This window comes from Antechinus flavipes, chromosome 3 (genome assembly GCF_016432865.1).
Source record: "Antechinus flavipes isolate AdamAnt ecotype Samford, QLD, Australia chromosome 3, AdamAnt_v2, whole genome shotgun sequence".
NCBI classification, from domain to species: Eukaryota; Metazoa; Chordata; class Mammalia; order Dasyuromorphia; family Dasyuridae; genus Antechinus; species Antechinus flavipes.
In genome coordinates, this window is record NC_067400.1 from 409325229 (window position 1) to 409397317 (window position 72089).

The window sequence follows — 72089 nt, forward strand, 5'->3', positions numbered from 1 at the left end:
ATATATAACTTTTCTAGTATTCTATTTACCTCTTTGACTTCTTTCTTATTTATTTTGTGGTTTGATTTATCTAATTCTGAGAGTGCAAGGTTAAGATCTCCCACTATTATAGTTTTACTGTCTATTTCTTCTTGCAGCTCTCTTAGTTTCTCTTTTAAGAATTTAGATGCTACCCCACTTGGTGCATATATGTTTAATATAGATAGTGCTTCATTATCCATGCTACCCTTTAGCAAGATATAGTGTCCTTCCTTATCTCTTTTAATTAGGTCAATTTTTGCTTTGGCTTGATCTGAGATCAGGATGGCTACCCCTGCTTTTTTGACTTCACCTGAAGCATAGTAGATTTTGCTCCAACCTTTTACCTTTAACCTGCATGTATCTCCCCGCTTCAGGTGTGTTTCTTGTAAACAACATATTGTAGGATTCTGGCTTTTAATCCATTCTGCTAACCGCTTCCTCTTTATGGGGGAGTTTACCCCGTTCACGTTTATGGTTAGAATGACCAATTCTGTATTACTTGCCATCTTGTTAACCCCGGTTTATGCTTTCCTCCCTTCTTTCCCCTTTCCCCCCTTCCAAGTATTAAGCTTGTGAGCACCCCTTGCTTCTCACAGCCCTCCCTTTTTAGTATCCCTCCCCCCGCCTTAGAGTTCCTCCCCCTATCTTACCCCTTTCCCTCCCAGTTCCCATATTCCCTTCCGCTTAGCTTATTCCTTCCCTTTCCACTTTTCCCTTCTCACTTTTCAATGAGATGGGAGAAGTTTCATCATAGATTGAATATGTCTTAAGATTTTTCACTTAAAGCCAATTCTGAAGGCAGTAAGATACCCACTATATTCATCCCCCTCCATTCTTTCTCTCAGATATAATAGGTTTCCTATGCCTCTTCATGAGATGTACTACCCCCACTTTACCCTTTTTCTGGTACAATGTCCTTTCCACATCAATTTCTAGAACAAGGTATACATGTATTCTTTATACATCTATATAGTCAAAATATAGTTCCCAAGATTAATCTTTACCTTTTTAGATTTCTCTTGAGTTCTATATTTGTAGATCAAACTTTTTGTTAAGTTCTGTTTTTTTCATCAGAAATAGATGAAATTCGCTTACTTCGTTGAATGTCCATCTTCTTCCCTGGAAAAAGATGCTCATTCTCGCTGGGTAAGTTATTTTTGGTTGCATACCAAGTTCCTTAGCCTTTCGGAATATCATATTCCAGGCCCTTCGATCTTTTAATGTGGATGCTGCCAGATCCTGGGTGATCCTTATTGTGGCTCCTTGATACTTGAATTGGGTTTTTCTAGCCGCTTGCAATATTTTTTCTTTCATCTGAGGGTTCTGGCATTTGGCCACTATATTCCTTGGTGTTTTGATTTTAGGATCCCTTTCAGTGGGTGATCGATGAATCCTTTCAATGTTTATTTTTTCCTCTGTTCCTATGACTTCTGGGCAGTTCTCTTTGATAATTTCCTGGAAGACAGTGTCCAGGCTCTTTTTTTTATCATGTTTTTCTGGGAGTCCAATGATTCTCAGATTGTCTCTCCTGGATCTGTTTTCCAGGTCTGTTGTCTTCCCCAGAAGGTATTTCACATTTTTCTCCATTGTTTGATTTTTTTGGATTTGCTTGACTGATTCTTCTTGTCTCCTCGAGTCATTCAATTCCACTTGTTCAATTCTGATTTTCAGTGAAGTATTCTCTTCACTCACTTTTTAAAAATCTTTTTCTAATTGTCCAATTGAGTTCTTTTGTTCTGTGGAATTTTTTTCCATTTCGCCAATTTTGTTTTTTAGAGAGCTGTTTTCTGTTTCCAGTTCACTAATCCTATTTTTCAAGGATTTTACTTCTTTATCCACTCTCTCTTTAACTGACTTCTCCAGGCTCTTTTCCCATTTTTCTTCTAGCTCCCTTGTGAGAGCCTTTTTAATCACTTCTATGAGGTTCATCTGTGCTGAGGAACAGACGATCTCCTCCTTTGGGGATTCACCTGGGGACTGCCTGTTTTTAGTCTCCTCAGGATTTAGAGTCTGCTCTCTATCTGTATAGAAGCTGTCAAGGGTTAAAGTCCTCTTCAGCTTCTTGCTCATTCTGTCTATTAATCAGAGACAAACTACCAAAGAAAAACAGAAAAAACTGGAGTCTTTCTTTTGGGGGGGGGGGGGGGGCTGGGTGTGTTATCGAGCTTCCTCTACAGACTGCAGGGGGCAGCAGTGAGGCACTAGCAGGACTGTGCTGCGCCTGCGCTCTGAGATCCCAAAGCGTGCTGAGTCACTGAGGGGGGGGGGGGGCGGCCAGGTCCTGAGAGATTCCAGCTGTTTGGGGTTGTATTCTTCAGCCCCGGTGTTTTTAGCGTCTCTGCTGGGCTGTTGACTTGCTGCCGGAGCAAAGTATCCAAACCTGTAGCGAAGCTCTCCCCGCAGAGACGGCTACGATCACTCTCCACCCCCTCTCCAGTCTGCTCCTGTGCCCTCACTGCCGCTGCCCGCCGCCTGCGCCCGATCTAAAACCGCCCCAGCCCTCCAGTAAAGACAGACCTTTCTTGGCGGATCTCAAGGATGGCTTCTCTTGGTAACTATTTGTGGGTTTTTTTCAGTCAAGCATTGATTCAGAGGCTTGTAATGAAATGGATAGTGAGAGAAAGCGTGGAGCTTATGCAGCTGTGAGCCTCCTCTCCGCCATCTTAACCGGAAGTCGACTTTCTGGGTTTTGCTTGAAATGTCAAAGGTACTGAATAAATTTTTATTTCCTTCTCAAGATTACTTTATAGATAAGGAAACTGAGGCAAACAGGGTTAAGTTACTTTCCAAAATCAGTATCTTAGAGCTAGATTTGAACTCAGGAAAGAGTTTTCCTGACTTCAGGCCTGGCATTCTATCCATTGTGCCATTTAGTTACTCCTAAAAGAAAATGTACCATAAAGAAAATTACCAAAATGCATTTTTAAATGAATTAATTTTTTTAAAAAGTAGAATTTGACTTACAATTTCTCCTCCAATAAGCTCCTATCATATCCATGTATCCTTCAGGAAAAAAAAAAAATTAGTGAGATTTTCTGTCCAATGAGAACTTCTGGAGTCCCAAATACTCTACCTGTTTACAAATGTAGCTTTTTTATGTTAGAGGAGATGCAAGAGAATACTTTAAAAATTATTACAACCAAAAAGCTTATTCTCAAATGCCAAGAAGAGATGAAGTTGTACCAACTACTTAGAATATCGAAGGAAGAATACAAAAAGAGACAATAAAAACATACCTTCAGGGTCTGTTCCTTCCTGACTTTATAGGTTCTATAAAACAAGGAAGTAGCCCTGGAGTGGTCATGTAGCTATTTGTGATGATGTACAAATATTCATAGCAGCAGTAGATCTGGTATGACAAAGGTAAGGAGGTAATGGGCATGGAAAGGCTGATCTTGAGAACAGGTGAATCTCTTCCTAGCTTAACTTTAGGGGTCTAATCAACTGCTGGGTATTTAAGGAAGTGATAAGCTGCTAGTACCACCTAAACTAATAAACTTCATTCTCCCCCAAAAGAAACAAGAACTTTGTCATTTCACTATCATCATTATGCTAGGGGATATAGTTCTTTTTAAGACTGATTTCTTTGCTTTCCTAAGGCAATTTATGGCTAGATATGGGTTCTGCAGATTATGCTCTCTCTCTCTCCCTCCCTCTCTCCTTCTCTCCCTCTCTTCCTTTCTCTCCTTTCATCTCTTCCTTCCTTCCTTCCTTCCTTCCTTCCTTCCTTCCTTCCTTCCTTCCTTCCTTCCTTCCTTCCTTCCTTCCTTCTCTCTCTCCCCACACTGTATGTGTGTGTGTGTGTGTGAGTGTGTGTGTGTGTGTGAGTGTGTGTGTCTGTGTGTGTGTGTCTGTGTGTGTGTGTGTCTGTGTGTGTCTGTGTTTGTATTCTTTTGGAAATATTTCTTATGTATTTGAAGTCAAGGAGACTAGAGACCAGAGAGCCAGGCAGAGTAGGACTGAAATAGAATTAGCCAGTGATAATATGAATACTCATGGGTCCCACTATTCATTGCTAGTCTGAAGCTTCCTAAGGAAACCATTCCTCTTTCCTTAAGGGCATACTCACTATAGAAGTAGTAAGCTCTGACCATAAACATTTTATATCCAAAATAATTGAAATCAATGAAATCCAGTCTTTTGATAATAAAAATCATTACTATTATGTATAAGTAATACTCTGGAGAGAAGAAACAAATGATCCAAATGTAAAATTTTATCTTGGGAAAAGTGCAATCAAATTTCATAAATACATATCTAAGCAGTCAAACATATAACAGATGCCTACCATGTGCCAAGAACTGTTCTAAGCACTTCAGATACAAAGAAAGGTAGACTGTTTAACAACTAGGCACAAAGTTAAGATAAATTAGATAGGATAAATTGGAAATAATCAACAGAGAGAAGGCACTAAAATAAAGGTCAATCAGTAAAACGTTTCCAACAGAAGATGGGATTTTACCTGGGACTTGAAGAAGGCCAAGGAAGTCAAAGAAAATTCCAGAAATGAGAGATAGTAAGAATGCCAAAATGTCTTATTTGAAGAATAGCAAAAGGGCCAATATCACTGGATTAAAGGATAGGGCAATTTAAGATATTCAAGCCTAGACAGGTCTTTCTAGTACATCTATAAGAATCATTTTTAGTTGAAATCAATCAACAAATATTTTTTTTCTCTGAAATCTGTTCATTAACTTCTTGGAATTCTATAGATCTTAGATAAAGAACTCCTGGTCTAAAAAGAATAAAGCTTTAATGGTAGAATTTGAGGCAACAACTAAGGAATGGGAACAATGTGGTTTGAGAGCAGCTTTTTGATTTTTTTTTTTTTTGAGGCCTATAAAATCATACCAAAACCTAGCAATTTTTGTACCTAAGGCAAAAAACACGAAATGCTTAGGAAAGATGGTGCAAAATTCACTCTTAATTAATTGGGTGTGGTGAGGTAAAGTAGTAGAAGAGATCTGAGGAAGCCATGAGGCTACTTATGTGGAAACTTCAGGAGGGAAGGAGCAAGCCAGGCTCAAGGAGAGTTTGCTTAGGGCAAGGCCACTGTGAGGAGGAAGTGGGCCATCTGTCAGATTTCTAATTAAACTATTATTCTTGCTATCTAAGCATAAAACTTAGTCATTTTTATATTGCAAGAACTGTCAGCCTCTATATTTTGGGAGGAAGAATAAAGCCCCATTGCCCCAATTCTTGTTATGCCTGTGCTTTGTAGGACTCAGCTTATTACTTAATAGTTGATATAGTATTATTCCTTATTCATCACAGTTCCTGCACATAGTGGGTTCTTATAAGTAAGTGTTAGGCTGAATCAGCAGAAATTAAGAGTTGGGGAACAGCTAGTTTGAATGACAATAGATACCTTAATAAAAGCATAGAATTTTGAACCCCGGGGGATTATAATTTTTCATTTACTGGTCACATTTTCTAAACTACTACATCCAGTGCTAGACAAAGTGAGGTAATCAAAATCTGGATAAGATTCTAAAGAAAGAAGAAAAAAATCACCTTATATTCATAGAGTATGATATGATTTTCAAAGTACTTTCTCATCTGCTATTCTATTTGATTCATCTGTGAGGGAGATGGAACAGCTTTTAATATGCTCATCTTCTAGGTGAGGAAACATAAATTATATGACTGGCTAATCAACAATTAAGTGGTAAAGACTAGAGCAATGCTCTCCCCATTACATTAGGGTGTCTCATTATACCAAAGTGGTTATAAAGTAAGTCTTCTTGTCAAGGTCTTCTCAGACTTTTGCCATTTGTGATCCCTTTTTGCCAGAGAAATTTTTATGGGACTCTAAGTATATAAAAAAGGTATACAAATTAAACATTTACTGATAAAAAAAATCACAATTCTACAACTCTCACATTCATTTACCTGACTCCATATGGGGCCATGATCCACAGTTTAAGAAGCTTTATTCCAGTGATAATGGAAATTTAACCTAAGGAAAAAAAAAAAAAACACATGAAATGACTTCCTTATTATTAGGGACTATTATGTGGTAGGTGATGACCAGCTGTTTTTCATTTGAACTCAGAGTAAAACATGAGAAAATAAGTTAATATGCAGCATGGAGTTAACATGTGCTATGAGGTTAAATATAAAGATGAAATTTTGGACAGATGGTATAAAAATGTTCAAAACTAAAAGAGATTATCAAGAAAGTTTCCATTTTTCCAAATAGACAGATTTGCTGTTATGTATAATTTTGCATGAAGGCAGAATTCAGTTCTCCTTTCAGTTCATTATTTCATACCTAGTTAAATGGCTCATTTCCTAGTATTTTTTCAAATGCCTCAATCAGTAATTTTTCAAACTTGATAAATAAGATAAATTCCACCTGATATCAGAAGCTTAAAAATCATTCCATAGTTTTTTTTAATAACAATTTACAATTTAATAAGAATTAAGATCCTTTATGTCATAATAGAGAAGAGGAAACTTGAATTCTTTATCAATCATAATCCTAAAGCACTGAAGCAATTTAAAGTTTGGCTTCTGAAAAGGACAAGATTGCAAGCAGAATATGAAGATATTTCCTCTTATTAGCAGTTTACTTTACAGTAGCTAGGCATGGTGAATAGATCAGGCATTAAAATGAGGAAGTCAGGTTCAAATTTCACCTCTAACCCATACAGTCTGTATGCCCCTAGATAATTTGCTTAATTTTGCAGTGGCCCAGATAATTTTCTAAGAGTTTGGCATCCATCTGTATTGCTAGAGAAAATTTTCTCACAGGGAACTCCTGATAACAATGAAATCACAGGTTTCTTCCAAAGTGGGCATTTACCATGGAAGTTGACAGCGATTTTGAGGGTGAGAAATCCCAAGAGAGCTGGGAGGAGGCCTCATTTACTTAAATTAATTTAAAAAATAATAAAAATTGACCCCAGTGGGCTCTGACTAAAATAGAGTTACATGAATTATTTTTAATACCTAACCTCACCTAAAAAAGAGATTCCATTGGCTCTTTCCCATTCAGCTTGAGTTCTCTGCCAATGGTGGCAACTTTTTCCTGTAAAAGATAAGGGTAGGGAATTAAGTATTTCATCCAAGGTTGTTATGAGGATCTAATAAAAAAAAAATTGTAAACTACTTAGCACTATTTCTGGCAAACAGTGGACATGTTGGTTGTTATTAATATTAATTTCTAATCCTGAGGCAGCTAAAACTATAAATTATGGAGGATTGTAATGTAATAATGTATAACAATTTCCCACATGGAGATAGGCAATATTTAAAATTGTAATATTTACAATTTTTTTCTTTAGATCCTCATAACAACCTTGGGAGGTAAATGCTATTATTATCCCCATTTTATAGCTAAAGAAATCAAGGCAAAGAGAGGTGAAATTCTTGTCTGAATTCACACAGTGTCTGAGATCAGATTTGAAATCATGCGTTCATGATTCCAGCCCAGAAATCTGTGCACTTCCCAACCTAGGGCAGCTAGGTTAAGAGATTTGCCTATAGCACATAGCTTTCTAAGTGTCAGAAGTAAAATTTGAATACAATTTTTTCTTATTACAATTTCAGTATGTCATTTACTATGTCACCTTGCCTCTCACTGTATTTTAAATATAATGTAATTAACAAAATGATACGTTACTTTTCTGACAGCTGGTAAGGAGCTTCTAATCATTCCTTGGTATCTGTCCTAGGAAGTAAATGTCCTAACAGATAGCTGCATGTTTTCTCAATGTAGCAGTATGTTTTATGATGACATTTATGGTGCTTTCTGGAAATTAACAAGGTAACTACATTAAAATGTCTGTTATTCTGTTTATATTTTGGTATTCCTGCTAGCCTTTTGTTTAACTAGCAGGAGTAATGGTGATTAGAATGAATATTTCACAAAGTTAGACACATTGAGCAGAAAAGGAAGTTAGCATTTTAAAAATAAGATGAGAGATATTCTAAGACTGTTTTCCTTAGTAGAAAACAGCTGCTATCATCTTGATTTCATGATCATAGAAGTGAAAAGATTTAGAAGATCCTTTAGGTCTAGAATACTAGAACTAGAAGATGCCTTAGAGATTATCTTTTTCCCCAAACTTTTAAGAATCCACATTTCTTGTTTAATATAATACAGCTAATCAGTGTCAGAATAATTATAGAAGCTAACTCTTCTAAAAGGCATCTAAATTCAAATATTCCAGACCACATATTAAGTGTTTGATGATGAGCAAGTTACTTACCCTTGTTTGGCTCAGTTTCCTCTCTGAGTTGGAGAAGAAAATATCAAAGTATGTTTACCAAGAAAATACAAAATGGGGTCACAAAGAAATAATCATAACTGAACAACATAAAGTTTTCTAGTACCTACCAGAATTCTTCAAAACAGTCCATGGCAACTCCTTGGAGGAAGATACTTCCTTGAAATGTGTACTCTTTGTTTATCAATTAAACTAGGTCAGTGTGGCTCACATGTCTAAAATGGAAGGAGTCCCAGTTGGTCTAATCCAATTACTCATTTCATAAGGCAGTTGCTTCTCCCCTGATTAGAATATAAGTTCCTTACCAAGCCCAAAGAGCTGTGCAATTTTTTTGATCCAGCAACACTACTATTAAATATATACCCAAAGACATTTTTTTAAAAATTAAAGGAGCCAAATTATTTACAAAAAAAAGTTTGTAACAGCTTTTTTCATGGTGGCTAAGAATTGGAAATCAAGGGGATGCCTGTCAGTTTGAGAATAACTAAACAAGCTGGGATATATGATTGTGATGGAATATTATTGTGCTATAAGAAATTACAAGAAGGATGATTTCAGACAAAACCTGGAAATACTTACATGAACTCATGCAATGTAAAGTGAAAAGAACCATTTTGTAACAGCAATATTATGATATGAAGACTGACTTAACAATTCTTAGTAAGGCTATGATCCAAGACAATCTCAAAGAATTTATCATGAAACATGCAATCTGTCCCCAGAGAAAGAACTGGTATTTGTTGGGAGCTAACAGCCCCAGCCCAGGTGCTTTCCTCCCGCCCTTTGCAAGGGAACTGCACCCTTGGGCAAACAATCAGCCCAGGTGCTTTCTCCCCCCTTTTTTGTAAGGGAACCAACCCTTGGTCAAACAATTTTGAGTACTGCAACCAGGCAAAATGATCTTGAGAATTAATCTTGAGTTGTCATCACACTATGTTCCTGGTTAGGGTTAGTGACCACTAACCCTAACCCATGTATCTTTCCCAGACCCAACCCTAATAGCCCATGTATCTTTCCCAGACCCAACCCTACTTTTCTTTTCTATATAAGTTGTATCCTGAGGACAATAAACTGAGACCTTGACAAGAATCTGCTTGGTCTCCCTCCTCTTTCTCGCCCATTTCTCTATCAGGCTGGGTTCTCCTCGACCCCCCGGATAACTAAGTCCCAGTGGACAGGACAGGTATTATTTGAATATATACTAAAGTTGCTATTCTTTATTTTCTTTCATTCTTTTTCTTTTATTTGAATCTTCTTATACAAAGTGATTAATGTGGAAATGCATTACATGATTGTACATGCATATCCTCTATCTGATTGCTTGTCATCTCAGGGAGAGTGGGATAGAATATGGAACCCAAAACGTTTTTTTTTTTTTTTTTTTTTTAAATTTTATAAATTGAAGGAAGGATTCTGGAAAGATGATGAGTGGGGTTGTAAATTCCAATCTCCTTAGATTTTTCCCAGAAACAGAATAAATTTGTATGTGAGGGCAAACATAGAGTAGTGAAAAACAAAGAAGACTCAGGGCAGAACTGGGTCCCCTGGATAAAACCAGAGAAGATCAGAAGAAACACCTCTGCCCAGGGATTAATCCTTGTGGACTGCAAACACCTTTAGGCTAACTCTGCAGAATCACCTAGTGGGGAGCCCTTGGGCTAGCTGGGTGTGGCTGGGGCCTCAGTAGGACCCACAGGAACTTTCACCTCCTCCAGTTTGAGGAGTTGGGAGTCTGAATCCAAGAAGATAGGTTGATTAGTAATATCAGGTGCAGCAGTGCTGCAGAGAAGTGACCCTAAGTGAGGAGCCAGAACATTCTGAATGCAGAGGCCACTGCCTCTGCACAGGGCAGTTGCTGGCTGTGGGCATTTGAAGCAGAGGGAGCTCTTGGATTTGGCAGGGGGAGGGGTGTCCAGATAGGAGGGAAGAGCTGAAATGAAGCTAGAGGCAGCATCCCCTGACTTTATACTTCCCCTAATACTTCTCAGTAAAGAAAAAAAAAAAAAACACGGCCCAACAAAGAAGAAAGAACCCAACCATAGAAACTCATTATGGGAACAGGGAAGACCTGGGTTCATCTTCAAAGGAGGACACTGAAGTAAAAAGAGTTTCTTCTATCCCAAGGAGTAATATTAAATGACTCCCTGTCCAGAGAGAATTAATAGAAGAATTCAAAAAAGAATTTAAAAATCAAATGAGACATTAAGGGAAAATTTAAAAAAGAAATTTAAAAAAATTCAAAACACCCAAGATTATGAAAAAAGAAGTTAACTAATTAGAAAAGGAGATATAGTCTTAAGGGAAAAAAAAACAATTCTTTAAAAATTAGAATTAGGCAAGGGGAAGCTAGTGAAGCTAAAACAGAACAAGAAACAATAAAATAAAACACATAGAATAAAAAAAAAACAGAATGGAATGTGAAACAAGAAAAACAACAAAGATCAAAAAGAGAAACTATAAGAATAAATGGAAAATTCTGGAGTGGAGCCAAGATGGTAGAGAGGACACACATTTCTTTCTGACCTTCTGCAACCCTCAGATTAATTAGCAAATCCAGCCTCTGAATTAGCTCAGGACCAGCAGAATCCACAAATATTGGGAGTGTAACAGATTACCAGCAGAAGATTATTTTTAAGATCACTAGAAAATTGGAAATGGGAAGGAGGCAGCCAAACACAAGCCGGCTGAGCACAGACAACAGCACAGACAGCACAGACACCACCACCATGGCAGCATGGACTCTTCTGGGTAAAATCAGTGTAACAGGGCAGACTCCATGTGGCAGAGAATCTATGGGGAGGAATCTACAGCAGTATTGGCTACTTTGCTCTAGTTGCAAGCCAGTCAATCAACAGAGAAGTTAGAAAACATCCAACACAAACACAAAAGGTAAATAGTGAACCCTGAAAAGCTGGAGTCTCGTGGGACCTGGCCTTGCCCACCCAGCACCAGGAGTGAGTCAGCACTGACCCAGAGCAGCCACAGTTGGTTATAGAGGAAGCCACTCTGTATATAGGAAGCTTAGAAAAATTCCCTTGCCCTAAAAGAAGATGTGTTGTTTTTAATGAGTAAAAAAGTAAAGAAAACTCTGACCATAGACAACATTTATGGTAAAAGAGAACAGACTTCAAACCCTGAGGAGACTAAAGGCAGAAAGCCTACAGATGAAGCCCCCAAAGGTGCTTGGTCCCCATCACACAAGGTTCTCCTAGAAGAAAGTAAAAAAAAGTCTCTTAAAAAGCTAGATGAAGACTTCCGGCCAAGATGGCGGAGAGGAAATACACTTCTGTGTAATCTCCGTGTTTTTCTCTCACTATTCATTTCATTTCATGCCTCTGAATTAATGCTCGACTGAAAAAAAACCATACAATTACTTACCAAGAGAAACCATCCTTGAGACTCGTCAAGAAAGGTCTGTTTTTGCGCGAGGGCGGGGACGGTATTTGGAAGCAGTCTGCGGGCAGCAGCTGCAACCAGAGCACAGATAGCAGCTCAGAACCGGGTGGAGCGGAGAGGGGGTAGGACGGGATCGCAGCCGTCTCTGCGGTGAGAGCTTTGCTATAGGAGCAAGTCAGCAGCCCAGCAGAGAAGCTAAAAACACCGGGGGTGAAGAATACAATCCCAAACGACCTGGCCACCCCTCCCCCACAGTGTCTTAGCCCGCTCGGATCTCAGAGCGCTCGGATCTCAGTGCGCAGGCGCCATAGCACAGTAGGACCTGTGCCTCACGAATACCCTGCCCCTCCCCCAAAGAAAGCAGCCTCCATTCAAGGGGTTTTTTTCCTTCTGTTTCTTTGATAGTTTGTCTTTGATAAATAGACAGAATGAGCAAGAAACTGAAAAAGAATTTAACCCTGGACAGCTTTTATACAGATAAAGAGCAGACTCCAAACACTGAGGAGACTAAAAACAAACAGTCCCCAGGTGAATCCCAGAAGGAGGAGACCTTATGTCCCTCAGCACAGATGAATCTCATGGAGGAAATTAAAAAGGCTCTCACAAGGGAGCTAGAAGAAAAATGGGAAAAGGAGAGGGAGGCTCTGCAAAAGGAGAGGGAGGCTTGGCAAAAGAGCCTGGAGAAGTCAGTTAAAGAGAGAGTGGATAAAGAAACCAAATCCTTGAAAAATAGGATTAGTGAACTGGAAACAGAAAACAGCTCTCTAAAAAACAAAATTGGCGAAATGGAAAAAAATTCCACAGAACAAAAGAACTCAATTGGACAATTAGAAAAAGATCTTAAAAAAGTGAGTGAAGAAAATACCTCACTGAAAATCAGGGTCGAACAATTGGAATTGAATGACTCGAGGAGACAAGAAGAATCAGTCAAGCAAATCCAAAAAAATCAAACAATGGAAAAGGATGTGAAATACCTTCTGGGGAAGACAACAGACCTGGAAAACAGATCCAGGAGAGACAACCTGAGAATCATCGGACTTCCAGAAAAGTATGATGAAAAAAAAAGCCTGAACACTATCTTCCAGGAAATTATCAAAGAGAACTGCCCAGAAGTCATAGAAACAGAAGGTAAAATAGACATTGAAAGAATTCATCGATCCCCTACTGAAAGGGATCCTAAAATCAAAACACCAAGGAATATAGTGGCCAAATGCCAGAACCCTCAGGCAAAGGAAAAAATACTGCAAGCGGCTAGAAAAACCCAATTCAAGTATCAAGGAGCCACAATAAGGATCACCCAGGATCTGGCAGCATCCACATTAAAGGATCGAAGGGCCTGGAATATGATATTCCGAAAGGCTAAGGAACTTGGTATGCAACCAAAAATAACTTACCCAGCGAGATTGAGCATCTTTTTCCAGGGAAGAAGATGGACATTCAACGAAATAAGCGAATTTCATCTATTTCTGATGAAAAAGCCAGAACTTAACAAAAAATTTGATCTACAAGCACAGAACTCAAGAGAAATCTAAAAAGGTAAAGATTAATCTTGGGAACTATATTTCGGCTGTAAAGATGTATAAAGAATACATGTATACCTTGTTCTAGAAACTAGTTGTGGAAAGGACATTGTACTAGAAAAAAGGAAAGTGGGGGTACTACATTTCATGAAGAGGCAAAGAAAACCTAGTATATCTGAGAGAAAGAATGGAGAGGAATGAAAATAGTGAGTATTTTACTGCTTTCAGAATTGGCATTAAGAGAAGAATTTTAGACATATTCAATCTATGGTGAAACTTCTCCCACCTCATTGAAAAGTGAGAAGGGAAAAGTGAAAAAGGAAGGAATAAGCTAAGTGGAAGGGAATACGGTAACTGGGAGCGAAAGGGGTAAGTTGGGGGGGGGGGAACTCTAAGGGGGAGGAGGGATACTGAAAAAGGGAGGGCTGTGAGAAGCAAGGGGAGCTCACAAGCTTAATACTGGGAAGGGGGGTAAGGGAGGGGGTAAGGGAGTAAGAAGGGAGAAAAGCATAAACCGGGGTTAACAAGATGGCAAGTAATACAGAATTGGTCATTTTAACCATAAATGTGAACGGGGTAAACTCCTCTATAAAGAGGAAGCGGTTAGCAGAATGGATTAAAAGCCAGAATCCTACAATATGTTGTATACAGGAAACACACCTGAAGCGGGGTGATACATGCAGGTTAAAGGTAAAAGGTTGGAGCAAAATCTACTATGCTTCAGGTGAAGCCAAAAAAGCAGGGGTAGCCATCCTGATCTCAGATCAAGCTAAAGCAAAAATTGATCTAATCAAAAGAGATAAGGAAGGGCACTATATCTTGCTAAAGGGTAGAATGAATAATGAAGAAGTATCTATATTAAATATATATGCACCAAGTAGTGTAGCATCTAAATTCCTAAAAGAGAAATTAAGAGAGCTGCAAGAAGAAATAGACAGTAAAACTATAATAGTGGGAGATCTCAACCTTGCACTCTCAGAATTAGATAAATCAAACCACAAAATAAATAAGAAAGAAGTCAAAGAGATAAATAGAATACTAGAAAAATTAGATATGATAGATCTCTGGAGAAAATGTAATGGGGACAGAAAGGAGTACACCTTCTTTTCAGCAGTTCATGGAACTTATACAAAAATTGATCATATATTAGGACATAAAAACCTCAAACTCAAATGCAGTAAGGCAGAAATAGTGAATGCATCCTTTTCAGACCATGATGCATTGAAAATTACATTCAATAAAAAGCCACAGGAAAGTAGACCAAAAAATAATTGGAAACTAAATAATCTCATACTAAAGAATGATTGGGTGAAACAGCAAATTATAGACATAATTAATAACTTCATCCAAGAAAATGATAATAATGAGACATCATACCAAAATGTATGGGATGCAGCCAAAGCGGTAATAAGGGGAAATCTCATATCTCTAGAGGCCTATTTGTATAAAATAGAGAAAGAGAAGGTCAATGAATTGGGCTTGCAACTAAAAATGCTAGAAAAGGAACAAATTAAAAACCCCCAATCAAACACTAAACTTGAAATTCAAAAAATAAAAGGAGAGATCAATAAAATTGAAAGTAAAAAAACTATTGAATTGATTAATAAAACTAAGAGTTGGTTCTATGAAAAAACCAACAAAATAGACAAACCCTTAGTAAATCTGATTAAAAAAAGGAAAGAGGAAAATCAAATTGTTAGTCTTAAAAATGAAAAGGGAGAACTCACCACTAACGAAGAGGAAATTAGAGCAATAATTAGGAGTTACTTTGCCCAACTTTACGCCAATAAATTCGACAACTTAAATGAAATAGAAGAATACCTCCAAAAATATAGCTTACCTAAACTAACAGAGGAAGAAGTAAATATCCTAAACACTCCTATCTCAGAAAAAGAAATAGAACAAACTATCAATCAACTCCCTAAGAAAAAAACCCCAGGACCAGATGGATTTACATCTGAATTCTATCAAACATTTAAAGATCAATTAACTCCAATGCTAAATAAACTATTTGAAGAAGTAGGGATTGAAGGAGTCCTACCAAACTCCTTTTATGACACAGATATGGTACTGATACCTAAACCAGGTAGGCTGAAAACAGAGAAAGAAAATTATAGACCAATCTCCCTAATGAATATTGATGCTAAAATCTTAAATAAAATATTAGCAAAAAGATTACAGAAAATCATCCCCAGGATAATACACTATGAACAAGTAGGATTTATACCAGGAATGCAGGGCTGGTTCAATATTAGGAAAACTATTAACATAATTGACTATATCAACAACCAACCAAACAAAAACCATATGATCATTTCAATAGATGCAGAAAAAGCATTTGATAAAATCCAACAGCCATTCCTAATAAAAACACTTGAGAGCATAGGAATAAAAGGACTTTTCCTTAAAATAGTTAGGAGCATATATTTTAAACCTTCAGTAAGCATCATATGCAATGGGGAAAAACTGGAACCTTTCCCGGTAAGATCTGGAGTGAAGCAAGGTTGCCCACTATCACCATTATTATTCAATATTGTATTAGAAACACTGGCCTCTGCAATAAGAGTCGAGAAAGAGATTAAAGGAATTAGAGTAGGCAATGAGGAAACCAAACTATCACTCTTTGCAGATGATATGATGGTATACCTAGAAAACCCCAGAGATTCTACTAAAAAGCTATTAGAAATAATTCATAATTTTAGCAAAGTAGCAGGATACAAAATAAATCCCCATAAATCCTCAGCATTCTTATACACCACCAACAAAATCCAAGAGCAAGAGATACAAAGAGAAATTCCATTCAAAATAACTGTTGATAGCATAAAATATTTGGGAATCTACCTACCAAAGGAAAGTCAGGAATTATATGAGCAAAATTACAAAAAAGTTTTCACACAAATAAAGTCAGACTTAAATAATTGGAAAAATATTAAGTGCTCTTGGATAGGCCGAGCAAATATAATAAAGATGACAATACTCCCTAAACTAATCTATTTATTTAGTGCTATACCAATCAGACTTCCAAGAAAATATTTTAATGATTTAGAAAAAATAACAACAAAATTCATATGGAACAATAAAAAGTCGAGAATCTCAAGGGAATTAATGAAAAAAAAATCAAATGAAGGTGGTCTAGCTGTACCTGATCTAAAATTATATTATAAAGCAGCAGTCACCAAAACCATCTGGTATTGGCTTAGAAATAGATTAGTTGATCAGTGGAAAAGGTTAGGTTCACAAGACAGAATAGTCAACTATAGCAATCTAGTGTTTGACAAACCCAAAGATTCTAAATTTTGGGATAAGATTTCATTATTTGATAAAAACTGCTGGGATAACTGGAAATTAGTATGGCAGAAATTAGGCAAGGACCCACACTTAACACCACATACCAAGATAAGATCAAAACGGGTCCATGACCTAGGCATAAAGAACGAGATTATAAATAAATTAGAGGAACATAGGATAGTTTATCTCTCAGACTTGTGGAGGAGAAAGAAATTTGTGACCAAAGATGAACTAGAGACCATTATCAATCACAAAATAGAAAATTTTGATTATATCAAATTAAAAAGCCTTTGTACAAACAGAACGAATGCAAACAAGATTAGTAGGGAAGTAACTAACTGGGAAAACATCTTTACAATTAAAGGTTCTGATAAAGGCCTCATTTCCAAAATATATAGAGAACTGACTCAAATTTATAAAAAATCAAGCCATTCTCCAATTGATAAATGGTCAAAGGATATGAACAGACAATTTTCAGATGAAGAAATTGAAACTATTACCACTCACATGAAAGAGTGTTCCAAATCACTATTGATCAGAGAAATGCAAATTAAGACAACTCTGAGATATCACTACACTCCTGTCAGATTGGCTAAGATGACAGGAAAAAACAATGATGAATGTTGGAGGGGATGCGGGAAAACGGGGACATTGATGCATTGTTGGTGGAGTTGTGAACGAATCCAGCCATTCTGGAGAGCGATCTGGAATTATGCCCAAAAAGTTATCAAACTGTGCATACCCTTTGATCCAACAGTGTTTCTATTGGGCTTATACCCCAAAGAGATACTAAAAAAGGGAAGGGGACCTGTATGTGCCAAAATGTTTGTAGCAGCCCTGTTTGTAGTGGCTAGAAACTGGAAAACGAATGGATGCCCATCAATTGGAGAATGGCTGGGTAAATTGTGGTATATGAATGTTATGGAATATTATTGCTCTGTAAGGAATGACCAGCAGGATGAATACAGAGAGGCTTGGAGAGACCTACATGGACTGATGCTAAGTGAGATGAGCAGAACCAGGAGATCATTATACACTTCGACAACGATATTGTATGAGGATGTATTCTGATGGAAGTGGATTTCTCTGACAAAGAGACTTAACTGAGTTTCATTGGAGAAATGATGGACAGAAACAGCTACACCCAAAGAAGGAATACTGGGAAATGAATGTGAACTATTTGCATTTTTGATTTTCTTCCCGAGTTATTTTTACCTTCTGAATCCAATTCTCCCTGTGCAACAAGAGAACTGTTTGGTTCTGCAAATATGTATTGTATCTAGGATATACTGCAACATGTTTAGCATAACTGCTTGCCATCCTGGGGGGGGGGGGAGGAGGGAGGGAGGGGAAAAAACGAAACATAAGTGATTGCAAGGGATAATGTCGTGTAGAAATTATCCTGGCATGGATTCTGTCAATGCGAAGTTATTATTCAATAAAATAAAATTTATTATAAAAAAAAAAAAAGCTAGATGAAAAATGGGGAAAGAAAATGAAAATTTTGCAAGAAGGTTTAACTCATATAATTCATTAAAATATAGATTTGATACAATGGAAAAAGGAAACAATTGCCAGGGGGAAAAAACAGAATTTATGAAATGGAAAAAGGAAATAACTCATTAAAAAACAGAATTTGTGAAAAAAAATCCATAGAACAAAAACAACTCATTTAAAAATTCAATTGGACAAATACAAAAAGAAATTAAAAAGTAAGTGAAGAAAATAATTTGTTAAAATTCAGAACAAATAGAAATGAATGACTCAGTGAGACAACAAGAATTAGTCAAGGAAAACCCAAAAAATGAAAAAAAAATGTAAAATACCTAATACTTATTGATATTTAATTCTTTTCCCTAATTGGGAAAACAACTGGCCTGGAAAAAAGATCTTGGAGAGATAATCTAAGGATTACTGGACTCCTTGAAATCCATGATGAGAAAAAGAGCCTAAACACTATTTTTCAGGAAATCATCAAAGAGAATTACCCAGATAGCATAGAATCAGCTAAAATGATCATTGAAAGATTTCAACAAACACCTCCTGAAAGAGACCTCAAAATGAAAACTCCAATTAATATCATGGCTAAATTAAAAAAAAATGGATCAAGGGAAACAAAAATGTCACAAGCAACCAGAAAGAAACAATTCAAATACCAATGAGCCATAATAAGGACCACTCAGCTTTCATGTTAAAGGACTGAAGAACTTGGAATCTGATATTTTGAAAGGCATGGGAACTTGAAATGCAGGCAAGGATAAATTATCCTGCTAAACTGAACATTTTCTGTCAGGGAAGAAGATGGACATTCAGTGAAACTGGGGAATTCCATTTTTTCCTGATGAAAAGACCAGAGCTAAACAAACAAACAAAAATTGCCCTCTAGATATAGAACACAAGAGAAGCATAAAAAAGCAAAAAAATACAAAAAAAACAAAAAACTAAAACTAAAACAAAAAAAAACTCTTGAGATCAATATTTTTGTTATCAGTATACATAGAGAATAAATGTATAATCTGATCTTACTGTTATAATATATATATATATATATATATATATAATATATATATATATAATATATATATATATAATATATATATATATATATATATATATAATATATATATATATATATATATATATATATATATATATATATATATAGAAACAAGAGGTGGAAAGGGGATTGCAACAGAAAAAATAGGGGAAAGTGAAGGCAAAATGAGGGAAATTACATCTTAGGAAGAGGCAAAGAAAACATAATTGAGGGAAAGAAGTAAGGGTGATGAATATTGTGTGAATCTTACTCTCATTAGATTCAGCTCAAAGAAAGACTATTAGATACATATGGTTTCACTGAGAAACTTCTCTCACCTTATAGAAAAGTGGGAGGGGAAAGGGCAAAAGGAAAAGGGTAGGATAAATAGAAGAGAAAACAGAAATAGTAGGGAAAAGGTATAAGAAAGGGGGAGGGTCTCTAAAGGGGGAGGAGTGTTTGAGAGAAGTAATACTGAGGTGGAGGAAAAGGGGGAAAGGAAAGAGAAAAGTATAATTTGGGGTTCAGAAGATGACAGAAAATACAGAATTAGTAGTTTTAACTGTAAATGTCAATGGGGTAAACTCTCCCATAAGGCAGAAGTGTAGAAGACCAGATTAAAAGCCAGAACACTATGTTGTTTATAAAAAGACATTTAAAGCAGAGCCATACATACAGAGTAAAGGTACAAGGCTGGAGCAGAATCTATTATGCTTCAGGTGAAGTAAAAAAAAAAAAGGCAGGGGAAGCTATCCTGATCTCAGATTAAGCAAAAGCAAAAATTGATCTAATTAAAAGAGCTAAGAAAAGAAACTATATTTTGCTAAAGGGTACCATAAATAATGAAGCAATATCAATATTAAACATATCTGCACCAAGTATTGTAGCATCTAAATTCCTAAAGGAGAAGTTAAAAGAGTTGCAAGAAGAAATAAACAGCAAAAATATAATAGTGGGAGATCTCAGAACTAGGTTAATGAAACAACAAAATAAATAAGAAAGAAATTAAAGAATTAAATAGAATACTAGAAAAGATAGATATGATAGATCTTTGGAGAAAATTGAATGGAGACAGAAAAGAGTATACTTTCTTCTCAGCAGTTCATGAAACTTATACAAAAATTGACCATATATTAGGACATAAAGACCTCAAAATAAAATGTAGAAAGGCAAAAATAATGAATGCATTTTTTTCAGATCATGATGCAATAAAAATTACATTCAATAAAAGGCCAGGAGAAAATAGACCAAAAAGTAATTGGAAACTAAATAATCTCATCCTAAAGAATGAATGGGTGAAATAGCAAATCAAAGACACAATAATTTCATTCAAGAGGATGACAATAATGAGACAACATACAAAAATTTATAGGATGCAGCCAAAGTGGTAATAAGAGGAAATTTTGTATCTCTAGAGGCTTACTTGCATAAAATTGAAAAAAGAGATGCAATCAATGCAATTAAAAAACCTAGAAAAAGAACAAATTAAAAACACTCAACTAAATATCAAATTTTAAATTCTGAAAATAAAAGGGGAGATCAACAAAATTGAAAGTTAAAAAAAGTTATTGAATTAATAAATAAAACTAAGAGTTGGTTTTATGAAAAAAAATAAAATAGATAAACTTTTAATTAATTTGATTAGAAAAAGAAAAGAAGAAAATCAAAATTAAAAGACAAATTATTCACCAATGAAGAGGAAATTAGATCAATAATTAGGAGATATTTTGCCCAACTTTATGCCAATAAATTTGACAACCTAAGTGAAATGGAGGAATACCTACAAAAATGTAGATTGCCCAGATAACAGAAGAGGAAATAAATTAATTAAATAGTCCCATTTTAGAAAAGAAGCTATTAATCAACTCCCTAAGGAAAAAAAAATTCCCAGCATCAGATGGATTTACATGTAAATTCTACCAAACATTTAAAGAACAATTAACTCCAATACTATATAAACTATTTGAAAAAATAGGGAATGAAGGACTCCTACAAAATTCCTTTTATGACACAGACATGAACTGATACCTAAACTAGGTAGGACAAAAACAGAGAAAGAAAATTATAGATCAATCTTCCTAATGAACACTGATGCAAAAATATTAAATAAAATATTATCAAAAAGACTACAGAAAATCATCCCCAGGTTAATACATCATGACCAAGTAGGATTTATACCAGGAATACAGGGCTGTTTCAATATTAGGAAAACTATTAGCATAATTGACTATTTCAATAATCAAACTAACAAAAATCATATCATCATCTCAATAGATGCAGAAAAAGCATTTGATAAAATCCAGTACCCATTCCTATGAGTATAGGAGTAAATGGACTTTTCTTTAAAATAGTCAGTAGCACCTATTTAAAACCATCAGCAAGCACCATATGTAATGGGGATAAACTATTCCTAATAAGATCAGGAGTGAAATAAGATTGCCCACTATCACCATTACTATTCAATATTGTATTAGAAATGTTACCTTTGGCAATAAGAGAAGAAAAAGAGATTAAAGGAATTAGAGTAGGTAATGAGGAAATCAAATTATCACTCTTTGCAGATGATATGATGGTATACTTAGGGAATCAACTAAAAACTATTAAAAGCAAGCCACAACTTTAGCAAAGTTGCAGGATACAAAATAAGTCCTCATAAATCATCAGCATTTTTATGCATCACTAACAAAATCCAACAGCAAGAGATACAAAGAAATTCCATTTAAAGTAACTATTGATAGAATAAAGTATTTGGGAAATTATCTGTCAAGGGAAAGTCAGGAACTACATGAGTAGAACTACAAAATTCTTTCCACACAAAAAACGGTCAGATCTAAGCAATTGGAAAAATATAAAGTGCTATTGGATAGGTCTAGTGAATTCAATAAAGATGACAATAATCCCTGAATTAATCTATTTATTTAGTGCTATACCAATCAAACTCCCTAGAAACTATTTTACTGACCTAGAAAAAATAACAACAAAATTCATGTGGAAGGACAAAAAGTCAAAAATGTCAAAGGAATTAATGAAGAGAAAAGAAAAGGAAGGTTCCCTAGCTGTACCAAATCTAAAACTATATTATAAACCAATGGTCATCAAAACTATTTTGGTATTAGCTAAGAAACAGACTAGTTGATCAGTGGAATAGATTAGGTTCAAAGGACAAAATAGTCAATAACTTTAATAATCTAGTATTTGACAAACCCAAAGACCCCAGCTTTTGTGATAAGATTTCACTGTTTGACAAAAACTTCTGGGAAAATTGGAAATTGGTATGGCAGAAACTGGGCATTGACCCACACTTAATACCATGCACCAAGATAAGGTCAAAATGGGTTCATGATCTAGGCATAAAGAATGAAATTGGAGGAGGAAAGAATTTGTGACCAAAGAAGAACTAGAGATCATTATTGATTACACAATAGAATATTTTGATTATATCAAATTGACAAATTTTCATACAAACAAAATTAATGCAGACAAGTTTAGAAGGCAAACAATAAACTGGGAAAACATTTTTACAGTCAAAGGTTCTGATAAAGGTCTCTTTTCAAAATATATAGAGAATTGATTCTAATTTATAAGACATCAAGCCATTCTCCAATTGATAAATGGTCCAAGGATATGAACAGACCATTTTCAGATGAAGAAATTGAAACTATGTCTAGCCATATGAAAAGATGCTCCAAGTCATTATTAATCAGAGAATTGCAAGGTAAGACAACTCTGTGATGTCATTACACACTTCTCAGATTGACCAAGATGACAGGAAAAGATAATGATGAATATTGGTGGAGATGTGGGAAAACTGGGACACTGATACATTGTTGGTGGAACTGTGAATGAATCCAACGATTCTGGAGAGCAATTTGGAACTATGCTCAAAAAGTTATCAAACTGTGCATCCCCTTTGATCCAGCCATGTTTCTACTTGGATTATATTCCAAAGAGATCTTAAAGGAGAGAAAGGTATCCACATGTGTAAAAATGTTTGGGTCAGTCCTCTTTGTAGTGGCCAGAAACTAAAAACTGAGTGGATGCCCATCAATTGGAGAATGGCTGAATAAATTATGGCATATGGATATTATGGAATATTATTGTTCTGTAAGAAATGACCAGCAGGATGATTTCAGAGAGGCTTGTAGAGATCTACATGAACTAATGCTATGTGAAATGAGCAGAACCAGGAGTTCATTATACATAGCAACAAGACTATATGACAATCAATTCTGATGGACGTAGCTCTCTTCAACAATGAGATGATTCAAACCAGTTCCACTTGTTCATTGATGGAAGAGAGCCATCTACATCGCGAGAGAGAACTGTGAAAGCAGAGTGTGGACCACAACATAGCATTCTCATTCTCTCTGTTGTTATTTGCTTGCATTTTGTTTTCTTTCTCAGTTTTTCTTTTTCTTCCTTTTTGATCTGATTTTTCTTGTTTAGCAAGATAACTGTTTAAATATGTATACATATCTTGGATTCAACATTTATTTTAATATATTTAACATGTATTGGGGTACCTGCCAAAAAGGGAAGGGAATTGGGGGAAGGAGGTGAAAATTTAGAACCAAATATTTTGCAAGGGTCAATATTGAAAAAATCGCTATGCATATGTTTTGTAAATAAAAAGCTTCAATTAAAAAAAAAACTAAAATGGGTCAAATGGAAGTTAATGACTCTATGCAATATCAGGAATCAGTCAAATAAACTAAAACAAATAAAAAAAGGGAAGAAAATGTAAAAACATCTCCTTAGAAAAAAGATTGAATCTAAAAATAGATCCTAAAATTTAGCATATATTTTAACATATTTAAAATGTTTTGAACTACCTGCCATCTAGAGGAGGGGTTGAGGGAAGAAGGGGAAAATTTGGAACAGAAGGTTTTGCAAGATCAATGTTAGAAAATTATTCATGTAAATGTTTTATAAGTTAAAAGCTATAATTAAAAAAAATTACATGTAAGAAAAATTAGAATAAATGTACTATATAAAACTGTGATAAAAATAGAATCTTGACACAATAATGCAAGAAATAGTCCACATAAATAGAGACAATAGAACAGGAAAAAAAATTATAAATAGCAAATAACTACATAAAAGAGTGCAGGTCCTGGAATAATATATACTGGTAATCAAATGAACTAGGCTTGCCCTCAGAAATATCATATGCAGCAAAATTATTTGACAAGGTGCATATAGCTGGCCCTGAGCAGTAGGGCCTAGACTGAAGAGGGAAGACAAATGATTTGTAGACAGTGGCAGCAGCATCCAGTGCTGAATGTCAGAACCAAGTCTCAGGTGATTTCAGGTTGACCAAGTGGTTGGAATTTCATGACTTAAAGTTTGGAAGAAGAAACTCTCACAAGTATATTAAAAATACAAGGACTAAATATGAGCAAAAGAGGAAGAATTAACAAAAGTAGAGTTAATATGGAAGTTACTAGGGACCAGAATAGTAAGCAGACACTCCACCAGAGGAAGATTGAAGGTGGGGGCAGGGAGATGAGGCTATCACAAATGCCTCTTGTCCAAACAGCTTGTCCTAAGATAGATACCAAAGATTTTCCTAAAATTTTTGCTTTTGTTTCCTCAAAGGAGTAGGTGCAATGTGTAGAACATTGTGCCCTTCAGTGAGTATGATCTTTCCCAGCAAAAACCCCAGAGTCTTACAAGGGAAGGCTTTTACCGAATTAGTACAAGTGTTAGCAAAACCGAAAGCAGTTTGAAGCCCCTGTAAGGGGCACATGTGCAAGCCCTTTTAACAGTCCTTTCAGAATTTACTTGCCTGGGAACTATATAAGGGAATGCAAGAGTCAGAACTTGGATAAGTAAAGGTGCCATGGTCAGGGGCAAAAGGGAAGCTAATCTGTAAGCCTGCTTCCATCCACCTGAAGTGAATTCCCCTTCCTTTAGGAATCAACAGAAACCTCTCTAGGTCCATGGATATCTTGCAGCAATTGTTTTTCCTACATGATGGGGAATTGTTTGGCTGTCAAAAATCCCTTTCTTTTCCATATAACTCCCATGATCGTGCAAAACACAAAAAACATATTTGAAGTTAGCACAGATCTTTAATAAGCAATCAAGGGGTCTAAGATAGGGTTCCAGAGACCCCTAGCTTCTAGTCCCTCCTTCCATCAACATGGTATCTTCCACTGACCACTGTATATTAAAAATAGAAGGACTTAATAGGAGCAAAAGAGAAAGAATAAAGAAAAGTGAAGATTGCAGAAATTTTCTATCAGAGGAAAAATCAGGAACATGATTTAAATAATATCAAAACTGGTCCTTCAGGTCTTGACCTGAGAGCACATACAGGATAAAACATCCTTAACTCAGTTTTACTTCAGATAACTGTCCTACTTTTAATAATTCTAACTTAAGCTAGCCTCAGGAATAATCAGGCAGGTTCTCATTCAAAGAATACCACTGGGAAATTGAGTCAGAAGGATCTTTCCTTAGGCAGAAGCCAAGATTATCCTTCTAATTCATTCCCAAATACTAACTTCCACCTGTAACAATTTCTTCTGAGTAGCTTGTGGCATATTCCTTTAAGATGGTGGATGACTGTCTTGATGATCAGACAGTTATACTTGAATTTAAAACTCCAAATAAATATCAGCTATAGTCCCAAGAGATTTTATCTACAATAGCAATTCTCATTAATCAAAGCCTCTGATGAATCTAGTTCTCAAAGATCATAGTAAGAGATTCATAGCTTATTTTTCATAACCGAGTAGTTGGTTAAGTTCAACATTACACAAATCATTTTGTTTTTAAAATACATAGAAAAACTCTAAGCTGCATATTGTCCACAACAGAAACATGTCATGTTCAAAGGGACAAAGGCAAAAACTATTATCTCCAGAGTCCTCTTAAATAATGGGTACAGTATTAAGATGACTCAATACAATCAACTAAAACTCATACAGAATATAGACTATCCTAATTTCACATAAAAGATCCCCATCAGAATTAACACTTTCTTCATTCTTAAAAAAAAATGTTGTCAACTTCCTCCAATTCAGGAATCTCTATAAACTTTTCAGGAAATAGCCCTATCAAATCAGGATAAATTCTGCTCTAGATACTTCAAGAAAGCTGTAGATCATATTTGTTTTTTGTTTTTTTTATAATAACTTTTTATTGACAGAACCCATGCCAGGGTAATTTTTTTTTACAACATTATCCCTTGCACTCGCTTCTGTTCCGATTTTTCCCCTCCCTCCTTCCACCCCCTCCCCTAGATGGCAAGCAGTCCTATATATGTTAAATATGTTGCAGTATATCCTAGATACAATATATGTTTGCAGAACTGAACAGTTCTCTTGTTACACAGGGAGAATTGGATTCAGAAGGTAAAAATAACTCGGGAAGAAAAACAAAAATGCAAATAGTTTACATTCATTTCCCAGTGTTCTTTCTTTGGGTGAAGCTGCTTCTGTCCATCATTCATCAATTGAAGCGGAGTTAGGTCTCTTTGTCAAATAAATCCACTTTCATCAGAATAAATCCTCATACAGTATTGTTGTTGAAGTGTATAATGTAGATCACATTTGTTATCCTTAAACAAGGAGAACATTATGCACTTACATAGACATTAAATAATTTGCTGAAGAATAATTAAATGGGCACCTTAGTAGAAATAAATTGCTTTCAGAAAACTTGCAGTTCCAACAACCTTCTTAGAGCAGCTATAGACTTGAAAAATAAAAAAATAAAATAAAATAAAATAAAACATTCAGTTATTAATACCATGTAAATGTAGGCTGTTCCTTTAAACAATAAAGCAATTAATTTTTCAATCAGCAATGGGGAGGGAACTCCAAAGAGCTTCAATTTGATAAAAAGCAGCAGCAGTTAATGGGGAAAGGGAAGTCAGGTTGTCATCTGACAATATAACCTGACAAGGATTGCCCTTCCTCTTACCTTTCCTCCATTCTATGTGGCATTTCTCCCAAGCCCACCATGCTTCCTGAAACTCAGTTCTCACATGTAACCATTTTAGGGTGCCAGGTCCCCCAGAATTCAGTCTGCCAGCCAAAGATATGCCCCAACCTCATGGGGTGTTTCATTTCCCCTGGCAAATAGCAAGTTCCACTAGGAGATAGGAGCACCTATCTCTCCAACCTAATTATTTTCCTCTTATTTCAAACATAACATTTTCCTTTCTCTTTCTTCCTCCTTCTCTCTCACACCATCTCTTTCCCTGTCCCATTTCTCTCTCTCTCCTCCTTCTCCAACATGCTCTCTAACATGCTCCCAAATCAATAACTCTTCTAACTAGATTCTCCATTTAAACTATTGATTGCTTTTGCAAATCTATCTTTCTTGTCCCTTGTCTTTAGATTTTTTAAAAAAACTTCAACTTTGGGCTACACTTCAAAAAAATTATACTGTCCAACAGTGACAAAATTTTAAGGTATAATTTATAATTTTACAAATTACCCAATATATTTCTAGAAAGCAACATACCATCTAATTAGGGGGATACAAACATGACTGCCCCTAAGATAAGCTAATGGAACTTTGTTTTAATAACCTATATTTTAACTTAAAATCAAATCAAATAGAGCTTCAAATTCCCAATAATACAAAACTACATTTACTATCATATCTCAAATAACAAATTTTAGTAAACTGATTGAGCATAGTTTCTTTCTCTCCCTCTGGCCCCACATGTCCCTGCTACAGTCAGGGAAGGAGTTAAGGCTATCTTTACTGTGCATACTATCTTCCTCTAGGAGGCCCCAATTTAATTGAATTGCTTGGGAATCTTGAAATAATCAAATGCCAAATTCCCCAATCATTACTCTCAATGGAGTATCCTGTGGTTCCAACTTTGGCCAGATTTGGAGTCTACAGGAAAATCAGACTTCTCTCTCTCTCTCTCTCTCTCTCTCTCTCTCTCTCTCGATCTCTCTCTCAAAAATTCTAGCTCACAGAATAGATATGAAAAAGACATTCTGCACAAAGACACAAATACAGACAAAAATACATGGAAGAGGACCATCCCTTTCCCATGTACACAAGAACTACCCAAGTGCACTTCGTTTTTCTTTTTTCTCTGAAGATTTGAGTTGAACTGCCCCCTCTGAGCATCCAATCTTACAGCTTGATCTCCTATAATACACAGAGTTGACTCCTTCCTTAGTGATTCAGAAGATCAAGCTCTGAAGGAGTTGCCTGCTATAGAGGGCCAGAATTCTGAAAAGGATTACTTGAATCAAGTTCAGCCTGGTGCTTATCGTTAAGCATCTACTCAGTGTGAGATAATGGTTCTCTATACGGTGATGTAATGGCTCTGCTAACAGTTGACACCTGCTCAGTGTGCTGTAGTGATGTAATTCCTACTGAGGTATTTAAAGGAGTCTCAGACACAAAAGACTTTCTCAGCCACAGACACAGAGAAGACTAGAGACTCCAGATTTCAGACTCCAGACTCCATCTTCGACCAGCCCCATGCTGTTCCTCTTGCCTACTTCAATCTGCCACTAAGACCAAGGACTTGGGATCCTCCAGAAAAGCTAGCCTGGACATTACAGCCTGCCTTTTTGGTTAACCAGAGTGCCCCTGATCTGTGTCATTAATAGAATCTCCTTCCTGGGGTGGGCCAGGATCTCCCTACTGGATCATTCAAGATTTGATTGATCCCAGGGCCCACATGACCTAAGGGTAATCCAAGGACATTAATAGTGACCCTGTGGATTACACATGCATAAGTTACCTGGCTCTCACTCTTACCCTCTGGCTTCTTCATCTTCAGAGACTTGTGCTTCTGTTTATATTTGAGTGTCTCTCTTAGGGTCATTCTTCACAGAGAGGGAGGCTAAGAGTCTGATCCCAAAGACAAAATCCAAACTGGTGCCTTCCTTGAAACAGGATCTCAGACATCTCTGGGAAGCCACAAATCCCAGGCTGAGCTCCCATAAACTGTGTGGGATGGGTGCTAGATCCCCATTCCCAAAATTAACTAATCAGAGACATCATCAGGTATAAAGAGAAAGCATTTATTGAATCCCTGCAGGGAGAGGCCCAGACACACACCTGGGAGCCATCCCAGCTCACACCATGTGCTCATGGAATCTGACTAGCTTCTGGCTGGTCAAAAGCAAAAGACTCAAGCCTTTTTATTGGATAAAGTAAAAGGACATAACCATCCTTGACCAATGATCTCCAATGTTTTCTGCTTCCCACAGGCCACATCACTTCCTGTAACTTCCTGAGGGTCTGCTCTGGCTCTGGTAATAGGGGTCATGTGACTTAGTCTCAAAATAAGAAAACTACATCCAATCAGTCCTATTCATATGTGTATATAAATTCCTTGAGAGTAAAGACTGCCTGTATTTTGTTTGTATTCCAAGCATTCAGTACAATTCTCCGCATCCCTTCCCCTCTCCCCCCGCAACACACGCACACTTATTTATTTATTTTTTAATTAAAGCTTTTTATTTTCAAAACAAATGCATGGATAATTTCTCAACATTGACTCTTGCAAAATCTTGTGTTCCAAATTTTTCCCTCCTTTCCTCTATCCCCTCCCCTGCATGGTAAGTAATCCAATATATGTTAAACATGTTAAAATATATGTTAAATCCAATATATGTAAACATATTTATACAATTATCTTGCTGCACAAGAAAAATCACATTAAAAAGAAAAAAATGGAAAAAAAATGCAAGCAAACAACAACGAATGGAAATGCTATGTTGTGGTCCACACTCACTTCCCACAGTCTTCTCTCTGTGAGTAGATGGCTCTCTTCATCATAAAATCATTAGAACTGGCCTCAACCATCTCATTGTTGGAAAGAGCTATGTTCATCAGAATTGATCATTGTGTAATCTTGTTGTTGTCAAGTATAATGATCTCCTGATTCTGCTCATTTCACTTAGCATCCCTTCTTGTAGGTCTCTCCAGGCCTGCTGGTCATTTCTTACAGAACAATAACATTCCATAACATCCATATACCATAATTTATTTAGCCATTCTCCAACTGATGGGAATCCATTCAATTTCCAGTTTCTTTCTACTACAAAAAGGGCTGCTGTTGGAATCCTTACAAACTGTTAAGTCATTAGAGTTGATAGAGACAATAATTATCTAATTTAGCATGGTTCAGTATGATTAATCTGATCTTACAAGGAGATGTTATGGGCCAGAAGAGAAACAATGCTTGTGTTCACACCTTTAGAGAGTTCATATAAGCAAGAAGCTCTTAGGGCCCGAGAGCACTCTGGACAGACACAGATCACTCAGGGAGAGCCAGAAGCGCTCTCTCAGAGGCAAGAGAGATTCATTCCAACTTTCACCGTGGTGATGGTTGGAGGCTGAAGAAAGCAGAGGCAAAGGACAACTGGAAGAGCTCTTGGAACCAAGCAGAAAGATAGGCCTCTAAGAAAAACTAACGAGGCTATTTTGGAGGGAGCAATAAAATATTTGAACTTTTAGCATCTGGCTGCACTTGGGTGATTATTACTTGTAACTGAAACGAAGGCTGCCTACCAGAAAACTTCCCCAAGAAACCTGCTCTCTCAGAGAGAACCATTATTATTTTAAAGAAGAAAAACACCACAGGCTGCCACAAATATTTTTGCACATGTGGGTGCCTTTCCCTCTTTTAAGATCTCTTTGGGTTATAATCCCAGTAGAAACATTGCTGTATCAAAGGGGATGCACAGTTTGATAACTTTTTGAACATCATTCCATATTGTTCTCCAAAATGGCTGGATCCATTCACAATCCCACCAACAATATATTAATGTCCCAATTTTCCCACATCTCCTCCAATATTTATCCTTGTCTTTTCCTGTCATCTTAGTCAATCTGAAAGGTATATAGTGGTAACTCAGAGTTGTCTTAATTTTGCATTTCTCTGATCAATAGTGATTTAGAGCACCTTTTCCTATGACTAGAAATAGTTTTACTTTCTTTATTGAAAATTGTCTGTTCATACTCTTTGACCATTTATCAGTTGAATAATGTCTTGAAATCTTACGAATTTGAGTTGATTTGCTATATATTTTAATGAGGCCTTTATGAGAACACTTAAATGTAAAAATATCAAATGCTTTTTCTGCATCTATTGAGTTATGATTTTTGTTAATTTGGTTATTGATGTAGTGCATTATGCTAATATATTTCCAAATATTGAACCAACCCTGCATTCCTGGTATAAAACCTACTTGGTCATAGTGTATAATCTTGGGGATGCCTTTCTTTAATCTCTTTGCTAATATTTTCTTTAAGATTTTTGCATCTATATTCATTAGGGAAATTAGTCCATAATTTATTTCTCTTTTCACTCTACCTGGTTCAGGCATCAACACCATATCTATGTCATGAAATGAATTTAGTAGGAATCCTGCTTTCCCTAGTACAATTATTTCTACAGAGTAAAGCAGAAGGGTCATACATGTGACTGGTCCAATGTGGCCTACAGCACTTTGTCCCAGATTAGATTAAGATGTAATAGGGAAATAGTTAACAAAATTAGTAAAATAAAACATGCCTAAATGTACAGTTTACAATTAAGTCACTATGTGCTCTGCAGGGATCTTTATGTATAATTTTTCACTCTCCTCCTCCCCACTTTTATTTGAATCTAACACTTTTAAAGTAAAATAAATGAATTTCCATTATTTTATGAGAAAACTGAAGCCTGATGGCTTGCTGAAGATTATATAAGTACAAAGTGTTAGAGGAAGAATCTTTATCCAAGTTTTTGACTCTAGAGCCTTTCCCTTACTTCTTTTCTCAAATCTATAAAGCCCAGAAAGATATTTCCTTTGTTAACTGCTATTTTCTAAGAGCCAAAGAATGTTACTGGTTTTAGTCTAATGATATTTAACTTGCCTTTCATTGCATTGACTTAACAAGACTTTTCTCTTGCCACTTGCACCAGCATATGTATTTGTGAGTATTTGACATTCTCATTCTCTTTAAAAAAAAAGGATTACTATTAAGCTAAATCACTCAATAAGTAGTGAATTGCCCATATGAGATTATGTAAACAAAATTTGGGAAACCTATCAGATCCATTCATCTCCTAAAAGGAAATATTAAAAAAAAAAAAAAAAAAAGCTTTCAATGAACTTGTTATACATACTAAGATTTCGCAATAACTTTGGGACTGCATTGCTGTGAACATTTTATCCTGAAAAAGCATTCACTGTAACTTAATATAGTGCCATGCACAAAGTAGGAATTTAATAAATATTTGTTGATTGATTGATTCATAAATTATGGGAAGAGATTTTGATTTCCCAGTGTTGTCTCCCCATAGTCGAAGATTTCCAAGAACATAAATGGATAGAAATTCCCTACTTATAAAAATTCATTTGGAAAAACTAAGAGGTAACAAAAACAAACAAAAATGATATCTTGTGTGCTGACCTGGAAATAACAAGCAATATGTACACAAATAGGACTTCCAGTCAAAATGGTGGAGAGGAGATACACATCTGCTTAAGCTCTGTGTTTTCTCTCAGAATTTAATTCATGACAAGCCTAGGAATTAGTGCTTGACTGAAAGAAAAAAAAAAAACACAAATAATTACCAAGAGAAGATTTCCTTGGAATTCACCAGGAAAGGTCTGTTTTTGCTCCAGGATGGGGATGGTTTTAGATCAGGGGCAGGCTGAGGGCAGATAGTAGCAGTGAGAGCCCAGCAGGCAGTTCACAGCTGAGCAGACCTGAGGAGGGTGGCATGTGATCTCAGCCATCTCTGCGGGGAGAGCTTTACTACAATATTGGATACTTTGCTCTGGCAGCAAGCTAGTAGACACACAGAGAAGCTAAAAACACAGGGAGGTAAAAAATACAACTCCGAACAGCTAGGATCTCTCAGGACCTGGCCACCCCCACACAGTATCTCAACATGCTCTCAGAGTCTCAGAATGCAGGCGCAGCACAGCCATCGCTTCCTGCTAGTGACTCACTGCTGCCCCTCTCAGTCTATAGAGCAGGGGTCCTCAAACTACTGCCTGCGGGCCCAATGCGGCCCACTGAGGACATTTATGCAGCCCGCTGGCTTATGGCCAAATCAGACCAGAAGTGACATTCCACTTAAACTCACATTACCAAAGCACACTTCCAGCACTGGGCTGAAGCAGTGGAGACAGAGTCTGAGGCAATACTGAGGTGAGGCAAGTTGCCAGGCTGGGATGTGTGGTGTGGGGAAGGGAGAGAGATGCAGAATACAGAGAATTGACAGCCCGCAACCTTGTACAGTAACAGCAGTCACTGGTGCGGGGGTATGTACAGTGCATACTGCGCATGTCACAGCCGCTGCAGGGGGAATTCACTGCAGCAGTGAAGGTCAGAAGAGGGAGCATGAAGAGCGGGAGAGAGAGTGTGGGAAATGGAGACATCACAGCGCAGAGGCAGCTTGGAGGGAGCTGGGCATTGCAGTCTGTATGTCTCTGTGTGGGCAAAGTTATTGCTGGTATATTGTTTTTGTAGTGCTGTATATATATATATATATATATATACACATATATATATATATATATATATATATAGTATTTTACTAATAGCAATTTGGAATCCCAAGGAAATAATGATGTAAAGAAAAAGAAAAATTGACTTGGAGTATAGGATATTCAAAGAACAGTGGACTTATGATTACTTTTTCATGCAGTGCAAGGAAAGAGCTGTATGCCTCATATGCCAGAATATAGTGTCTGTGTTCAAAGAATATAATTTGTGTCAACCCTATGAAACTCAACATAAAGATAAATATGATTGGTTGGTTGGAGAAGTGAGAAAAGATAAAATATTAAAATTGAAAAATACATTGACAACTCAGCAAAATACTTTTATGAAGCAGAAGCAGCTAAATATTTCATCACTGTGAGCAAGTTTTTAAGTTGTCAAGCTAATTGCACACACTGGCAGACCATTCATGGATGGAGAATTTGATAAAGAATGCCTTCTTTCTGTTACCAAGAGATGTGTCCAAAGAAGACCGATTTATTTAGTACAGTGAGTCTTTCAGGACCTACAATTACATGGAGGATTGAAGAAAGGGGAGACAATCTGCATCACCATTTGCAAAACTCCATAAAAAAATTCATATTTTCCCTTGGCACTTGACAAAAGCAATGATGTTTGTGATTCTGCACAACTTCTAATTTTTATTTGTGGGATGAATGATTATTTTGAAATCATAGAAGAGCTTGTTGCACTGCAAAACATCAAAGGAACAACTACAGAAAATGATATTTATGAAAAGGTTTGCCAAACCATGAATGGTTTGGAGCTGGACTGGGCTAAACTAGCCAGCGTGACAACTGATGGTGCTCCTAGCATGGTGGGGTCTAAGAAAGGAGTAATTGCTTGCATTAAGCAAAATATGGACAAATATAACCGTTCTAATCCAATAGCCATACACTGCCTCATCCACCAACAAGTGCTGGGTAGTAAATCATTGAAGTGGGACTCTATTATGAAATTGTGGTATCTTGTGTTAACTTCATTGGAGCTAATGCATTAAATCACAGACAATTTCAGGAATTTCTGTCTGAGCTAAATGTTGAGAATGAAGATGTTCTATATCACACAGAAGTCCATTGGCTGAGTTGAGGGAGAGTTTTGAAACATTTCTATGATTTGTTTCCACAGATTACAAGTTTTCTGATTTCAAAAAACAAAGAAGCACCAGAGCTCCATGATGCAGAAGGCACCTTGCCTTTCTAACAGATGTAACAGAGCTACTCAACAATTTCAATATGCAACTTCAAGGAAAGGGGAAGCTCATCTGTGATATGCAATCACATATCAAAGCATTTTTAGTAAAATGAGGCCTCCTCATCAAATAAGTGAAAGGAGAAAACTTCTGCCATCTCCCCACAACTCAAAATTTGTTCGCAGAAAAAACTGCTGATTGCATTTCCAAACAAAACATGTGTGGATTTACTGGAAAAATTGCAAAAGGATTTCCAATTTAGATTTAAAGAGCTTCATCTCCATGAACAGGACATACAGCTTTTCCGTAACCCATTTTCTATTGATATTGAAAATGTGGATACAATTTACCAAATGGAACTGGCTGAACTGCAGAATGGTGACTCTCTGAAAGACGCATTCAAGTCAAGCAGCTTTCATAATTTCTATGCATCTCTCCCCTTTGAGACATATCCTCATCTCAGGAACCATGCACTCAAAATGGCAACCATCTTTGGCAGCATTTATGTCTGTGAACAGACTTTTTCTAGAATGAAACATTTGAAATCTCCAACCAGATCAAGACTAACGGATGCACACATGCATCACTTGTTACATCTAGCAGTGACAAATAGGAACCAGACATTGACCATCTCATTAGCCAAAAGCAGACCCATAGTTACCATTAAAATACTGGTAAGTTTGTTGATTTAACTTTATTTTAAATATTGTATTTGTTCCTGTTTTTGGTTCTTCACTTCAAAATAAGATATATACAATGTGCATGGGAATTTGTTCATAGTTTTTGTTTTTACTACAGTCCGGTCCTCCAACAGTCTGAGGGACAGTGAACTGGCTCCCTATTTAAAAAGTTTGAGGACCACTGCTGTAGAGGAAGCTCGGTAATACCACCCAATTCCTTCTCCAACCCCCACCAAAAAAGGGCAGATTTCAATTTTTTTTTTTGCTAGTTTGTCTTCTTTGATTCTTCTCTGACAAAATGAGCAAAAAATTTAAATGGACTATAACCATTGATAGCTTCTATATGGATAGAAAGCAGACTTTAAACCCCAAGAAGACTAAAAACAGACTGTCTCCAGATGAATCCCCAAAGGAGGATGTCATCTGGTCCTCAACACAGAGGACTCTCATAGAAGAAATTTAAAAGGCTCTCACAAGAGAGCTAGAAGAAAAATGGGAAAAGGAGAGGGAGGCTTGGCAAGAGAGTCTGGATAAGTCATCCCACTCATTTAAAGACAGAATGGATAAAGAAATCAAGTCCTTGAAAAATAGAATTAGTGAACTGGAAAAAGAAAATAGCTCTCTAAAAAATAAAATTGGTGAAATGGAAAAAAATTCCATAGAACAAAACAACTCACTTAAAAACCCAATTGGACAATTAGAAAAAGATATAAAAAAGTGAGTGAAGTAAATACTTCATTGAAAATCAGAATCGAACAAATGGAATTGAATGACTCGAGGAGACACCAAGAATCAGTCAAGCAAAACCAAAAAAATGAAACAATGGGAGAAAATTTCAAATACCTTCTTGGGAAAACAACAGACCTGGAAAATAGTACTAGGAGAGACAATCTGAGAATTATTGGACTCCCTGAAAAATGTGATGAAAAAAAGAGCCTGGGAATTATCAAAGAGAACTTCCCAGAAGTCATAGAAACAAAGGGTAAAATAGACATTTAAAGAGTTCATTGACCACCTACTGAAAGGGAGCCTAAAATCAAAACACCAAGAAATGTAGGGGCCAAATGTCAGAACTATCAGATGAAGGAAAAAATACCACAAGTGGCTAGAAAAAATCAATTCAAATATAGAGGAACCACAAAAAAGATTACCCAGGATCTAGCAGCATCCACATTAAAGGATCAAAGGGCCTGGAATATGATGCTCCAAAAGGCTAAGGAACTTGGTATGTAACCAAAAATAACTTACCCAGCCAAAATAAGCATCTTTTTCCAAGGAAGAAGATGGGCATTCAATGAAATAAGTAAATTTCACCTATTCTTGATGAAAAAACCAGAACTTAACAAAAAGTTTGATCTAGAAATATAGAACTCAAGAGAAACCTAAAGGTAAAAATAAATATTGGGAACTATATTTCTGATATGAAGATATATAAAGAATACATATATATCTTGTTCTAGAGATTAGAGGTGAAAAGGAAATTATACAAGAAAAAGGGTAAAGTGTGGGTACTACATGTCACAAAGAGGCAAAGGAAACCTATTATATTTGAGAGAAAAAATGGAGGGTGATGAATATAGTGTGTATTTTATTACCATCAGAATTGGCTTAAAGAGAAAAAAATTAGACATATTTGATTTTTGGTGAAACTTCTCCAACCTCATTGAAAAGTGGGAAGGGAAACGTGAAAAGGGAAAGAATAAGTTAAGTGGAAAGGAATACAGAAATTGTGAGGAAAAGGAGTAAGATGGGGGAGGAATTTTAAGGGGGGGATATTAAAAAGGGAGGGCTGTGAGAAGCAAGTGGTGCTCACAAGTTTAATACTGGGGAGGCAGGTAAGGGGTAAGGAAGGGAGAAAAGCATAAACAAGGGCTAACAAGATGGCAAGTAATACAGAATTGGTCATTTTAACCATAAATGTGAATAGGGTAAACTCCCCCATAAAGAGGAAGCGGTTAGCAAAATGGATTAAAAGTCAGAATCCTACAATATGTTGTTTACAGGAAAAACACCTGAAACAGGGAGATACATACAGAGTAAAGGTAAAAGGTTGGAGCAGAATCTACTATGCTTCAGGTGAAGTAAAAAAAAGCAAGAGTAGCCACCCTGATCTCACATCAAGCAAAAGCAAAAAATTGATCTAATTAAAAGAGATAAGGGAGGGCACTATATCTTGCTAAAGGGTAGCATAGATAATGAAGCAATATCAGGGGTGTTGCATCTAAATTCTTTTTTTAAAAATTTTTATTTAATAATTACTTTATATTGACACTCGTTTCTGTTCTGATTTTTTTTCCCTCCCTCCCTCCACCCCCTCCCCTAGATGGCAAGCAGTCCTTTATATGTAGGTTATGTTGCAGTATATCCTAGATACAATATATGTTTGCAGAACCGAACAGTTCTCTTGTTGCATAGGGAGAATTGGATTCAGAAGGTATACATAACCCGGGAAGAAAAACAAAAATGCAGATAGTTCACATTCGTTTCCCAGTGTTCTTTCTTTGGGTGTAGCTGCTTTGCATCTAAATTCTTAAAAGAGAAATTAAGAGAGCTGCAAGAAGAAATAGTCAGCAAAACTATAATAGTGGGAGATCTCAACCTTGCAGTCTCAGAATTAGATAAATCAAACCACAAAATAAATAAGAAAGAAGTCAAAGACTTCTTTACCTCAAAGAGGTAAATAGAATATTAGAAAAGTTAGATATGATAGACCTTTGAAGAAAACTAAATGGAGACAGAAAGGAGTACACTTTCTTCTCAGCAGTTCATGGAACCTATACAACAACTGACCATATATTAGGACATAAAAACCTCAAACTCAAATGCAGTAAGGCAGAAATAGTAAATGCATTCTTTTCAGACCACGATGCATTGAAAATTACATTCAATAAAAAGCCAGGGGAGAATAAACCAAAAAATAATTGGAAACTAAATAATCTCATACTAAAGAATGATTGGGTGAAACAGCAAATCATAGACATAATTAATAACTTCACTCAACAAAGTGACAATAATGAGACATCATACCAAAATGTGTGGGATGCAGCCAAAGTGCTAATAAGGGGAAATTTCATATCTCTAGAAGCCTACTTGCATAAAATAGAAAAATAGAAGGTCAATAATTGGGCTTGCAAGTAAAAATACTAGAAAAGGAACGAATTAAAAAACCCCAGTCAAACACTAAACTTGAAATTCTAAAAATAAAAGAAGAAATCAATAAAATTGAAAGAAAAAAAAACTATTGAATTAATTAATAAAACTAAGACTTGGTTCTACAAAAAAACAACAAAATAGACAAACCCTTAGTAAATCTGACTTTAAAAAGGAAAGAGGAAAATCAAATTGTTTGTCTTAAAAATGAAAAGGGATAATTCACCACTGAAGAAGAAATTAGAGCAATAATTAGGAGTTACTTTGCCTAACTTTATGCCAATAATTTCAACAACATAAATGAAATGGAAGAATACCTTCAAAAATATAGTTTCCCAGATTAACAGAGGAAGAAGTAAATATCCTAAACAGTCCCATTTTAGAAAAAGAAATAGAACAAGCTATAAAGCAACTCCCTAAGAAAAAATCCCCAGGACCAGATGGATTTACATGTGAATTCTAGCAAACATTTAAAGAACAACTAACTCCAATGCTATATAAACTATTTGAAAAAAAAGGATTGAAGGAATCCGACCAAATTCCTTTTATGACCCAGACATGGTACTGATATCTAAACTAGGTAGGTTGAAAACAGAGAAAGAAAATTATAAGCAAATGTCCCTAATGAATATTGATGCTAAAATCTTAAATAAAATATTAGCAAAAAGATTATAGAAAATCATTCCCCAGCATAATATACTATGGTCAAGTAGGTTTTATACCAGGAGGCCAGGACTGGGTCAATATTAGAAAAACTATTAACATAATTGACTATATCAACAACCAAATTAACAAAAATCATATGATCATCTTAATAGATGCAGAAAAAGCATTTGATAAAATCCAACATCCATTCCTAATAAAAACACTTGAGAGGATAGGAATAAATGGACTTTTCCTAAAAATAGTCAGGAGCATATATTTAAAACCATCAGTAAGCATATATGTAATGGGAAAAAATTGGAACCTTTCCCAGTAAGATCAGGAGTGAAACAAGGTTGCCCACTATCACCATTATTATTCAGTATTGTATTAGAAATGGTAGCCTTGGCAATGAGTTGAGAAAGAGATTAAAGGAATTAGAGTAGGTAATGAGGAAACAAAACTATCACTCTTTGCAGATAATATGATGGTATACTTAGAGAACCCCAGAGATTCTACCAAAAAGTTATTTAAAATAATTCATAACTTTAGCAAAGTTCCAGAATAAAAAATAAATCCACAGAAATCCTCAGCATTTTTATACATCACCAACAAAATCCAACAGCAAGAGATACAAAGAGAAATTCCATTCAAAATAACTGTCAATAGCATAAAATATTTGGGGATCTATCTACCAAAGGAAAGTCAGGAATTATATGAGAAAAATTACAAAAAAAAAAAAAACCTTTCCACACAAATAAAGCCAGATTTAAATAAATGGAAAAATATTAAGTGCTCTTGGATAGGCCGAGTTAATATAATAAAGATAACAATAGTTCCTAAACTAATCTATTTATTTAGTGCCATACCAATCAGATTCCCAAGAAAATATCTTAATGATCTAGAAAAAATAACAACAAAATTCATATGGAAGAACAAAAGGTTGAGAGTCTCAAGGGAATTAATGAAAAAAAAAAATCAAATGAAGGTGGCCTAGCTATAACTGATCTAAAACTATATTAAAAAGCAGCAGTCCCCCAAATCATTTGGTTTTGGCTAAGAAATAGATCAGTTGATCAGTGGAATAGGTTGGGTTCACAAGATAGAATAGTCAACTTTAGCAATCTAGTGTTTGACAAACCCAAAGAGCCTAACTTTTGGGATAAGAATTCATTATTTGACAAAAACTGCTGCGATAACTGGAAATTAGTATGGCAGAAATTAGGCATGGACCCACATTTAGCACCATATACCAAGATAAGATCAAAATGGGTCCATGACCTAGGCATAAAGAACCAGATTATAAATAAATTAGAGGAACATAGGATAATTTACCTCTCAGACTTGTGGAGGAGAAAGAAATCTGTGACCAAAGATGAACTAGAGATCATTATTGATCACAAAATAGAAAATTTTGATTATATGAAATTAGAAACCCTTCGTACAAACAAAACTAATGCAAACAAGATTAGGGAAGCAACAAAGTGGAAAAACATTTTCACAGTTAAAGATTCTGATAAAGGACTCATTTCCAAAATATATAGAGAATTGATTCTAATTTATAAGAAATCAAGCCATTCTCCAATTGATAAATGATCAAAGGATATTGTTAGAATCCTTACAAAGTGTTAACTCATTGGAATTGATAGAAACAATGCTTATGTACTTAAGTTTACACCTTTGAGAGTTCATGTATTAGCTCACATATTAGAGTTCACAAGTTCAGGAGATTCACAAGTTACACCTCCCACAATCCCACTCTCTCAGAGGAAGAGTCAACCTTTGGGTTCACACCTTTAAGAGATCATATATAAGAAGCTCTTAGAGCCTCAGTCAGAAGTAAATAAGTTTGGGAGATTGATAGAGCCAGAATTCAGTCGGGAGATTGAGAACGAAGGATTCGGAAGAGGAGAGGCTGAAGCTGGCAAAGGCAAAAGACTAACAACAGGAGCTCTCAGAATCAAAGAAAGCTTATTGGTCTATTTTGGAAGAGACAATAAAGGATTGTACTTTAACAGCTTGCTGCATTTGAGGTGATTATTGATCTGAACTGAAACTAAAGCTGTCTCTGGAACCTCCCCAAGAATCCTGTTCCCAGAGAATGATCATATTTTAGAAAAGAAGAGAACACCACAGCATATGAACAGACAATTTTCAGATGATGAAATTGAAACTATTTCTTCTCATATGAAAGAGTGTTCCAAATCACTATTGATCAGAGAAATGCAAATTAAGACAACTCTGAGATACCAGTACACACCTGTCAGATTGGCTAAGATGCCAGGAAAAAAATAATGATGAATGTTGGAGGGGATGTGGGAAAACTGGGACACTAATGCATTGTTGGTGGAGTTGTGAACAAATCCAACCATTCTGGAGAGCAATCTGGAATTATGCCCCAAAAGTTATCAAACTGTGCATACCCTTTGATCCAGTAGTGCTACTACTGGGCTTATATCTCAAAAAGATACTAAAGAAGGGAAAGGGACCTGTATGTGCCAAAATGTTTGTTGCAGCCCTGTTTGTAGTGGCTAGAAACTGGAAAATGAATGGATGCCCATTAATTGGAGAATGGTTGGGTAAATTGTGGTATATGAATGCTATGGAATATTATTGCTCTGTAAGAAATGATGAATACAGAGAGGCTTGGAAAGATTTAAATGAACTATTGCTAAGTGAAATGAACAGAACTAGGAGATCATTATATACTTCACCAACGATACTGTATGAGGATGTACTCTGATGGAAGTGGATTTTTTCGACAAAGAGAAGATCTAACTCAGTTTCAATTGATCAGTGATGGACAGAAGCAGCTATACCCAAAGAAAGAACACTGGAAATGAATGTAAACTGTTTGCATTTTTGTTTTTTTTCCCAAGTTATTTTTACCTTCTGAATCCAATTCTTCCTGTGCAACAAGAGAACTCTCTGGTGCTCATATATATTGTATCTAGGATATACTATGACATATTTAACACGTATAGGACTGCTTGCCATCTGGCGGGGGTGGAAGGAGGGAGGGGAAAAGTCGGAACAGGAGTGCAAGAGATAATGTAAAAAATTACCCAGGCATGGGTTCTGTCAATAAAAGGTTATAAGTATTAAAAAAAAAAGAAAGTAACAAAAAATATGTACACAAATAGGACTATGTTAAGTATGTTTTATAGGTAAAAATAGAGATATCAGATAAGGGTATGGTTTCTCATCAGTTTCACTTCTGGAGTATATCTGTGTAGCCTATTTAAAGTAAACTGCTACTTTCATTACACAGTTATGCCTTTCATAATGTGGCTATCAATTTTTAAGGATAGGAAGGTGAAAGGCTGCCCTGGCAGTTTGGGTAAAAAACCCTGTTGGAAGTAAGGAAGATGAGTTTACTTTGCTTCTGTTGAGCCGTGATCATATGATCTTAGCAAATTCACCTAACCTTGTGCCCAAAGCATTGGAGCAGGAGCCAGTCCCTATATGTAGAGGCTTCCCCATCCTGATGAACTCACACCTCAAAGTGGATGAGGAAGCACTAAATATCCAAATAGGAACAATATGGTCATTGCTCTCAAATATATTCCAAATATATCAGTACTTATAAGATATATTTTCATGCTTTGATAGATCCCTGATTTCATCTCACGCTTTATTTCACACGTCATATTTTTTTCTGAAATCAACAAACTTATCATTTCTTATAGCACAGGAGTATTCCATCACAACCATATACAATAATTTGTTCAGTTATTCTAATAAGTAGAAGTATTTATGCAATAGTTTTATATATATATATATATATATATATATATATATATATATATATATATATATATATATTTATATAAATATACAGGCCCCTGAGATTTTAGAATAAAATAACACTTGCTATTACAAGAAAATAATAGTAGCACCAACCCAGACCTTTCCTCCAGTAATGTGGCAGAGTTCAGCCTTAACATCAACATTAACATCCTAAGTCAGGAGGGAGGCTGAAAGAATGGGTAAACAAAAATGTATACATTCATAAAAAGTTACTATGTAGCAGGAAAGCTCTATAAAAAGGCAGAAGAGATTGATTCTAAGTATCTTCCATCAATACCACACAGAAAAACATATCTTGGGCATAAAATCAACTGAAATTCCTAGAAGAAATGAAGTAAGATTTAAAAAAAATGTTTGGTAAATAAATTTTATTGGTCAAGGGAAAAATGGGAAAGAAATTAGAGAAAAGGGAAAAAGAATGCAAAGCACATTAATAGACTGGCACAAGAGCTATGAAAACCATGCCTGCTTGTAATAGAGATTTTGTTTTTATTTTTGTTTCCTCTGTGGCGAAGGGAGGGAAGGAAGGAAATGTAAGTAGTAAAGATTTTTATTAAAATAAAAAATATTAAATTATTCAAAAGGCTGAAAAAAAGAGGATACCCTATAGCAAAAATAACTAACATACAAGAATCACTGGTCTTTTGTAACACTATTACTAAAACAAAACAGAAACAAAATTTAAAAATAGTCAAGACATCTCAAAAGTATATTGCCCAATTTTCTTAGAATAAAAGAATGCAAAGTGGAAACTGACAGAGTCCACCAATCACCTTCTGACAAAAATCTCAAAATGAAATTCCTACAAACATAGCCAAAATCCAGGTCAAAGAAAAACTCTCGTAAGCAGCCAGAAAAAAGTAATTCAAGTACTAAAAAGACAAAATAAAGATAACACACACACACACACACACACACACACACACACACACACAATTAGCATCCTTCACTTAAAGGAGTTTAGAGATTGGATGGAATGCCACATTCCAGAAGGCAAAAGACATAAGCTTATGGTTCAGAATCTATCATTCAGCAAAATGAGTTACAATTCAACAGAAGGAAAAGCGATTTTTTTCTTTTTTTTTTAATTTAATTTTTATTTAATAATTACTTTATATTGACACTCGTTTCTGTTCCGATTTTTTTTCCCTCCCTCCCTCCCTCCGCCCCCTCCCCTAGATGGCAAGCAGTCCTTTATATGTTGGATATGTTGCAGTATATCCTAGATACAATATATGTTTGCAGAACTGAACAATTCTCTTGTTGCATAGGGAGAATTGGATTCAGAAGGTATAAATAACCCGGGAAGAAAAACAAAAATGCAGATAGTTCACATTCATTTCCCAGTGTTCTTTCTTTGGGTGTAGCTGCTTTTGTCCATCATTTATCGATTGAAACTCAGGTCTCTTTGTCAAAGAAATCCACTTCCATCAAAATATGTCCTCATACAATATCATTGTCGAAGTATATAATGATCTTCTGGTTCTGCTCATTTCACTTAGCATCAGTTCATGTAAGTCTCGCCAGTCCTCTCTGTATTCATCCTGCTGGTCATTTCTTACAGAACAATAATATTCCATAACATTCATATACCATAATTTACCCAGCCATTCTCCAATTGATGGGCATCCATTCATTTTCCAGTTTCTAGCCACTACAAACAGGGCTGCTACAAACATTTTGGCACATACAGGTACCTTTCCCTTCTTTAGTATTTCTTTGGGATATAAGCCCAATAGAAACACTGCTGGATCAAAGGGTATGCACAATTTGATAATTTTTTGGGCATAATTCCAGATTGCTCTCCAGAATGGTTGGATTCGTTCACAACTCCACCAACAATGCATTAGTGTCCCAGTTTTCCCGCATCCCCTCCAACATTCATCATTATTTTTTCCTGTCATCTTAGCCAATCTGACAGGTGTGTAGTGGTATCTCAGAGTTGTCTTAATTTGCATTTCTCTGATCAATAATGATTTGGAACACTCTTTCATATGAGTGGTAATAGTTTCAATTTCATCCTCTGAAAATTGTCTGTTCATATCCTTTGACCATTTATCAATTGGAGAATGGCTTGATTTCTTATAAATTTGAGTCAGTTCTCTATATATTTTGGAAATGAGGCCTTTATCAGAACCTTTAACTGTGAAAATGTTTTCCCAGTTTGTTGCTTCCCTTCTAATCTTGTTTGCATTAGTTTTATTTGTACAAAGGCTTTTTAATTTGATGTAATCAAAATTTTCTATTTTGTGATCAGTAATGGTCTCTAGTTCATCTTTGGTCACAAATTTCTTTCTCCTCCACAAGTCTGAGAGATAAACTATTCTATGTTCCTCTAATTTATTTATAATCTCGTTCTTTATGCCTAGGTCATAGACCCATTTTGATCTTATCTTGGTATATGGTGTTAAGTGTGGATCCATGCCTAATTTCTGCCATACTAATTTCCAATTATCCCAGCAGTTTTTATCAAATAATGAATTCTTTTCCCAGAAGTTAGGGGCTTTGGGTTTGTCAAACACTAGATTGCTATAGTTGACTATTCTGTCTTGTGAACCTAGCCTTTTCCACTGATCCACTAATCTATTTCTTAGCCAATACCAAATGGTTTTGGTGACTGCTGCTTTATAATATAATTTTAGATCAGGTACAGCTAGGCCACCTTCATTTGATTTTTTTTTTCATTAATTCCCTTGAGATTCTCGACTTTTTATTGTTTCATATGAATTTTGTTGTTATTTTTTTCTAGATCAATAAAATATTTTCTTGGAAGTCTGATTGGTATAGCACTAAATAAATAGATTAGTTTAGGGAGTATTGTCATCTTTATTAGGTTCGCTTGGCCGATCCAAGAGCACTTAATATTTTTCCAATTATTTAAGTCTGACTTTATTTGTGTGGAGACTTTTTTATAATTTTGCTCATATAATTCCTGACTTTCCTTTGGTAGATAGATTCCCAAATATTTTATGGTATCAACAGTTATTCTGAATGGAATTTCTCTTTGTATCTCTTGCTCTTGGATTTTGTTGGTGGTGTATAAGAATGCTGAGGATTTATGGGGATTTATTTTGTAGCCAGCTACTTTGCTAAAATTATGAATTATTTCCAATAGCTTTTTGGTAGAATCTCTGGGGTTCTCTAGGTATACCATCATATCATCTGCAAAGAGTGATAGTTTGGTTTCCTCATTACCTACTCTAATTCCTTTTATATCTTTCTCGACTCTTATTGCCGAGGCTAGTGTTTCTAATACGATATTAAATAATAATGGTGATAGTGGGCAACCTTGCTTCACTGCAGATCTTACTGGGAAAGGTTCCAGTTTTTCCCCATTGCATATGATGCTTACTGATGGTTTTAAATATATGCTCCTGACTATTTTAAGGAAAAGTCCATTTATTCCTATGCTCTCAAGTGTTTTTATTAGGAATGGATGTTGGATTTTATCAAATGCTTTTTCTGCATCTATTGAGATGATCATGTGGTTTTTGTTTGTTTGGTTATTGATATAGTCAATTATGCTAATAGTTTTCCTAATATTGAACCAGCCCTGCATTCCTGGTATAAATCCTACTTGGTCATAGTGTATTATCCTGGTGACAATTTTCTGTAATCTTTTTGCTAATATTTTATTTAAGATTTTAGCATCAATATTCATTAGGGAGATTGGTCTATAATTTTCTTTCTCTGTTTTCAGCCTACCTGATTTAGTTATCAGTACCATGTCTGTGTCATAAAAGGAGTTTGGTAGCACTCCTTCAATCCCTATTTTTTCAAATAGTTTATATAACATTGGAATTAATTGTTCCTTAAATGTTTGGTAGAATTCACATGTAAATCCATCTGGTCCTGGGGATGTTTTCTTAGGGAGTTGATTGATAGTTTGTTCAATTTCTTTTTCTGAGATGGGACTGTTTAGGATATTTACTTCTTCCTCTGTTAGTTTGGGCAAGCTATATTTTTGGAGGTATTTTTCTATTTCATTTAAGTTGTCGAATTTATTGGCATAAAGTTGGGCAAAGTAACTCCTAATTATTGCTCTAATTTCCTCTTCGTTAGTGGTGAGTTCTCCCTTTTCATTTTTAAGACTAACAATTTGATTTTCCTCTCTCCTTTTTTTTAATCAGATTTACTAAGGGTTTGTCTATTTTGTTGGTTTTTTCATAGAACCAACTCTTAGTTTTATTAATCAATTCAATAGTTTTTTTACTTTCAATTTTATTGATCTCACCTTTTATTTTTAGAATTTCAAGTTTAGTGTTTGACTGGGGTTTTTAATTTGTTCCTTTTCTAGCATTTTTAGTTGCAAACCCAATTCATTGACCTTCTCTTTCTCTATTTTATACAAATAGGCCTCTAGAGATATGAAATTTCCCCTTATTACCGCTTTGGCTGCATCCCATACATTTTGGTATGATGTCTCATTATTATCGTTTTCTTGGGTGAAGTTATTAATTATGTCTATGATTTGCTGTTTCACCCAATCATTCTTTAGTATGAGATTATTTAGTTTCCAATTATTTTTTGGTCTACTTCCCCCTGCTTTTTTGTTGAATGTAATTTTCATTGCATCGTGGTCTGAAAAGGATGCATTTACTATTTCTGCCTTACTGCATTTGAGTTTGAGGTTTTTATGTCCTAATATATGGTCAATTTTTGTATAGGTTCCATGAACTGCTGAAAAGAAAGTGTATTCCTTTCTGTCTCCATTACATTTTCTCCAGAGATCTATCATATCTAACTTTTCTAGTATTCTATTTATCTCTTTGACTTCTTTCTTATTTATTTTGTGGTTTGATTTATCTAATTCTGAGAGTGCAAGGTTAAGATCTCCCACTATTATAGTTTTACTGTCTATTTCTTCTTGCAGCTCTCTTAGTTTCTCTTTTAAGTATTTAGATGCTACCCCACTTTTTGCATATATGTTTAATATAGATAGTGCTTCATTATCCATGCTACCCTTTAGCAAGATATAGTGCCCTTCCTTATCTCTTTTAATTAGATCAATTTTTGGTTTAGCTTGATCTGAGATCAGGATGGCTACCCCTGCTTTTTTGACTTCACCTGAAGCATAGTAGATTTTGCTCCAACCTTTTACCTTTAACCTGCATGTATCTCCCCACTTCAGGTGTGTTTCCTGTAAACAACATATTGTAGGATTCTGGCTTTTAATCCATTCTGCTAACCGCTTCCTCTTTATGGGGGAGTTTACCCCGTTCACGTTTATGGTTAGAATGACCAATTCTGTATTACTTGCCATCTTGTTAACCCCGGTTTATGCTTTTCTCCCTTCTTTCCCCTTTTCCCCCCTTCCCAGTATTAAGCTTGTGAGCACCACTTGCTTCTCACAGCCCTCCCTTTTTAGTATCCCTTTCCCCGCCTTAGAGTTTCTCCCCCTATCTTACCCCTTTCCCTCCTAGTTCCCGTATTCCCTTCCACTTAGCTTATTCCTTCCCTTTTCACTTTTCCCTTCTCACTTTTCAATGAGGTGGGAGAAGTTTTACCATAGATTGAATATGTCTTAAGATTTTTCACTTAAAGCCAATTCTGAAGGCAGTAAGATACCCACTATATTCATCCCCCTCCATTCTTTCTCTCAGATATAATAGGTTTCCTATGCCTCTTCATGAGATGTACTACCCCCACTTTACCCTTTTTCTGATACAATGTCCTTTCCACATCAATTTCTAGAACAAGGTATACATGTATTCTTTATACATCTATATAGTCAAAATTTAGTTCCCAAGATTAATCTTTACCTTTTTAGATTTCTCTTGAGTTCTATATTTGTAGATCAAACTTTTTGTTAAGTTCTGGTTTTTTCATCAGAAATAGATGAAATTCACTTACTTCGTTGAATGTCCATCTTCTTCCCTGGAAAAAGATGCTCATTCTCGCTGGGTAAGTTATTTTTGGTTGCATACCAAGTTCCTTAGCCTTTCGGAATATCATATTCCAGGCCCTTCGATCTTTTAATGTGGATGCTGCCAGATCCTGGGTGATCCTTATTGTGGCTCCTTGATACTTGAATTGGGTTTTTCTAGCCTCTTGCAATATTTTTTCCTTCATCTGAGGGTTCTGGCATTTGGCCACTATATTCCTTGGTGTTTTGATTTTAGGATCCCTTTCAGTGGGTGATTGATGAATCCTTTCAATGTTTATTTTTTCCTCTGTTCCTATGACTTCTGGCCAGTTCTCTTTGATAATTTCCTGGAAAATAGTGTCCAGGCTCTTTTTTTCATCATGTTTTTCTGGAAGTCCAATGATTCTCAGATTGTCTCTCCTGGATCTGTTTTCCAGGTCTGTTGTCTTCCCCAGAAGGTATTTTACATTTTTCTCCATTGTTTGATTTTTTTGGATTTGCTTGACTGATTCTTCTTGTCTCCTCGAGTCATTCAATTCCACTTGTTCAATTCTGATTTTCAGTGAAGTATTTTCTTCACTCACTTTTGTAAAATCTTTTTCTAATTGTCCAATTGAGTTCTTTTGTTCTGTGGAATTTTTTTCCATTTCACCAATTTTGTTTTTTAGAGAGCTGTTTTCTGTTTCCAGTTCACTAATCCTATTTTTCAAGGATTTTACTTCTTTATCCACTCTCTCTTTAACTTTCTCCAGGCTCTTTTGCCAAGCCTCCTTCTCCTTTTCCCAAGCCTCACTCTGCTTTGCCCATTTTTCTTCTAGCTCCCTTGTGAGAGCCTTTTTAATCACTTCTATGAGGTTCATCTGTGCTGAGGAACAGATGATCTCCTCCTTTGGGGATTCACCTGGGGACTGTCTGTTTTTAGTCTCCTCAGGATTTAGAGTCTGCTCTCTATTTGTATAGAAGCTGTTAAGGGTTAAAGTCCTCTTCAGCTTCTTGCTCATTCTGTCTAATAATCAGAGACAAACTACCAAAGAAAAACAGAAAACACTGGAGTCTTTCTTTGGGGGAGGGGCTGGGTATGTTATCGAGCTTCCCCTACAGACTGCAGGAGGCAGCAGTGAGGCACTAGCAGGACTGTGTTGCGCGTGCGCTCTGAGATCCCAGAGCATGCTGAGTCACTGTGGCGGGAAAAGGGGGGGGGGGGGGGCGGCCAGGTCCCGAGAGACTCCAGCTGTTTGGGGTTGTATTCTTCAGCCCCGGTGTTTTTAGCTTCTCTGCTGGGCTGCTGACTTGCTGCTGGAGCAAAGTATCCAAACCTGTAGCGAAGCTCTCCCCGCAGAGACAGCTGCGATCACTCCCCACCCCCTCTCCAGTCTGCTCCCGTGCTCTCACTGCCGCTGCCCTCAGCCTGTGCCCGATCTAAAACCGCCCCAGCCCTCCAGTAAAGACAGACCTTTCTTGGCGAATCTCAAGGATGGCTTCTCTTGGTAAGTATATGTGGGGTTTTTTTCAGTCAAGCATTAATTCAGAGGCTTGTAATGGAATGGATAGTGAGAGAAAGCGTGGAGCTTATTCAGCAGTGTGTCTCCTCTCCGCCATCTTAACCGGAAGTCCCGAAAAGCGATTTTTTCAAGAAATCCTTCCAATCTTTTGAAATTATCAGAGCTGTAAAGAAAATTTGAAGTGAAAAAAAAAAGAGTAAATAGAAATATAAAAAGATAAGCATGAATGAATAATTATGGACTTAACTGGAGTAAGCAGTTAACATTGAAATATGGAAATATAATTTGTGAAATTGTAGTAAGTAAATATGGAATAGTATTGAGCTGAACTCTTAAGTTAGGACCTATCAGAGGATCTAATGATGAAACATATTACCCACTTTTTGATGGAGAGAAAAGGGACACCGAAGGTGGAATGAAACAAATATATTTTTTAGGATATGGCCAATGTGGAAATCTGTTTTGACTGTACATGGTACTGAGTTTTATTTTTCTAGTGTTCTCAATATGAAGATGGGATGTTGGGAAGGAGATATGAGAAGACAGATCTTGGCTGCTTAAAATAAAATATTATTTTAATTAAAAAACTTGAAAACTTTTGCCAACATTATGACCAAGCATAATTTCTGAAAATTCACATTGAAATATAATCTACTTCCAGACAGAACAGTAATGGACTCAGTTATACATGTATATGCATATATTGCTTTTTAGACATATAAATAGATAGATATAGTATATACACATATGTGTGTATATTGATTTTTAGACATGGTTAATGAGAAATTTTGCCTTGGTTGTCTATGCATGGTTAAAACAAGCATCTTGTCTTTTCTTGCTTTAACAATGGAGAGAGAGGAATGAAAAGGAACTGGAAGGGAGAGCAGCCTTTTCTTTAAAATAAATTTTAGTTTAAAAAAATCAAGAGAAGTGGGAACTCATTCCAAGCACTGGAAATAATATACATAGAAATGGAAGAAGACAGGATGATACTGGGTCATAGCTAAAAGAACAGTTTGGCCAAACTGTGTAATGAATACAACAATAAATGGGGCAAACTCTTGGAAAGGTAATAGAGTCAGACTGACGAGAACCTCAAATGCCAGTTTAAAGAGTAAATCTTATTGTCTTAAGAGACCTAACTGAGTTTCAATTGATAAATGATGGACAGAAACATCTACATCCAAAGAAAGAACATTGGGAAACAAATGTGAACTATCAGCATCTTTGTTTTTCTTCCCGGGTTATTTTTACCTTCTGAATCCAATTCTCCCTGTGCAACAAGAGAACTGTTCAATTCTGCAAATATATATTGTGTCTAGGATATACTGCAACATATCTAACATATATAGGACTGCTTGCCATCTAGGGGAGGGGGTAGAGGGAGGGAGGGGAAAAATAGGAACAGAAATGAGTGCAAGGGATAATATTGTAAAAAAATTACCCTGGCATGGATTATGTCAATATAAAGTTATTATTAAATTAAAAAAAACTTATTGTCTTAGGGAACTACTGGTGATTTTTGAAAGGGAAAGGGAAGTTATTAGCCTAAGTAAACATTAGGAAGATTACAATTTTTTTTTCAGTCTTTTAGTTATTTTCTTTCTGAAGGTAACAGAGAGGAAATGAATTTCAACTTTACATTAAGGAGTGTAAACTATATAGAAAAAAAAGAAATAGATATAAAATACTATAATAGAAAGATTAAATAATATTCTTCATGTTTTAAAACAATTAAACTTATCTTTAGCGAAAGGCATGGATTAGAATATGGAATGGTTATTGTTAGAGCTTAAGAAACTCTAAAATTTTATAATTAAATAACAGTACAGTACCAGGAAAAGTCATTTGACACAAGGAAATTTTTTGGTTCCATTGTAAGCCATAAAATAATTAAGTTTCATGCTATAAATGTTGAGAAATGTTGAAAATCTTGGCATTTGGCTAGGGAATATATAAAAGAAATTCCATTCTACTGCCAAAATTATCAATTTAATAATATTTCATTTCTCTGATTATCTTTCTCATGTAGAATCAAAACGTTGCCAAGGTAATTTTTTTTTAAAGAAGGGAAAAAAATGAAAAGATGTCATTGTAAAGATTTTTTTAACCATATTAAATTCTCTGTCATAAAGACAGAGAATCTAATGTTCTAACTTTCAATATACAGATGTCTAATATATTTGTATTTCCCATTTTATTATTACTTCTATTATTTTATTTATAATTATAAGCACTTATGAATGCAAAGAAGAATTTGGTATCTGTGATTTTTCAGTGTGGAGAACTAGTAAGATAATTTCCCACCTGGAAATAGATCAGCATCAATTTAATGAATAATGTTGCCTGGAGAATTGAGAAGTTAAGTGACATTTCCATGGTCACAACTATTGTGAATCAATGACAGTATTTGAATACAGCTCTTCCTCATTCAAGGATAATTCTCTGTCCAGTATAATATGCTGTTAGTATGCTGTTAGTCACCATTTAATAAATGCCTCCTATGTGTCAGGCACTTTCCCCCTATATTTTCTTACCCAAATTACTCTTCTTCTCTTCTTCTGCCCCAGTCCCCTCCTCAGTCCTCTCTCCTCAGTCCCCTCCCTTGGCTTTCATGATGCTGATACCCCTACCTGTTTGACCATTTCTACTTAGTCTCCCTTATGAATTATTTCTTACATCTCTTCCTTCTAATAATGAGATGCAACTCACCCCTCCTTCATCATCTCTAGCACTTAAATGCTTATGTAATCTGGTTCTAATGTACTTTTCCAGCTGTACTTCATCATCCTCCTTTTAGATTGCTCTGAAATCTATCCAAACTATTTATCAAAAATCCTTAACCTTGATGTTTTAATCTTTTCACAATTTCAGTCATCACCTCAGATGACTCCTAAATTAATATATCCAACTCTTCTGAAAAGTAAGCAAGTTCATAGTCACAAAATCTATTTGAATTCCAATTATGATACTATCTGTGGGTTTTTTTTTTTGACTGGGTAACAATCTGGATCTCAGATTCCTCAAATTTCTTGAAATTAAAATTTGTTGTTATATATTTTGAATCCTCCCTGATTCTCTGCTGGCATATGACAATTTTTTGTTGTCCTTTTCTGTATTTCTTTTTCTATTCTTATTTTTCTTATTTTGTATTTAGTGCAACAAAAAAAAAGGAAGGAAAAAGGGAAGAAAAGGAAAGGAAGAGCAGAAAGAAAAAAAGAGGGAGGTAAGGAGAGAGTAAGGAAGGACAAGAGGAAGGGAAGGAAGAAGAAGAGAGAGAGAGAGAGATGAAGAAAGAAAAAATGTTAAAATTGTTTTACCATGAAATGGAGGAAAATTATATATGTGTATACACACATATACATACATAAATAATAAAACAAGTGTGTGGTACTATTATATTTCTAATTGTGCCATTCCCTAAATCCATCACTCCTAGGAATTCCCAACCCCAATTTTCAACCATATGATCAACATTTTGATTTGGATATCCGACTGTCTACTGTAACCCAATAGATTCAAATCTGAATTCAACAATTTCATTCCAAAACTCATCCTTTCTACTTTTGTCCTTTTTTGAAAAGAATGACACCAGCATGCTCAAAGATGCCCAGACTCTCAAAATATTGGAGTTCTTAACTTTTCTTCTATTTAAGTCATAATAACAAAACCTGTCCATTCTACCTCTCAAAAATCTATCACAAGTTAAGTTTTTGAAAATTATATTTCCAAACAATTTATACAACAACAAGATTGTATGATGATTAATGGTGGTGGACTTGGTTCTTCTCTTCAATGCATTGATCCATGGCAATTCCAGTAAACTTTGGAATGGACAATGCCACTTCATCCAGAGAGAGAACAAAGACACTGAATGTGAATCAATGTATAGAATTTTCAGCTTTTTCTTTTCCCTTTTGTTTCTTATGGTTTTCCCCTTTTAGTCTGATTTTTCTTTCCCAACATAATTCATACGGAAATATGTAAAAATAAATCTACATTCACAACCTTTTTTTTTTTAGAAAAATGAAAAATATCTATTTTCACTACCCTATTTCAGATGCATATTTCCCCTCATCCAAATAATTGCAGTAACTTCCTAACTAGTCTTCCTCATTCTAATATATCTCCTAAACTGTTGGTTTTACTTTTGTCTTTTTTGGCATACATTCTTTTTTGCTTAAAAGGTTATTTAATGTGTATTAAGCATGTTTTTGGCAAACTTGCTATATAACAAACAGTAACTAAGTGGTATAAGAATGGATAGAGCACCATTCTTAGAATCAGAAAGTTCAAATATGATCTTAGATACTGACTAGCTATATGACTCTGGGCAAGTTTCTTAACTCTGTTTGCCTTGGTTTCCTCATCTGTAAAATAATCTAAAGAAGAAAATGACAAACTAAGCCAATATTTTTGCCAAAAAAAAAATCAACAATATCATGAAGAGTTGGGCATAATTGAAAAAAATGATTGAACACTAAAACTGTAATATCTCCTGAGGTATTTTATTCCACTGTTCAAGTATTTTTATTCTTAGGAAGTTTTATTTCTATATAATCGGTAATCTAGTTCTCTATCTTACCCATTCTAGGGGCAAACAAATAAAACTATTTTCCCCTTTCATATGAGAGATCTTAAAATACTAGAAGATAGCTATCATGTCTTACTTCTCCATCAAGTCTTTTATTCTCCAAGTAAGCATTTCAATTCATTCAAAGGCTCTTCTTATAGAATTATATGTTAATATGAAAATTTCTTGAGGATGCTGGGTGATTTTTGTTTTTGTCTTTTTCTTTGTAGCCCCAACACTTAGTACATTGCTTAGTATATGGTAAACAATAAATACTTATCAATTGATCAGCTGATTAACACAATATTTTCCAATCCTTACACCATCTGGTTACCCTTCACTGAAGATGGTCTAGTCTGTCAGTGTCTTTCAGAAATGTCATAGTCTAAAAAGAAAAAAAAATTCTAGATAATCTATCTTGGCAAATCAGAGGATCATTGTAATGATGAATCCAGAGATGTGGATATTATACTATTTTTAATGCACACTAATCTGACATTTATTTTTGACTGTCATTTAATATTATTTACTCAGATTAAACTTGAAGATCACTAAAAATATTGCATGAATTCTTTATTTTAGCTGCATTTCCATCATTCTCTATTTGTTCCATAGACTTTTTAATGCTAAATGTAGGCCTTTACATTTATCTTCTTTGATTTGTTCATTTGATTCAGTTCATTATTCTAGCCTGTCATCTGATGCACTGGTTATATCTTCCAAGACATCATCTGAAAAATTTATAAAACTCCCATCTATATTTTAATTCATGATAAACTTTTTTGAATGGCAGAGAATCAAGAACAAATCTCTGGGTCATTCTACCAGAAAAGTTGTACCAAGACAACATCAATCTCTTAATGACTATGCTTTGAATAGTCATTCAGCAAATTGTGAATCCTCCTAACTATGCTGTCATCTAGCTTCTGTCTTTTTCTCAAAAGGATAGCAGGAGAGATTTTGTCAAATGTTCTGATGAAGTCAGACTATACTACCTTTGTGGCAATACCCTGATCTACTGCTCTAGTAACATGGGAAAAAAAAACTAAAAGAAAATGAGATTCATATGACACAAATTATTTATGCAAATCCATGCTGGTTCTTAGGTGTTACTGTTTCTTAGGACAGTGGACTTAAGAACTGAAAGGGACTTCCAAAATTACCTGATATAATTTTATTGGCGTAACATATTTTTAAGCTACAGACTTACCCTGTTATTTTATATTTTTCACCAAAATTCTTTTTATATTTTCTTTTCTTTTTATATTGTGTTTTTTAATTTCCCCCCATTTATACATAAAAAGTTTTTAACATTTGTTTTTGAAACTTTGAGTTCCAGATTCTCTACCTTTCTCCTTCCTTCTCCTCACCCCCTATTAAGAATGCAAACAATTATGGGGCAGCTAGGTGGCACAGTAGATATAACCCGAGCCCTGAAGTCAGGAGGACCTAAGTCCAAATCTGGCCTCAGACACTTCCTAGCTATGTGACCCTGAGCAAATCACTTAATTCCAATTGCCTCAGAAAAAAAAAAAAAAAAAGCAAATAGGTTATACATAAAACCATGAAAAACATTTCTATGATAGTCATATTGTGAAAAACAACAACAAAAACAGCAAACAATCTTTCAGAAAAATAGAATAAAGAAAATGTGTTTCAATCTATTCTCACTCAGTTCTTTCTCTGGCTATGGATGACATTTGTCATCATAAGTTCTTCAGATCATAAATCCTTGGATCATTGTATTGCTGAGAATAGCTATGTCATTCATAGGTGATCATCTTACAATATTACTGTTACTTTGTACACAGAATATTTCATTTTGCATCAGCTCATGGAAGTCTTTCTTTTTTTAATTATAACTTTTTATTGACAGAACATACGCATGGGTAATTTTTTACAACATTATCCCTTGCACTCACTTCTGTTCCGACTTTTCCCTTCCCTCCCTCCATGCCCTCCTCTAGATGGCAAGCACTCTTATACATCTTAAACATGTTATAGTATATCTTATATACAATATATATGTACAGAACTGTACAGTTCTCTTGTTGCACAAGAAGAATTGGATTCAAAAGGTAAAAATAACCTGTGAAGAAAAACAAAAATGCAAGTAGTTGTGGAAGTTTTCTAGATTTTTCTGAGAGTATCCTGCTCATCATTTCTTATAGCACAATAATATTCCATCATAATCATATATTATAATGTATTAAGCTATTTCTATTGGTGTATCCCTTCAATTTCTTAATTTTTTGACCCTAGAAAAGAGCCTCTGTAAATATTTTTTATGCATACAAGTTTTTTTTTTCTTTTTTTTTAATGTCTTTTAGGTTACAGACCTAGTAGTGATCTTGCTAGGTCAAAGGATTTTATACCCTTTTGGATATAGTTCCAAATTGCTCTACAGAATAGTTGAATCAGTTCACACCTCTACCAGCAGTGCATCACTATCTTATTTTTCCCACATTCCCTCCTATTTGTCATTTTTCTTTTCTGTCCTGTTCGCCAATTTCATAGGTATGAGACAGTAGCTCAGAATTATTTTAATTTGCATTATTTTTTGAGTTTGAACATCTTTTTTCATAAGCTAAAGGTAGCTATTCCCAAAGCCAAATAAATTCCTAAATATCCAAAAGATATTTCTATCTTTTGATCATTTATCAATTGGAGAATGATTCTTATTTTAATGATTTTTTTTCTTTGTGTTTTCTATATGTTTGAAAAATGAGGCCTTTAACAAAGATATTACTTCATTTTTTAAAATAATTACTTTTGCTAACTCTATTTTCCCCTCCATTTATTCTACCGTCTTCCTCTTTTCACTCTGCCCCTCTTCAAAAGTGTTTTGCCTCTGACTATGCTTTTCCATAATTTCTCCTTCCTTGTATCACTTCCCACCTTCTCTTATCCCTTTCCCCTTCTACTTTCCTGTAGGGTAAGATAGACTTCTATGCCCAACTGAATGTTTATTATTCCTCTGAACCAGTTCTGATGAGAAGAACATTCTAACACTTCCTCTTATCTTTTCCTGTAAAGATTTTTTTGCTTCTTTTATATGTGATAATTTGCTCCATTCTACCTCTCCCTGACTCATTTTCCCCTTACTTTCCTCTCATCCCTTAATTTTAGTTTTTTACCTATCATCTTTTTACATTCAATTAACATCTCTATCCTTTGTCTATATATACTCCTTTTAATTGCCCTAATACTAAGAAAATTCTTATGAGTGTCAAATATCATCTTCCTTCCAAAACAGTTGAACCTTATTAAGTCCCTTATGATTTTTCCTTCTTGTTTACCTTTTTATGCAAATTTTCTGTTCATCTGGTATTTTTTTCTACTATGTTTGAAAGTCCTTTATTTCATTGAAGTTCCATTTTTCCCCTGAAGGATTATACTCAGTTTTGCTGAATAAATTGTAATCCTGACTACTTTGCCCTTTGTGATATCATATTCCAAGCCCTTCAAGCCTTTAATATATAAACTGCTAAATCTTGTGCTATCCTGACTGTGGCTTTACTATACTTGAATTGTTTCTTTCTGAATGCTTTCAATATTTTCTCTTTGACTGGGAGTTCCAGAATTTTATTATATTATTTCTGGGATTTTTCATTTTGGAATCTCTTTCAGGAGGCAAGGGTCTGCTTCTAGAATATCAAGACAGTTTTCATTGATAATTTCTTGAAAGATGATGTTCAGATTTTTTTTTGATCATGACTTTCAGGCAGTGTCTGATCACCTAAAATTGATCTCTCCTGTATCTATTTTCCAGATCAATTGTTTTTTTCCTTTTTTATTTTTTGTTTTTGTTTTATTGTATCTTGATTTGTCATAAAATCATTAGCTTCCATATGCTCAATTATAATCTATAAGGAATTATTTTTCTCTGTGAGCTTTTGTACCTCCTTTCCCATTTGACAATTTTTTTTTTCTTTTCTTTTCTTTTCTTTTTTTTTTTTTTTTTTTTTTTTTTTTGGCTGAAGCAATTAGCATTAAGGGACTGGCTCAGAGTCACACAGATAGGAAGTATTAAGTGTCTGAGGTCAAAGTTGAACTCAGGTTCTTCTGACTTCAGGGACAGTGCTCTATCCACTGTGTCATCTAGCTGCCCCTCAATTTGCTTTTTAAGGTATCCATCTTTTCATTAGCTTTTTGTATTTTCTTTTGCACCACTCTTAATTATCTTCCTAATTTTTCCTCTACTTCTTACTTGATTTTCAAAATCCGTTTTGAGCTCTTCCTTGGCTTGAAAACAATTCTTGTTTTTCTTGAAGATTTTCAAAGCTTTAATTTTGTTATCTTCTTCTGAGTATATTTTGATCTTACTTGTAACTAGATTAACTTTATGTAATCAGAATTATTTTTTTCTATTTTCTTATCATTTCCTGAGCTATTACTTGATGTTTTACTCTTTGTTAAAGTAGGGCTCTGTTTCTAGGATAGAGGGTACACTGTCCCAAGATTCAGAGGCTTTGTGCAGCTTTTTCAGAGATCCTTCCAGGGATTTGATCACAAGCACTCTTTTTTGCCTTGGATTTCTTAGGAGTGTTTCCACTTCATGGAAGCTGTAAGATCTAGTGTGCTAAAGCAACAAAATCCTTCTTCAGTGCTACTAAAGATACCTCTTGTAAGCTGAAGCTTCTAGAAGTTGCCATAGCCACCATTGCCTATGCCCACTACTGGTATGCTGGTTTCCCAAGTCTCTCTCACCTGACAAACCTTTTCTGCTTACTTTCTGAGTAATTTTTGATGTTTCTAATCTGAAAGGTATAGAAGCCAACAGTACTGCCACTGGCTCAGAGGTCCATGGGCCAATTCCTGCTTTGCTGATGCTAGGGTTGGGGCTGTGCTGTTAAGGTCTGTGCTGGGACCACATGTTGGACTCCCTTTGGTGCCACAGACCTTTCCTTCTGACATTCTAAATTGTCTTCAGCTGCCAAATGATCTACTCCATGTTTCTGTGCATTTTAACACTCTAAAATTTGTTTAGTCATGATTTAAAAGAATTTGAGTGGTTTGGAAGCGAGCATGGCATTTTTCTGCCTTAAAATCATCTTAGCTCCAACTCTTCTCCTCTCATATTTTTTGTGAATATCTTTAATCACATATTCAACAACTTGAGAGACATCTGTGACAATCTTCTCTTTATCACAAATTCTAAGGTGTTTTGGTCATTTCCAATATTTCTATAATTTATGCTTTGGCAATCAGAATTAAGTCTCGCATAAGTTTCCCTTGTTACCCAACATTTTGGAGAATAAATTTAATTTTTAAGTTGTTAAAAATTTGTCAGTTCTTCTGTTTGTAGCCAATAAAGTTATATGCTTCAATGGAAAAATTGCATCTATTATGCACACTCAGTATCCATTTTCCACTTCTGATCAGACAGTGTATGTTTTATTCTCTCTCTAATATTTCCTCTATTTCCTTCTTTACCTATCCTGATCAGAATTCTTCCACCCAGTTTCTCTATTACAATTAATGCTACAATACTGTTCACTTTCATGAAATCTCTTCTTTTTGGATTATAATTTTCCTGAATTTCAGTCTATTCACATCCAAACAATGGTTTTGAGGATGGATATCTCTCCTCACAGGAAGATTTCAAATTTACTGTTTTTGCTGCCTCCTTCTTTTCTCTGTCACAAGTCTTCTTAGGCCATCTCAGGCCATAAGTTTTATCACTGCCCTTTTTCTAGGATATTATCTGTAAAAAAGAATTAGTTTGATTCACTAATATTCAATGATATCTGGGTCTGCAGATTTCATATATGTGTATATATACACACATATGGGAGTGCTTAATTTTCTCATTCCATTTCCACTTCCAGTTTAAAGCATCTTTGATAAAATTTGCAAGTCCTGTATAAAATACATACTTTGATGATAAATCTATGCATCAATCAAAAAAACTTCTCACTATACTTCTGTTCTTTCATACCTCACTCTTTGGATAAATAATACCCAATGACTGAGACAGATTTCCTCCCCTATCTTCAACTTTTTAGAACCTTTCCCTTGCATTATAGTTGTGTGTATGTGTGTATATGTGTGTGTGTGTAACAACATAATAAAACTCCAATCTCTTGAAAACAAGAAAAAATGTCATTTGCATCGCAATATACCTAACATTTAGTTCAATGTACTGCACATCATGTACTTAATAAACATTGAACCACCTTTAAGTTTTATAACATAGAATAATTGTTGCTCTGGATATATTCATCATATGCACCAAGAAAAATTGTTTCATTCAGAAAATCAATGTTTAATTCATTGTATATAAGTATAAATTATATTTCATGAGTTATAGAACAAAAACTTTTCATGTTATATCAATAAACCAGACTGACAACTTTTTTTCCTATTGCCTAAGTCCACAGTAGGCTTATTATTTTTTTTTGTGTGTGTGTGAAAACCATTAAATAGGAACCCTAAACTCTTAGGCTTGAGTTACAGTCTAATTAGATAGTAACCTTGTCCTCTTCTCCTGTATGTTCAGCTGAATAGCCTTATGTTAATTTTATCTTCTCCTCTGCATTTAAGCCTCTCATCTAAAAAACACAAAAATTATTTTCAATGAATTAGTTTTGTGAATAAGGTTAAGGATTTTGAGACATCATCCAAGGCAATAGGCTGACTTTTCTCTTGTCATGGAATTGTGGAATGGAGACTGGTGATTTTTCGCAACTCTCCTTCACTAAAATCCAATTCATGCACAAGTCAAGATGTCACCATATGATGTAATTCATCCTTTTTAGAAATTGATGAGTGAATAATAACAACAGGGATCCATCATACAATTGAATGTAGCACAGTAGACAAAGACAATGCTTGCGAATTGATTGTGCCCATTGCAAGCACAATAACCCAAGAAAACAAACTAAACAAAGTCACATAATTATTAAATTGTGAAGTTACTCCTAATTATGACTCCTTCAAAACAGATTTGAAGTACAAAGACATGTTTTCATCATTCTAGTTAGCTATACTCTGGCTTATCTATGGAGAAAGATGCAACGTTCTCTAGAATTATCAAACTCTAATAATTCATAAACACAATTTTTATGTTGCTTTTTTCTAATGTACAAGTTAAAATAAGGAGATTAAGTTGGGGGGGATTGAATTTCGTTAGCATCATTGATAGCTTTCTTGTTCTATGGGATTCTATAATTATACATAATGTTGACATTTCATTTGCTCAAAAATTCAGTCGGGATGATGATTGCATATCTTTATAAAGTTAGGACTCTGTCACAGAACAAATAGGAGGGTCTCCACAGAATTCGACAACTTACCAATATTCAGTAGTATTATAGATGTGCCTCTTGCAGGCAATCTCCAGTTATATTACAAAGCATAAAAGAGGCCAAGATGGCGGAGAGGAAATACACTGCTGTGTAACTTCCGTGTTTTTCTCTCACTATCCATTGCATTTCATGCCTCTGAATTAATGCTCGACTGAAAAAAAACATACAATTACTTACCAAGAGAAACCATCCTTGAGACTCGTCAAGAAAGGTCTGTTTTTGCGCGAGGGTGGGGAATGGTATTTAAATCGGAAGCAGTCTGTGGGCAGCAGCTGCAGCGAGAGCACAGATAGCAGCTCAGAGCCGAGCAGAGCAGAGAGGGGGTGGGGCGTGATCGCAGCCGTCTCTGCGGGGAGAGCTTTGCTACAGGATTAGATACTTTGCTCCGGCAGCAAGTCAGCAGCCCAGCAAAGAAGCTAAAAACACCGAGGGTGAAGAATACAACCCCAAACAGCTGGAGTCTCTCGGGACCAGGCCACCCCTCCCCCACAGTGTCTCAACACGCTAGGATCTCAGAGCGCTCGGATCTCAGCGCGCAGGCTCCATAGCACAGTAGGACCCGTGCCTCACGACTACCCTCCCCCTCCCCCAAAGAAAGCAGCCTCCATTCAAGGGTTTTTTTTCTTCTGTTTCTTTGATAGTTTGTCTTTGATTATTAGACAGAATGAGCAAGAAGCTGAAAAAGAATTTAACCCTTGACAGCTTCTATACAGATAAAGAGCAGACTCCAAATCCTGAGGAGACTAAAAACAAACAGTTCCCAGGTGAATCCCCAAAGGAGGAGATCATATGTTCCTCAGCACAGATGAATCTCATGGAGGAAATTAAAAAGGCTCTCACAAGGGAGCTAGAAGAAAAATGGGAAAAGGAGAGGGAGGCTTTGCAAAAGGGGAAGGAGGCTTGGCAAAAGGAGAAGGAGGCTTTGCAAAAGGAGAGGGAGGCTTGGCAAAAGAGCCTGGAGAAGTCAGTTAAAGAGAGAGTGGATAAAGAAACCAAATCCTTGAAAAATAGGATTGGTGAACTAGAAAACAAAATTGGCGAAATGGAAAAAAATTCCACAGAACAAAAGAACTCAATTGGACAATTAGAAAAAGATCTTTAAAAAGTGAGTGAAGAAAATACCTCACTGAAAATCAGGGTCGAACAATTGGAATTGAATGACTCGAGGAGACAAGAAGAATCAGTCAAGGAAATCCAAAAAAATCAAACAATGGAAAAGAATGTGAAATACCTTCTGGGGAAGACAACAGACCTGGAAAACAGATCCAGGAGAGACAACCTGAGAATCATCGGACTTCCAGAAAAGTATGATGAAAAAAAGAGCCTGGACACTATTTTCCATGAAATTATCAAAGAGAACTGCCCAGAAGTCATAGAAACAGAAGGTAAAATAGACATTGAAAGAATTCATCGATCCCCTACTAAAAGGGATCCTAAAATTAAAACACCAAGGAATATAGTGGCCAAATGCCAGAACCCTCAGGCGAAGGAAAAAATACTGCAAGCGGCTAGAAAAACCCAATTCAAGTATCAAGGAGCCACAATAAGGATCACCCAGGATCTGGCAGCATCCACATTAAAGGATCGAAGGGCCTGGAATATGATATTCCAAAAGGCTAAGGAACTTGGTATGCAACCAAAAATAACTTACCCAGCTAGATTGAGCATCTTTTTCCAGGGAAGAAGATGGACATTCAATGAAGTAAGCGAATTTCATCTATTTCTGATGAAAAAGCCAGAACTTAGCAAAAAATTTGATCTACAAGCACAGAACTCAAGAGAAATCTAAAAAGGTAAAGATTAATCTTGGGAACTATATTTCGGCTATAAAGATGTATAAAGAATACATGTATACCTTGTTCTAGAAACTAGATGTGGAAAGGACATTGTACCAGAAAAAAGGGAAAGTGGGGGTACTACATTTCATGAAGAGGCAAAGAAAACCTAGTATATCTGAGAGAAAGAATGGAGAGGGATGAATATAGTGAGTATTTTACAGCTTTCAGAATTGGCATTAAGAGAAGAATTTTAGACATATTCAATCTATGGTGAAACTTTCCCACCTCATTGAAAAGTGAGAAGGGAAAAGTGAAAAGGGAAGGAATAAGCTAAGTGGAAGGGAATACGGTAACTGGGAGGGAAAGGGGTAAGTTAGGGGGGGGGGAACTCTAAGAGGAGGGGAGGGATACTAAAAAAGGGAGGGCTGTGAGAAGCAAGTGGTGCTCACAAGCTTAATACTGGGAAGGGGGGTAAGGGAGTAAGAAGGGAGAAAAGCATAAACCGGGGTTAACAAGATGGCAAGTAATACAGAATTGGTCATTTTAACCATAAATGTGAACGGGGTAAACTCCTCTATAAAGAGGAAGCGGTTAGCAGAATGGATTAAAAGCCAGAATCCTACAATATGTTGTTTACAGGAAACACACTTGAAGCGGGGTGATACATGCAGGTTAAAGGTAAAAGGTTGGAGCAAAACCTACTATGCTTCAGGTGAAGCCAAAAAAGCAGGGGTAGCCATCCTGATCTCAGATCAAGCTAAAGCAAAAATTGATCTAATCAAAAGAGATAAGGAAGGGCACTATGTCTTGCTAAAGGGTAGAATGAATAATGAAGCAGTATCTATATTAAACATATATGCACCAAGTAGTGTAGCATCTAAATTCTTAAAAGAGAAATTAAGAGAGCTGCAAGAAGAAATAGACAGTAAAACTATAATAGTGGGAGATCTCAACCTTGCACTCTCAGAATTAGATAAATCAAACCACAAAATAAATAAGAAAGAAGTCAAAGAGATAAATACAATACTAGAAAAATTAGATATGATAGATCTCTGGAGAAAATGCAATGGGGACAGAAAGGAGTACACCTTCTTTTCAGCAGTTCATGGAACTTATACAAAAATTGACCATATATTAGGACATAAAAACCTCAAACTCAAATGCAGTAAGGCAGAAATAGTGAATGCATCCTTTTCAGACCATGATGCATTGAAAATTACATTCAATAAAAAGCCACAGGAAAGTAGACCAAAAAATAATTGGAAACTAAATAATCTCATACTAAAGAATGATTGGGTGAAACAGCAAATTATAGACATAATTAATAACTTCATCCAAGAAAACGATAATAATGAGACATCATACCAAAATGTATGGGATGCAACCAAAGCGGTAATAAGGGGAAATCTCATATCCCTAGAGGCCTATTTGTATAAAATAGAGAAAGAGAAGGTCAATGAATTGGGCTTGCAACTAAAAATGCTAGAAAAGGAACAAATTAAAACCCCCCAATCAAACACTAAACTTGAAATTCAAAAAATAAAAGGAGAGATCAATAAAATTGAAAGTAAAAAAACTATTGAATTAATTAATAAAACTAAGAGTTGGTTTTATGAAAAAACCAACAAAATAGACAAACCCTTAGTAAATCTGATTAAAAAAAAGGAAAGAGGAAAATCAAATTGTTAGTCTTAAAAATGAAAAGGGAGAACTCACCACTAACGAAGAGGAAATTAGAGCAATAATTAGGAGTTACTTTGCCCAACTTTACGCCAATAAATTCGACAACTTAAATGAAATAGAAGAATACCTCCAAAAATATAACTTGCCTAAACTAACAGAGGAAGAAGTAAATATCCTAAACACTCCTATCTCAGAAAAAGAAATAGAACAAACTATCAATCAACTCCCTAAGAAAAAAACCCCAGGACCAGATGGATTTACATCTGAATTCTATCAAACATTTAAAGATCAATTAACTCCAATGCTAAATAAACTATTTGAAGAAGTAGGGATTGAAGGAGTCCTACCAAACTCCTTTTATGACACAGATATGGTACTGATACCTAAACCAGGTAGGCTGAAAACAGAGAAAGAAAATTATAGACCAATCTCCCTAATGAATATTGATGCTAAAATCTTAAATAAAATATTAGCAAAAAGATTACAGAAAATCATCCCCAGGATAATACACTATGACCAAGTAGGATTTATACCAGGAATGCAGGGCTGGTTCAATATTAGGAAAACTATTAACATAATTGACTATATCAACAACCAACCAAACAAAAACCATATGATCATCTCAATAGATGCAGAAAAAGCATTTGATAAAATCCAACATCCATTCCTAATAAAAACACTTGAGAGCATAGGAATAAAAGGACTTTTCCTTAAAATAGTTAGGAGCATACATTTTAAACCTTCAGTAAGCATCATATGCAATGGGGAAAAACTGGAACCTTTCTCAGTAAGATCTGGAGTGAAGCAAGGTTGCCCACTATCACCATTATTATTCAATATTGTATTAGAAACACTAGCCTCTGCAATAAGAGTTGAGAAAGAGATTAAAGGAATTAGAGTAGGCAATAAGGAAACCAAACTATCACTCTTTGCAGATGATATGATGGTATACCTAGAAAACCCCAGAGATTCTACTAAAAAGCTATTAGAAATAATTCATAATTTTAGCAATGTGGCAGGATACAAAATAAATCCCCATAAATCCTCAGCATTCTTATACACCACCAACAAAATCCAAGAGCAAGAGATACAAAGAGAAATTCCATTCAAAATAACTGTTGATGGCATAAAATATTTGGGAATCTACCTACCAAAGGAAAGTCAGGAATTATATGAGCAAAATTACAAAAAAGTTTTCACACAAATAAAGTCAGACTTAAATAATTGGAAAAATATTAAGTGCTGTTGGATAAGCCAAGCGAATATAATAAAGATGACAATACTCCCTAAACTAATCTATTTATTTAGTGCTATACCAATCAGACTTCCAAGAAAATATTTTAATGATTTAGAAAAAATAACAACAAAATTCATATGGAACAATAAAAAGTCGAGAATCTCAAGGGAATTAATGAAAAAAAAATCAAATGAAGGTGGTCTAGCTGTACCTGATCTAAAATTATATTATAAAGCAGGAGTCACCAAAACCATTTGGAATTGGCTTAGAAATAGATTAGTTGATCAGTGGAAAAGGTTAGGTTCACAAGACAGAATAGTCAACTATAGCAATCTAGTGTTTGACAAACCCAAAGATTCTAAATTTTGGGATAAGATTTCATTATTTGATAAAAACTGCTGGGATAACTGGAAATTAGTATGGCAGAAATTAGGCAAGGACCCACACTTAACACCACATACCAAGATAAGATCAAAATGGGTCCATGACCTAGGCATAAAGAACGAGATTATAAATAAATTAGAGGAACATAGGATAGTTTATCTCTCAGACTTGTGGAGGAGAAAGAAATTTGTGACCAAAGATGAACTAGAGACCATTACCGATCACAAAATAGAAAATTTTGATTATATCAAATTAAAAAGCCTTTGTACAAACAGAACGAATGCAAACAAGATTAGTAGGGAAGCAACAAACTGGGAAAACATCTTTACAATTAAAGGTTCTGATAAAGGCCTCATTTCCAAAATATATAGAGAACTGACTCAAATTTATAAAAAATCAAGCCATTCTCCAATTGATAAATGGTCAAAGGATATGAACAGACAATTTTCAGATGAAGAAATTGAAACTATTACCACTCACATGAAAGAGTGTTCCAAATCACTATTGATCAGAGAAATGTAAATTAAGACAACTCTGAGATATCACTACACACCTGTCAGATTGGCTAAGATGACAGGAAAAAATAATGATGAATGTTGGAGGGGATGCGGGAAAACGGGGACACTGATGCATTGTTGGTGGAGTTGTGAACGAATTCAGCCATTCTGGAGAGCAATCTGGAATTATGCCCAAAAAGTTATCAAACTGTGCATACCCTTTGATCCAGCAGTGTTTCTATTGGGCTTATACCCCAAAGAGATACTAAAAAAGGGAAAGGGACCTGTATGTGCCAAAATGTTTGTAGCAGCCCTGTTTGTAGTGGCTAGAAACTGGAAAATGAATGGATGCCCATCAATTGGAGAATGGCTGGGTAAATTGTGGTATATGAATGTTATGGAATATTATTGCTCTGTAAGGAATGACCAGCAGGATGAATACAGAGAGGCTTGGAGAGACCTACATAGACTGATGCTAAGTGAGATGAGCAGAACCAGGAGATCATTATACACTTCGACAATGATATTGTATGAGGATGTATTCTGATGGAAGTGGATTTCTCTGACAAAGAGACTTAACTGAGTTTCATTGGATAAATGATGGATAGAAACAGCTACACCCAAAGAAGGAATACTGGGAAATGAATGTAAACTATTTGATTTTTGATTTTCTTCTCGAGTTATTTTTACCTTCTGAATCCAATTCTCCCTGTGCAGCGGGAGAACTGTTCAGTTCTGCAAATATGTATTGTATCTAGGATATACTGCAACATATTTGACATATATAGGACTGCTTGCCATCTTGGGGGTGGGGGAGGAGGGAGGGAGGGGAAAAAGCGAAACATAAGTGATTGCAAGGGATAATGCTGTGTAAAAACTATCCTGGCATGGATTCTGTCAATACAAAGTTATTATTAAATAATATTAAATTTAAAAAAAAAAACAAAGCATAAAAGAAACCCTTCATGCTACAAAGTCAAATATGATTGTAGATTCCATTTTCCTCTCTCAGCTACATTATTCAATTACTTAACTGAGCTGTTTGTAGAAGTTTTTGTTCTGATTCAGGAAGGAAGAAAACTGACTTTGTTCTTTAAGATACTTCTAAAGCTTTACTTAGGTTTATTATTAAAAAGAAAAAAAAAAATATGCTGAGCTAGCAGGTATAGGTCTGAGAAAGAGATTATATTCCTTGAATCTATTCTGTGAAATTAACCCAATGTCTGTTCACCTCATCTTGTGCCTTTGTTGATGGCAGATTTATGTTATGTTCTCATCTCTACTATCTGGGAAAGTGGAAGACTGATGCAATATTTGGCCCAGTCATGACAGGTAACTAAGAGAATGGGAAGAAATCACAAGGATGGTAGAAAGAATAAAAAATGCATGACAGGAAAATCATGGGGTTTCTTGACACTACTAATAGGCAAATCACTTAATGGAAATGCCTTCCTAGACCTCAGAGTAAGCAAGTTTATTCTTTAGTGAAGAGGCATTTCTATTTTTATGCATCTCTGTTTCATGATTATTTCCTGAAAAATATACATCTAATATATACCTAATGTGCATGTGTTCAAGATACATTAAATCTTAAGAGAAACTATAAAATAATTACATGTGCAGCATTGTCTCTCCTATAAAAAGGACTACTTTCTGTTTGAAATATATGCCATACATTTAAATATCTTCAGGCTCTTAAAGCTAAAATTATGTCCATCCCCCTAAAAGGATAATTATCACACTAGCCCTCAATAATTTAAAAGAAAGAGAAGAATCCATGCTGTGCTGATTTAGCTTTGGAATTACTTCAATAGATACATATTAAAGATAAATAGAAAATTAACAAATCAATTAATAAATAAACATTTATTAAATATTTATTGTGTCCTGTGCACTGGATTAGGTGATGGGAATAAAAATACAATCAATGAGACAATTTCTATAAAAAAGACCTTACATTCCAACCAAAGAATATAAGTAGATGTGTGTTGTGTGTGTGTGTACATGCATATGGTTATATATAATGTATACACATGCATGTATATGTACATATATATGTTCACATATAAACATACATTATCTATGCATAAATACATGTGTGTGTCCATATGTATGCACATGTGTGCCTGTAACACAGACACACACATAGAATAACTACAAAATTATGTATGACATAGTTTGAGAGGGCAGGACCTGAGGGTTCCAGGAAAGAACAATAAATATCCCATTTAGTCAATAAGAAAAGGTGCAGCACTTCATTTAGGTAAAGCAATCTTCTCCTTTCCCCAGTGCAGCCAGTGTTTTGCAAGGAAATCAGCAATGATTCTCAGACCTTCATAGACAGTGCCATCTGCTGAAAAATAATGCATTTATTTTTCTTCATTATAGGGTGATAGAATACAAAATGGCCTGTTGAAGAATATATTGATGCTAACATAAACCTGCCTTAAGTTTCATGGAAAATCATTTGATTAATAGGAAGTTTTAAAAAAGCTCATTTAGAAGCAGAAGGAATCAAAGTTAAATTAATTAATTAAAGGTTAATATGATTAATCTATAGATAGAATTCCTTTTTATCTTTGAAAATGTGTTATTATTATATATAAAATGGAAACAACAAAAATTATTGGATGGTAGGCCAGCTTTGAAGTTAGGAAAACTAGGATTCAAATTCTGATTCTTATAAATATCAGCTGTGAGAATGTAGGAATGTCATGTACCTTCTCCCCCTCTGTATGATTGTAAATTATAATAGAGCTGCTAATACACTCTGGTAGAGAATATTTCCAAACTGGAATTCTCTACACTGATTAAATTATATCCACAATACCACTAAAATAAAATACAAATGCCATTTGAACTCTTACATGATTTGACTAGAGACTGAAAATTAAGTGAAATTTTCTTAACATATATTTTATGTATATATTAGCATATATTATGTATGTATTTGTGTAATATATTTATGTAAATTGGTTAAAGATTTATTAATTTATTAATACATTCTACTAGAGGCAGGAGGTGGTGCAGTGGAGAAACTACTGGGAAATCAGAAAGGTCGAAATTCAAATTCAACCCTAGTCAATTCCTAATTGTACAATACCTAACAAATCATTTAATCCCTGCTTCAGTAAATGGGTATTTGTAAAACACTCTACTTCGGAAGGTTGTTGGGATAATGTATGTAATAATGTTTTTCATAGTGCTTGCCCTATAATAGGGACTAAGAAAATGCTTATTCCTTTGAAAATTAAACTTTTGAAAAAACATTTTTTCTCGGACAAAAAAATATATTGTTTTAGTTTTTTTCCCCTTTATCTTTAAATGATGTCTAATGTTTTATTGCTTAAATTTGAAACTCCAAGAGAAAAATGTTATGTAAGAAAAATGAATCACAGGCTTTCATGGGGCAGAGAAAAGAATGGATAACCTCATAAACAAAACCCTTCTATAATAATCCTTCTATAAAAGGTTGATGTGAATCAAACTTAAATAATCACATTTTAAATGAATTTTACTCATGTGAATTTTTCTTAATTAGTAAATCACATAGCCTCATTAATTTTGGTTGTATAATTAAATCAGAAACATATAAATAAAGCAGGACCATTTTTAGCATATCATCACTCTCAGAAATATGCATTTTCATTTCCTTTAATATTCTTCCCCAAGATGCTAATTACAAAATTTTCCTTTCTTTCTAATTTTCCCTCACCCTCATCTAGTAGTCTTGGAAGACACACACATACATACACACACATACAGTTTCTTCACATGCTCTCCTCACAGTACAGATCCCCTGCTAGAACACAGATTTTTATCCCTGGGTAGTGACTTCTGTGTCCTCTTCAATAAATTTGTTTTTCAAAGTAATAGATTCAGGTCTACTTTAAACTGGGGCACATTTCCATAGAATTTCCACCTATTCCAGTAAAATGACATGTTCAACATGTCACTAAAATGTTCCCCACAGTACTGAGATATTCCTACTCTTGAAACTTTTTTAGCTTCTTTCTTCCAAGTTCCAGAAATCTATCATGAAATTTCCTCCTATTAGAAGGAAAATTATAATTACATGACACAGTGGTACATGAATGGAAGTGTGTGTATTAACTTCATCACTGAAAATCATATGCTCTCCACATATCTTCATATTCAAATCTCATTCATGTTCTTCTATAATTCTTCTTGTTTTTACAATGCAATGCAAAGCTGGACATTTATGTTCCTTTATTCCAGTTGCATGGCCTTGACATCTTTAATAAAACTTCTAATAGAAAATTACCATCAT

At 35.2% G+C, this 72089-nt stretch overlaps 1 long non-coding RNA gene across 1 annotated transcript; it reads right to left on the reverse strand.

The window, feature by feature from the left end:
• Positions 1 to 2984: 2984 nt before the first annotated feature.
• On the reverse strand, positions 2985 to 7055 carry LOC127558008 (uncharacterized). Its single transcript, XR_007952696.1, has 3 exons — positions 6986 to 7055; positions 5914 to 5980; positions 2985 to 3024 (listed from the first exon to the last, which is right to left on the reverse strand). It is a non-coding gene; the product is annotated as an uncharacterized LOC127558008 (long non-coding RNA).
• Between the last annotated feature and the right edge of the window lie 65034 nt (positions 7056 to 72089).